At 38.0% G+C, this 72,089-nt stretch overlaps 1 protein-coding gene and 2 long non-coding RNA genes across 4 annotated transcripts in view; 1 reads left to right on the top strand and 2 right to left on the bottom strand.

Annotated features, from left to right (window-relative positions):
• Positions 1 to 20,367: 20,367 nt before the first annotated feature.
• Positions 20,368 to 23,497, bottom strand: LOC141602608 (uncharacterized). The gene is made up of 4 exons (XR_012524559.1): positions 23,316 to 23,497; positions 23,160 to 23,220; positions 21,961 to 22,047; positions 20,368 to 20,547 (listed from the first exon to the last, which is right to left on the bottom strand). It is a non-coding gene; the product is annotated as an uncharacterized LOC141602608 (long non-coding RNA).
• Positions 23,498 to 26,448: 2,951 nt separating this feature from the next.
• LOC141602607 (uncharacterized) lies at positions 26,449 to 29,687 on the bottom strand. The gene is made up of 3 exons (XR_012524558.1): positions 29,352 to 29,687; positions 28,107 to 28,193; positions 26,449 to 26,691 (listed from the first exon to the last, which is right to left on the bottom strand). It is a non-coding gene; the product is annotated as an uncharacterized LOC141602607 (long non-coding RNA).
• A 38,497-nt stretch (positions 29,688 to 68,184) lies between these two features.
• Positions 68,185 to 72,089, top strand: part of LOC141599607 (putative serine/threonine-protein kinase PBL21) — a 4,068-nt gene continuing 163 nt past the window's right edge. Inside the window, exons 1-8 of one of the 2 annotated variants that reach the window (XM_074419674.1) lie at positions 68,185 to 68,367; positions 68,556 to 68,637; positions 68,723 to 68,755; positions 68,941 to 69,098; positions 69,317 to 69,506; positions 70,858 to 71,249; positions 71,554 to 71,931; positions 72,023 to 72,089. The exon at positions 72,023 to 72,089 is cut by the window's right edge and continues 163 nt beyond it. In XM_074419674.1, coding sequence (XP_074275775.1) covers positions 68,362 to 68,367; positions 68,556 to 68,637; positions 68,723 to 68,755; positions 68,941 to 69,098; positions 69,317 to 69,506; positions 70,858 to 71,249; positions 71,554 to 71,823 — 1,131 coding nt within the window. In that variant the 5' untranslated portion in view covers positions 68,185 to 68,361 and the 3' untranslated portion in view covers positions 71,824 to 71,931; positions 72,023 to 72,089. Of the gene's footprint in view, positions 68,368 to 68,555; positions 68,638 to 68,719; positions 68,756 to 68,940; positions 69,099 to 69,316; positions 69,507 to 70,857; positions 71,250 to 71,553; positions 71,932 to 72,022 lie in introns of both variants that reach the window. The other variant, XM_074419673.1, reaches the window with a different exon arrangement.

Genomic DNA, 72,089 nt, shown 5'->3' with positions numbered 1-72,089 from the left:
TTAAGGAAAATGTGTTTTGTTATTATGAAATGAAACACGGGTTTTAGTCGAGTTTTTACTCAGACAGGAACGTACTCGGGAAAGGACGCAGCACCTGCTGCGCCTCATCCAAGAGTCGCAGCTCTTGCTGCGCCTCTTCCCCAGCTTCCCTCGAGCTCCATTTTCAAAAGTTCATTATGAGTTTGTTATTTGTGGGCCAAATCTTTGTGCGCCTTTTCTCCAACACCTTATATCATATATTTGATCTTTTGGACATTTAGTTTTCCCGGACCCGTATGTTTTCCAAAGCAGACTGTGAACCGTCGCATATTTTATCAGCCCATATTTTTTCCAAAGCAGACTGTGTACCATCGCAGTATTATATCTTCCAGCAAGGATCGTTCATTAGGACTTTGCTTGCAGCAACGAGCGGATTTCCCAAAGTGTTGAGACACACCTTCATCGATATCTTATTATTTTTCCCAGCGAGAGTTCTTGACAGCCGACTGCACTTCTCGAGCGACGGAAGCAAACACAAGCAAATTTCCCTCAGTAGTTTCTACCGACGTCCTATTGTTCTCGACATTTATTTGTTTCAAGCAGTCCTTCAGTAACCTTCAGAGTTCCTGTGACCCTCCTGCCTTCAGACGTCAATTTATCTTCAGACCAAAGAGATTTGCAGAAGCGCTTTCAGCCCCGTTTCGCCCAGGAGTATCTCAGGTATGGTTTCTTCTTATGGTTGGCGAGCCTCCTTATGTAGTCTACTGGACTTTAAACAACCCTCCCCGATAGTCGACAGACTCTAAAATGTTCCCGACGATAGGTCCTTGGCTCAGACCCCTTGAGCCGCCTCGCGTCGCCATAGTCATCAGGTTGTAATCTTCGATTGACCCGATAGCTATACTTTGACTTTCGCCTTGTCCAAGCCTCGGTCAAAGTGGGGGCTCTGTAGATACCTCATTTATACACCTCCCGCAAGCCACCCGGTGATGATTGGGCCACATGTTTGGTACGCGGAACGATTTATGACAGTTCGTAAGTTTATCGTCAAGTGATAGCTCAAATACTTGTGCCTACCCCTTGGTCGTCATCTACGCGCCATTACGGTCGTTTTGACAGTAATTAGAGTTCATTTGGAGTTCGAGTCAAAAACCGTTTTATTTTCTAATAAACCGTTTGAAATGTCGAGACAGAATATTCCGGATATTGTTTAAAGAATAAGGAAGTTGAGATCTTTTCTATTAATTTTATATCTTTTGGCAAAATATATCCCGAAAATCTTATTTTAAAGAATAAGGAAGTTGAGATCCACCGCAATTCCATAAAGGAAACGCGGAAATCTTTCTTCCGCAGGAGGAAACCTCTGGGGAAATGACGCAGCACCTGCTGCGCCTCTTCAAAGGATCGCAGCAGCTGCTGCGCCTCTTCCCCAGCTCTTTTCTGCGTGTTTTCAAATTTTTCCGTGATTTGTTTCCAAAATTTGAGTCATTCCATAACTCTCCATATTTTCTAGTATAAATAGGGACCTTCGTTCCACATATTTTTCACGCGAGTGTCCGCCCTCCTCTTCTCCCTTTGCATTCTCAGACCATGCTCTAAGCTTTTGACGTCTACGTGCTTGATCAATCAACCACGTAAGCTCAGATCATTCTGAGTACCAGTCACGTTGCATGACCGACCAATTTGACCACTACACATCAATCAATTTAATCTAAATCCTCTTACGAGGGCACTTTCTACATACATTCGAGTCGAGCAATCACTAAAACGTTAACTTAGTTAATCTCGTTTCGTCAAACATGTAAGTCTGAGGGTGTAAATCCCATCTTTTTTATTGTATTTTATTTTTGAATCAATTAATGTAAGATTTACGTCAAAAGTATGTTTAAAATTGACTTATAAAACCCTTTTATTAAACCCTTTTTACGGATCAGCAGTAATCAGACGTCGAGAAGAAACGCAGCAACTGCTACGCCTCTTCGAAGAGTCGCAGCATCTGCTGCGCCTCTTCCAGAGGCTGCCGCAATTCCTACTTTTCTTCTTCTTCCTCTTCTTCTTCCTCGGTTCTCTGTTTGATTTGTTCCTTTTCTTTTGTTCTTTTGTTTTCTTTCTTTCATTCACATATAATAAATCTTTTAATACATATTCTTAATAATTATGCTTTGCTTTACGGTTCAAATCCCTTATAATCGATATTTGTGGGTTTTCGCCATTAAATCAAACCCGGATTTTTAGAGACTCGATTCATTCATGTCAAGTTTCTGGGATTCGCCTTTGTACATATTTTTACCGTTTATTTCCAGTTTGTCTAGTTCTTTCAACTCGTTTCCATCTTCATAATTTAACCTAGTTTGACATAATCAGCCTTTAATTCGTTTTAATTCGCTTTTATGACGATTTCATATGTTAATAATACGATAAATCACTTTCACTTGAGTCAAATATCGATAATCAACCTTTAAATAGGGGTGGGCATAATCCGGTCCGTACCGGAAAAATGGACCGGTCTGGACCGGAATCGAGTGGACTAGAACCGGAATAAAGAATTCCGGTCCGGTCTCCGGTCCACCATTTTTCAAGATTCCGATTTCCGGTCCGGTCCGGGACCGGTATTTTTCGGTCCAGACCTGTTTGGACCGGAATGCCCGAAATTATGGTTATTTTCATTTTTTTTCTTAAAATTGTATTTTTATTCCGGTCCAATGGACCGGAATTTTTGGACCGAAATTTGAAAAAGTGGGTAATTCCGATCCAACCGGTCCGGTCCGGTCTTGGACCGGAATTTTTCCGGTCCGATCCCGGACCGGAATTTTTGTAATCTGGTCCGGTCTCGGTCCGTGAATTTTGCCGATTCTGGTCCAAACCGGTTCCGGTTCGGTTTTGGACCGGTGCCCAGCCCTACCTTTAAACATACCAACGAACATTAACAACTCGCTGTTCTGACTTCACAGCCAGAGGTCACCTCAGGAACAGACGCAGTGAAAGCTGCGCCTCTTCCAAGGGACGCAGCAATGTTGCGCCTGTTCCGGGGTGATTTCTGTCTTTGAACTTCCGTTCTTGCTTTAACCTAATCCCTTAATTACGTAATTAATCGGCTATTAATCTTAATATCACCCTTAATCTGTCCATATTTTCTAACCTTATTTATTTTCCTTTACTTTTCTCAAATTGTCCGTCTTAAGTATATTTTTGACGTAAAATTATTAAATCGTTGTAATTTATTGTAATTTTAATTATCGCAATTTATTTATTGTATTTTATTATGGATGATTTATTCACTTGTTCTTCACGTGTAATCAATCTTAAACCCTAATTTGACATTAATAAGTGCTAATTATTTGTTCACCGACTTAGTTGATTCACACATGCTAGGACCAAAATGATGGATGTTGCATTGCATGCATATAATCGACAACATATCGACTATGAATAATTTCCCTAATCATTAGTAGAGGCCGCTATCGAGGCGGGCGGGATTAGGTGTTCAGTAAAAGGACTTCCTAATACGTACCCTCACCCCTTGCTACAGATCTCTGTGAACATCCGTGTTCATTGGCATCCACGAGAGTCATTCTAGACATAGAATGCTAAGGGTAACGAGTTCTTAATGTTCATGTCACTACTTTGTGTCTTGACATGACACGAGGTGTTCGAACGGTTTCCAATTTTCCACAATAAATTGGTGGCGACTCCACAAATGCAAACGCTTGTTCCCAAACGCCCCCGTGGGCCCTCCGTGTCCACAGCTCCACAAATGAGATTGTACCTATTGGTGCGATACGTCGTGTCAAATATTTTAACATCTCCTAACAACAAATAGTCCTCTCTCATCATCGCATCCTGCCAGAATATGTTACTTAATCTTCCTTTTTCGTCAAACTGAACACGGAAAAAGAACCCCGGCTCCTCCGCTTGCCTACTAGTCATGAGGTTGATCAAAGTGGCTGCATCGCCACCTTCAATTGATTTTATCTTCAATCTGTTAACATAAATAATATGGTCTCGCTTTTTGTGGCCGACAAACGCATCACCCCAAGCCCCTGCCCCAGCAACCCTGAATTGGACTGAAGGAGGAACATGCGCTTCAGTCATTGCCTTTATTACCTCACCCTCCGCTTCTGTGATCTTGCGCTCCGACTTATGATGCTGCTGCAACTGGACGGGTGTGAAAGGGTGATTATGTTCAACCACATGCTGCACTACCTCCCATAATCCATCATTATTTACTTGTGTCCTAACACAGGCTTCGCATTTACAGCGAGTAATTGCTGCATTCCTCACATTGCTAGTACTGACTTTACTCCCGTTCCCGTGTACACCTTCGCAAGAGCATCTAAAGTATCTCTTAATCAGCGGCCTGTCTTTCACGTCGGCCCTACGAGATGTTGATTTCTTGATACTAAATCCCTTCAGTTGCGAATATTTCTTATACAAGCTGAAGATGTGTTCCCATTTTCTAGCTTTTATTCCAAGTAAACAACCTGATAGATCAGTACCTATGACAAGATATATTAAGCACTGGTTAAAAGGTCAACACTGAATTGTAAACAGCTTTACTGAGAATGTCAACATTTCAAGTTGTTTTAACACACAACATGCGGTCACATTTCAGACTAAAACAACTACATATCACAAATATAATGCTCACATTTTAATAGTACATAAGAAGGTAATCATATTCAGTCAGAATGTCACCATTTTAAGTTGTAAACACACTCAACATGCTATCATGTTTCTTACTAAAACGTCTACATATCATAACTATCATGGTCACATTTTAAGAGTAAATCAAAATGTAACCAACTTTAGTAAAACTGTCACCATTTTAAGTTTTTTAACACACAACATGCTGTCACATTTCATACTAAAACAACTAAATATCAGAACTATAATGGTCACATTTTAATAGTACATCAGAAGATAACCATATTCAGTCAGAATGTCACCATTTTAAGTTGTAAACACACACAACATGCTGTCATGTTTCTTACTAAAACGTCTACATATCATAACTATCATGGTCACATTTTAACAGTAAATCAGAATATAACCAACTTTAGTCATACGGTCACCATTTTAAGTTTAAAAATGCTCTCACATTTCCTACTAAAACAACTACATATCAAAACTACAATGGTCACATTTTAATAGTACATCAGAAGGTAACTCTATTCAGTCATAATGTCACCATTATAAGTTGTTAACACACATAACTTATTGTGACGTTTCTTACTAAAACGTCTACATATCATAACTATCATGGTCACATTTTAACAGTATATCAATTTGTAACCAACTTTAGTCATACTATCACCATTTTAAATTTAAAGATTAATAGCTAAAACGTCTACATACCATAACTATCATGGTCACATTTTAACATTAACTCGGAATGTAACCAACTTTAGTCATAATGTCACCATTTACAGTTTGGAGATTAATATATATGACAAGATACACAAAATAACTAGCTTTGGTTAAAAAGGTAATAATGAAGTCTAAAAAGGTGGCAGTATACAATACACAATGGTAACATATATGAAAGATTACTACCTATGAGAAGGTAAACAAAAAATGCGTTTTACTTAAAAGGGCAACACTGAACTAGAAATTGGTGACAGTATAAAATACACAATGCTAACATATATGAAAGATCGGTACCTATAACGAGCAACCAAATTTTAAGGTTTGGTTAAAGTCATAACACTGAATCCTAAAATGGTGACACTATAACGTAAAGTGATAATCTGTTGAAAACGCATTTTTACTTCTTTAAGGTTAGCTGTTGTTAGCTTATGCACAGTTAATCTTCATCTTCAACTCCAACAACATCGAAAGCCTCTCTTTCACATCAAAAATATGCTCATTCTATATCTAATGAACAAAAGCTTAACAAATTGACCCATCTGATGAACGAAAAATATGCTTATGCAGCTACCAATATTCATCTACAAATTGACCTAACATCTCATGTAAATCGTCAAAGATGTCATGAAAAAAAACATAAAAAATTGACCTAAAATCTGAAAAAACAACTATGAAAAAACAACTATGCAATTCTTGTAAATCGTCAAAGATGTAAATCTTCAAATGAACACAAATATGAAAAAACAACTTAATAAATACAATCCTTTATATGAAAAATTGACCTAAATCGTCCAAAAAAACTCATCAACAATACAAACACTGCATATTTATGCGAGTAAATTTGACAAAAAAATAAAAACAAATTGTTGATTATTGCATATCGTCCAAAAAAATCATCAACAACATCAAACCAAAATAAAAAAACAAACCTTTTCTCATCAACACCGTAGCAAAATCATCGTCTTTACCATCAAATAATTCATCATCAATGGTCTCAATATTACCAGAATGAGCGGTCTCAAAATCAACAATTTGTTCATTATTATCATCCTCCATTGCCGAGTTCTCGTCCATAGCCATGTTTTTGTGAGAAAAAATTTAATATTTGATTATGATTGTGAGAAAACTATGAAGATTTAATGATAATTATGAAGATTTGTGAGGAAAGTATGAACAATGTGAGAAAAATTGGAAATTTGAATGGATGATTAGGGTTGAGGGAAAGTGAAGCATGGGTGAAGGAAGAAGGTGATTTGTCTCAGCAATTGGGACGTAAAGCTTGATGTGGTGTTGTAATTCATGCATGTTGGCATTTAATGCCCTTGTACCTCATGTTCCTCACTCAAATTATACCCCAATTTTATATATTATAAAGATGCCCCACTGAATTGTACTATCCGGTCCATTTTCAACAATATGGTATCTATTCGCCCCGTCTCTTGTTTGTGACGGATAGCGTCCGTCACAAACAAGAATTTTTGCTCTATTAAATGTATTACGTGAGGAACATTAGCAACAGAAACAAGGTAACATTCAACAATCCTCTCAGCAGTAGCCAATTTACACATAATCGCAGCTCCTTTATCATCTACAACTCTCTCCGAAGCAACATCAGGGTTCATAAAAAAGACAGCATCAATATCCCTCTTATAATACCCACACTTCTTAGCTTCCTCAACAAGAGTAAACTAACAAAACTCATTAACATCAACTGCAGCAGTCCTACTGACTCTACCATTATACACCATTCCATATTCATTTTTAGCAAATGAACCCCTATAGAACAATTTCAAAGTAACTAAATCCAAAGGATTTACCTAAATAAAAATCAAATATTCATAAGCTACATAAACTACTATTAAGTACATCAAATTAACAACCTTGAAATCAAATGAAGGGGAATCAAAATTGAAGAAAATAGTAAAAGAAACTCACATTTGTCATGGCGAAAGCGTGACTCCTTGCTCCTTGATGATCAAGTTGAAGTTGCTATGACGAATTGATAAGGAAATTAGAGAGATTTAATTTAGGGTTAGATTGGATTTGAAAATTAGAGAGATTTCATTTAGGGTTTTTGTTTTGATTTTCTGAGAATGATTTTAGGGTTTCAGGTATATTACGAAAATAATGGATTTTGGATAAATTAGGGGTTTTGGTGTGTTTAAAGTGAGGAGAGAGGAGTCTTGTTAGGTAACTCAGTCAATGAAACCGGTTACACAAGCTTCCCTTCCACAAGTTTAGGGAAAGTTAAATAAGGGATTAGGTTGAGTTTTTCTCAGTTAAACACTAGGACAGATTAATATGAGAAGAGTAGGCATAGGTTAGATTATTGCTGTTAAATAACCCAAAAAAAAGTATTGATAGTTTGATAAGAAGCAGAGCTCTTGGCAAAGCTCTGTCCAAAGACATGGAATTCTATACCAAAATTATATGGCAGCCTACTACTCCAAGGGCCAGAGTTGTATTTGATTCAGCTCAAGGCTTGCGATAACCCGGCTGGTTCCGGACCATCGGATCGCCCGACCTCTTTCATTCAAGTACACCACCTCTTTTCCGGGCCAGCATAACGAAGGTGTTACGGATCCACCTTCGAGTGTTTGTGGACCGCCATTAGTCTCGATGTCTTTCCGGCCGATTTCATTAGCGAGTCATCCCGATCCATTGCCACTATATATCCATATCAAGTTGCGTTATTATTCTCAGCATCTCCTGACCTTGATTGGTTAGTCATACCTTATACAACGGAACAAGGTGACTCGTGTGGTAGATGGGTGTTTTCTTCTTGGCTTTACTGTTGCTACCTTCGGATCCCTCATCCCTCCTTCGTTTGTAATTGCCGACTCTACTAAAAATTACTACAACCACTATCATAACCATTGGTGTAATACTATCATAACCATTGGTGTAATACTGCTAAAAGAGAATAAAACACCATTTGCTGACTCAATTGCAGCATCTCCCAATGCAAATGATAGAAGAAAAACCGTCATAATGCCGATCATAACCCATGCCAACAAATTCTTTGCTAAATACATTTTTGCCACGGGTGTGAGAATTCGTGGGGAGAATGATTATTAGTCATGGTTGTAGCCTAATTCATGGCGCAAGTGAATTTTGGCCATGAAAAAAGTGATCCCGTGGCATAATATTTTTGCTAAGACAGTAAATGAAATTTTTCCCGTGCCCAAGTAAAATTACGCCAAAAATTATAAATTTTCGTGGCATCATTCGTGGCACAAGTTTCAATTTGTTGTAGTGTGAATTGATGATTATACCATTTTGTGTCGAGAAGAACAAGAGTTGTATCAGACTTCTACGCCAGCAACTGAAGTTGTATTTCCTTCAATGCAATCCGTGCAACGCCCCCATACAGTTGTAAATCAATCGAGCGCCTCACCTAGGTCGATAAAGTACACAACCTCTCGCCCCGGCCAACATTTAAAAGACTGATCCACCACTAGATGCCCATGAACGGGAATGAGACTCAAGGTATTTTTGGGTGTGATTTTCTTAGCTAGTCACCCCCAACACTCAACGCGGTCCACATCCAATTGCATTATCAACTCCCGCCCTATCTGTTTAACCCATTTATCTTTAAGCAGGACATTTTTAACCCACTTAAACCGTTTTGCTCAATAAATTAATAAGATAAATAAGCATAATAGTCGTATTATCCCAAAAATGGTGAATGAAAATGCTTATTTTTAAATTGTTTGGTTGAATTATTGACTCAATCTAAATATATTATGACACTTTTAAATAAATGATTTATTCATATCAGGTTCGTGTAAACAGAGCTCTAATAAAACTACCATATTTAAGTTTCGTGTCGTCTCCATGTCAACCCAATTACTTAAATGGGTCGCAACATCTTAACTCTAACGCTCTAACTCCGTGTAGCGTTTTTTTAGGGTTTTTATCGGCATCTTGCTGATGTGGCTGTGGTTCCGGTCAACGTGTGATATGTCCTTTTTATATATAGTTTAAATCCCTATTTTAGCTCGGTTTTATTTGATTATTGCACTTCTATTAGTGTATTTGTGAGCTAATTGCGCGTTCCAGATGTTTTTCTCGTATTCATTGCATTTTGTAGGAAATGAAGCCTTTGGTAGCTTTTTCCCATCAAATTAGCAATCACCCAAGTTCACGAGGCTAATGAGAGCAAGTCTTGACCATGCAAGGCGTTTCCGGAAGTATAGGGGGCTTCAGGAAGAAATTGGAAATCCGGAGCATGAAGGAACCGACTTTGGTTGGTGTACAAGTAAAGAAATGAAGTCCAAGTAAAAGCCCAAGTTAAGGGCATGCATTGGATGGCATATGACCCCTAAGATGCCTTACACGGATTCATAAATATGCAAGCATTGGATTCTGCATCACCATAAAGTAAGAAGTTAAGGCGGAATTAAGAGGAAAATCAAAAACACCACGACCCTGATCGGGGTGGGGTGTCCCCGATCGGGGTGACCTCTCCTTAAATTGTTTACGTTTCACCCCTTATTCCCATATAAGGGGTGTTGAATCCCTCATTTAGAATACAGTTTTTCATACACTTTATTTCAGATTTTAGGATAGTTTAAATTTCCTTTAAGCATTTCCTTATTGTTCAAAATAAATTCCTTTATCAATTTCAAGTTATATACAAGTTATATTTCAAGTTATTTTTGTTTTATCTTGTTCTTCATTTCCATGTTCCATTTCTATTGTTAAGGTAATTCTATTTCTAGTACTTATTTCATTCCATTATCATCATGTTTATTATATCATATGTCATTAGTTTAGTTTTCAATATATGTGAGTAGTTTATTTTGCCTGGGATTAGGGGAGTCATGCATAAATAGTACTTATAAATATTGAATTAGGATGCTATAATATCGATTAAAAGTTTCTATCACATGCTTGTATTGAATCGTTAGTCTTTGATTATTGACCACAATCCTAGATTAAATTTGTTAATTATTTCTAAAAGTCGAGAGGCACGGAATTGAATTAGACTAAACATGTTTTAGTAGACCGATCTAGTAATAGCGAGAGCTCGCTAGAACCCGTTCTATGGTTGACAATAAGGCCGAGAGGTGGTTGCCATTAAACCTAAACAATTATCGTTATTAATAATTCCTAGTTTGACATCGGCATTTACATATTTGCATGTGTGGCCCGATTCCCCTAGACTCTTTTATCATTATTGTTTTTACATTATTTTATCATAAGTTTACCAACCAAGCCAAACAATCATACGATTATCGACCTTGATAGAATTCACTCCATGTCAACTTGTTTAGCAACTCCCATCTCCTTGTGTTCGACCTCTATTACTACATTCATTTTTATTAGGGTATTTATCTTTTTTAGGTGTGCGATAGCCTATCAAATTTTGGCGCCGTTGCCAGGGAGCATGGTTTTGTTTGCTATTAGTTGTTGAATTTTATCTTATTTTATTTGTCCCGGGGAACACTTGTTCCTTGGGACCATTCTCACAAATATCTTTGTAGCTTTAGTGCTTATTTTTTTAGGTAATGAAGCTTTACTTTGGCCTTCCATAATGATGAACGGATTCATCCCACAACACGAGAATGAGCTTTTTCATGACAATCTTAACCGGTTTTATGACTTTTATAATAGTCTCATCTTTCTCGGACAAGTCATTGATGAGGTTTACTTGGGTCATATCGTGCTTGACGGCATGGACTTTGAGACCCGTGAAATGGCTCTCTACATGAGTTGTGGGAGTGTTTACTACAAGAGTGGGGAGGAACTTTGGAATTTCTTGAATTTTATGATCTCCGAATGTGGGGAGGTATCTCGGCAACAAACTTTATGGCGCATTGAAGAGGAGCTCAAAGTTGTTGAGGCTCGTTTGGACCAACTTTCTCAAAAGAAACCGAGACCATGTGAGCCTATTTTCTCTCTTTTTTCTCGTTTGCCTTCCCAATATGAGTCTATTGCCCCTAATGATTTTGAATTATTGGATGACGATGATGATGGTCTAACTTTTTCTTTTAAAAGTCCCCCTAGTGTCATTCCAATTGACCATTTAGAGACTCATGACATTGTAGTAGATGAGACACTTGCCATGGGTGATGTTGAGCCCGATTGTAGTGAAAAGGATGAGGTTTTGTCCGAGCCTTTAGGCACCTTTGAAAATCCTTTCACGGAGGAACTAGTTGATCCATTTAAGGTTAATGGAGCACTTAGTGATGCCCACATAGAAGTTAAGTGGGATTAACACCCCCCCCCCCCCATTTTTAATGAGTCCCACCTCCTTGAGTTTTCATGCCACCAATTTGAGACCATTCATGATGATATTTTGAGCCCTAACGGTTTATTTCATGGTCTTAAGTTTGTAGTTCCATCTCTTGCTGCTAAGTGGAGTAGTTCGGTGGTCCTTTTTGAAGTCTCTCATGCGCCCATTGATAAGATTTATCAATCCTTACCTTTGATCTTTCATGCTTTAATCTTATTAATTGCTTACATTTGCTTTTGTATTGTCATGCGCAGGTATATGATAGACTTCTAACGGCTTTGACTTGCTTTTTAAAGACAAAGGATGGATCATTATGGAGAACAAGAGTCTAGCAAGACTTTAAATTTGCGCTTCTCGGGAGGCAACCCGTGTTTATTTATGTTTTTGAGACAATTTACAGTTTTTGGACAATTGCAATTTCAATTTGGTTGTAATAGTTAAGACAGTAAGACAATTACCTTACTTTCGTATGTAGTAGCTTGTCTTTCGCAGGTACTTTGCTACCTGGATTGGACTTTTCCCCGTTTTCAAGCTAGCCTGGGGAAGCTTCTACGCGGTTGTATGCTTTCTTTCCCTTACTTTATTTCCGCATGTGTCATCCCCATCTCCCCTTCTTGGTTTTATTTGTCCTTCTATGTGGTTTTTTTTGCGCTTAAACCCATTTTACACATTGAGGACAATGTGTTGTTCGAGCTTGGGGGAGGGATTTAGTGTCTTGTTGCTTTATTGCTTTCATATATTCAAAAATCCAAAAAAAATTAAAAATTTAAATTTTCATAACGAGATTTCATGTTGTTGTCCACTCATGTGTCCTATACGTATTGTCATTCCTCTTTGCATTTCCCATATTGTAGCTTTATAAGCTAATGAATGCTTTTGACGGGTTTGCATACTTGGGGGTGTCTTGACATAGTGGATGAGAGATGGATTTTGGATAAAGTAGACTTGATCTTGACATTGGTAAGCTACATATTTGGTAAGGTAGAGCCTCCAATGGCCAGTGCATCTATATCCGGTCTCATCTAGGTGTGTGTAGTTTCTCCTCTTAGTGTGTGTTACATCTATACGCACAAGTATGGTCTTTGTTCCATTTCCTATGAGTGTTGTTATCATGATTGTATTTGGAAGCCATTCACTTGTGTTGCTTACATATATTGCCTAAAAAATTGCCCCTTTTCGTTGTCACATATAACATTGCCACCTTTGTTGAGCTAGTGACTTGCTACTTGTGTTGGGGTGCTCTTATCTTTGGGATTTGCTAGAATTTGTCACAATATAAGCATTTTGTTTCGAGATTTCCAATTCTCGTATCTTGGTGGATGTTGATTTGAAAGAAAGTGAAAAAAATAAAGGAGATTTGAAAAAAATAAAAAGAGATGCAAAATGAAAAAGAAAGGAAGAAAGAAGTTTGTGAAAAAAAAAGAGAAAAATGATGAAAAAGAAGAAGAAAGAGATATGAGTTGCTTCCATGTTTGAGATGTATTGTTTTGGGAAGTAGTCTCTTGTGTTGTAATGCAAAATGAGTCATTATGCTGCTTTTGACTCTAGTTCTTGTTGCTTTGGGAGGGTTAGGGTTTGGAATGAGCATCCTGGCACTTTTTGGTTAGTTGTTAGCTTGACATTAGCTCCACATGACCAAAAACATTTGTCCACCTTCTTACCTATTTCCCCTAGCCTTCTTCTTTGCTCTTGGCTTCTTTCCTTGTGCATATTTGATCATGATTAGCATTATCTTGTTGATTTAGAATGTCTACCATACTAGATTGTGGGCGCATTCTCTTGAGTCATAGATAGGAGAGTGTCACATTCACATATAATTGCCTTGTTCATAATATGAGTGTGAGTGTTTTCCCGTAAGGAGTCCGATGTCAATAAGATCATGCAAGAGTTGAAACGTCCATGTGAAGTCCTTTATGCTACGTCGTCATGTAAATCTAATCCATGCATTGCATTTTTCCCTATGCCAATATTGTTTCGGGATTTGATTCATTGTGCTTTAAAGTTACTTGACAGAATTGCATTTGGATGAGATGATGGTTGCTCATGCCCTTGTCCTTGTTATACATTATATTGTGTAATTGCTTGAGGACAAGCAAGGGTTTAGCTTGGGGGAGTTTGATAAGTCCATTTTATATATAGTTTAACTCCCTATTTTAGCTCGGTTTTATTTGATTATTGCACTTCTATTAGTGTATTTGTGAGCAAATTGCGCGTTCTAGGTGTTTTTCTCGTATTCATTGCATTTGTAGGAAATGAAGCCTTTGGTAGCTTTTTCCCGTCAAATTAGCAATCACCCAAGTTCACGAGGCTAATGAGAGCAAGTCTTGACCATGCAAGGGCGTTTCGGGAAGTATAGGGGCATTTCGTGTAACAACCCGGATTATAAACAAAGGAAAAACTTATATAAAATGAATATCAGAGTACGATACTGATAAAAGGGTCAAGGTGGCGGAAACACCAAGCCCAAATCCGGTTCGCTACTAACTCCAAAACAAACTAATACATTATTCGAAAGGTTCTTAAAACATAAAGTAAAGTCCTAATTTATTTTCCATCTCGCCGCACAGAACTTCCCAGCAAGATATCATCCAAAACAGCAACAATCTGAACAACCTGAGAAGGGGGTCGACAATCAGTCGGGAGTAACTAGATGCTCTCCCAGTCATGTTTACAACAATTGAATATAATCAACAATCATTAACAAATGAAATGTAAAACCAGTAAACATGCGAGATCATCTATACTCATGAAAGACCCAACAAAGCTTACCATGACTTAATCGATCTTAACGGACGCAATCATGCAAACCTAGACCATATGCAACCACTAGACCATGAACACTTACAAGACTAGTAGCGACAAATGACCCACAACAACCTAAGGCACAAAGCTAGCGTTAAAGCATAGCGAACATGGGGACACACAATCCACAGCAACAGGAGGCACAAAGCTAGCAACAAAGCATAGCGAATAGAGCGAACGCCCGTTAGAGCGTATAACCACTGCCTCTAACTAACGGAGCGTATAACCACTGCCTCCATCGGTGTGGAGCGTATAACCACTGCCTCCACGGTACTATGTATAGCGTATAACCACTGCCTATATGTCTAAGACCTGGCCAGACTCTCGGTAAACCGAACGACACTCGGGGAACAGAGCGTATAACCACTGCCTCTGCTACCCCCCCCCCCCTCCGAACATAGACCAAAGAAATCCCGCATCGACGGGTGACGTTAGTTCGTTCCGATAGTATATAACTGATACTACCGCCATCTATTCAAACTAGCAAACCACAAATGCACAGTATAACGGACCGTACTAACATGCGCGAACAACATCACGACTTAACTCGTAGAATAGTATGACTGACCCTCCTACTTATCATATGAACAAGAGTAACCAAAGATATATATGCAAACACAAGGACATAACATGTTGAACACAATACAACATATGAAACAAGTATAAGCAACCAATGTTATAGTAACTTCAACTATAACTTTAAGATTACCATTCAATGTTATAGTAACTCTAACCATAACATAAACTCTTGATGCGAGGTTATAGTAACCTCTACTATAACTTTAGTAAATATAACTCGAAAGTTATACTACCTCAACCATAACCTTGACACGAAACCCAAAGTCATACTAGCAATAACCATAACCTTGAGCCATAATCTCGGGGTTACATTAGTTACAGCCACAACCTTGACTCGCACTTCAATGTTATAGTAGGTCCAGCCATAACTAGAGTAGCTACACAAAGTTGTATTAACTTAAGCTATAACGCTTGAATCATCATCAATGTTATACTAGCTTTAGCTATAACTTTGGAAGGAACCCTTGGCCGCCTATCATGCCGCCGCTAGGGTTTATTCGTAAACCCTAATTGCGCTCATGACACCCAAAGTAAACACATAAACAACATACGACATATAATTAATACATTAAAACATATACAAACATGCGAAAACATAATTAACATGATAATAAACAATCTAACACGTACCAATCATACAAGACAATCATTAAATCATATTAATTACATCAATTGGCATAAACACAATTAAAAGAAAACACCTAGTTACCTTTTTAGCAATTAATGATGCAATTTAATGAAAACCTCCAAGAAAGACAAGACCATCAAATCCTTGACTCCAACACGCGCAAACGTCCCCAAAAACCAACATTATAGAATACCCGAATCCAAATCCATGAAAGCACCATAAAAATACTCTTCCTCTTCTTTACTCAATAAAATAGGAGAACCAAAACGTAGGTCTAAAGGTCCATACAAATAATTCTCATTAAATTATTTGGAGAATAAATTATTGTAAAGGTAAGAGCAAGAATTGTGAAAATATAATTTATCAATAAGTTTGGAGGAAGAAAAGATATTCAACAATGGAGTCAAAGGGAGAAAAGAAGAACAAAAGAGAGAAATAGAGGAGAGGCCGTGCGGCATATTTCACGCAAGAACAAAGGGAGCAGCTTGTCTACTTGGTTAGGGTTTCACGCGAGAAAGAAAAAGGGTTGACCTAGTTGCTTGCTAGGTTAATTCTATTTATAAGGGGGATTAACCAATGGGCTTTTGGGTCCATTAGCTCATACAATGGATTATCGGATTATAAATTGGATTAAGCCCTATTAAAACGCTTGAAGAGCTCATATAAGAAAAGTAATTATTATATTAAAATAGTAAAATCGTCCACGGACATTTTAACCCAATCAAAAGTAGTCCAAAACGTGAAATAATAAAATAGAGAACGAAGACGATAAATATAAATATTCAAAATACATTATTAAATCTCGAAATAATTAATTTAATAAAATACTTTTATAATAAAATATTATTATAAAATACGGGGTGTTACAATCCAACCCCCTAAAAAGAAGTTTCGTCCTCGAAACTTGAATTTCAAAGATAAGATCAAAAGAAAGTAAGAATTACAAGTGATCATCAATAAAAGTCATCTCGGAATCCTAACCGTTGCGCACTCTGATCCTTATCCAAGCTTAAACCAAATAAAAACATCTCAAATCCGCAATTTTATTATCATCTTTACACACTCTACAATCTCAAAAGCCACATCAAACTCATACCATCGAAGTCCATAAAGGTCATTAAGCCAACATCAAATCCTCATATTTCAAACACTCATTCAACTACCATTAACCATCATTAAACAACATATATGCCCTCTCAAAATTGTGAACTCATTACTATTACCCAAAATCCACATAAGCTTTAACAAATACTCCAATTCTAGTTTTCCATTCACCACAAGATCTGACATTAACCAAAACCCTAAACAGATAATCTCAAAACAAAGAACCATCCTTCAAATGAGAAAACTCTTTCACTCACGAGCGCCATTACAATCACTCTTACTCTAATATCCTCAAAGCGAGTAGTGCTTACTACCAATCACGACTCTTAAGCTCAAAAGCCTTTATTATAAAAACCTCGATAATTCTCGTTATACATTAGTATCCAAACTCATCAATCTCAAACCTCAAACTCCGACTAAACTATCAAAATCCTATCCAACCTCAATCTCATGGCAACATCATCAGTCGCACTCGCAAGACCCAATCATTTCCTTTGAACACTTATGATCAGAACATTCCTAAGCACCCAAGGAACCATACACTTTTTGTTAAGCTAGTACCTATTGTACCACAACACACGTATCCACCGTTAACGTAATTCCATCATCGCTCTTAAAATGATATCACCATACAAATCTTATCATCTGAGCCCTTATAACAACAACGCTTATAACCTCAATTTTTGTCACAATCTACTATCCATGAACATCAGCTTAACACTACCAGTCCACAAAAGGCTGTATAAATCTATGTCCTTTAATTAAAACCCTCATACTCTTAATGAAGCACCTTTAACCCCATATACAACAAACAAACATATATACCCTCAAAGCAAAACATCCTCAAAATTTCAAAGCTCAGTATAAGACCTTTAATACTCCTCTTCCAAAACTTTAAATGTTATCCCCAAGCATACTCACATACAACTATGTCTCTATGATCTCAACCTCAAATAACCAAACATCAAACTCAAAGTATCTAACATCGCTCGCCAAAGCATCCAAGCTTCCACTAGGAGATGATCACAAGTAGCTCTAAAGAGATTTCAAACATTTTCAAGTTACCGTAAAATAATAAATAACTTGCAAACCAAAACAAAATATTTCCGTGCAATGAAACGAGACAAAACATCACATTGTTTTGGGAAGTAAAAACTCAATGAGAACTCAATGAAAAAGGGTAATTACAAAAGTTCAAAGAAGAAGAAACTGGAGCTGAAATAAAGAACCAATAAAGAGTAACGATAGATGAAACAGACATAGGACAAAGATAAAAAGAAAATTTTGGGCTGAAGGCACAAATGGAAGATGTATGGTTAACACGTGCAAGGATGACAAGAATAGACAACAAAAAAACAATTCCATTTACTCAAAAACGACACCTTAACATAAGATAAATTAAGCACGCTAACCAAGATCTTACAAATATCGTACAATCATCACTCAAGGTAAAACGTCTCGTAACATCCTTCCGTCATATCTCCATAATACCTCAGCACCAACAAATCCCTATACAACTGTCTCTTTACAATCACTACATTCCTCAGATTATCAACTCTCAAGATCACAAACTCTCACAACCATCAACTCTCAAATCCTTCCACTCTCAACAACTCCATCTAATCACACTTAAAGAATCAATCCATAGCAATCTCTATACCCTTCAATGATGAACACCACGAACCATTATAACCATCGTCAATATGGTCCCTCACTAAGTCAATGCTTGAACACCTTAACAGTAACATCTCACAGGTCCATAAATTATAATTCGTCTCTTTCAATCAAACCTTTAAAAGGTACGATAAGTAAATAACTCCTCAAATATGATATTCCAATTAAAGACGAGCAAAGTCTCCTAAATTCCCAACGTGCTCAATCTAAACTCCACGATAACAATAAATTCATTTTCAACATTCTACTCTCGATCCATAAATAACTCGCACAAGTTTCCCCTTAACACAAGACAAAAATCCAATGTTTCTAACCATTAAGAGCATAAGCCACGATATTCCCAAATAAAATCAGAAGATAAATATACCCATTATGTTTCTCACTTCTTGTGAAACCATGAAACCACAATCGTTTATCTTACGCCATATATCATCACTCTCTGTCATCAATAAGGATTCCTCAAATACATAAAAGAACATAATGCCTATAATCCCAAAGGAAACATCATCATAACAACTTCTATTCCCAAAGTAACCTTCTTCACAACAACTTCTAATCCCAAAGTAAACTCCTTCCTTACCAAACCCATAATAATAAACACTCTTTTCATTCATACTTAAACATCCCAACCTGCCAATCAATCATAACTTGAAGCCTCAAGAAACCACAAGAAGATCAACCTTGAAATCACCTCAAACAAGGACAACACCACCAAATAATCCAAAAGGATGAAAGTACGATAAGAGTAAAGCTCAGGTTACCAAGGATTAAAAGTTTTGACCGACATATAACCAAAACGCATGACACATAAAATGGAAAGGACATTTTTCAAAATCGACCACCTTTAAAATCAACCAAACATGCTCGAAAAGCCGTTCATGAAAACACATTTTATACAATTAATGACGAAACAAAACATTAAGTCATAAACAACACAATACATAAACTATACATTTAATACAATTAATAACGATATACATTAAGACATAGACAAACAAATACGTGAACAAAACATGTGATACAATTAGTAACGATGTGGAATGTTATGGCATAAACAAGTAAGTACATGAATAACACGTTTAACATAATTATTAACGATACGAAACATTAAGGTATAAATAAACATGTGCATAAACAACACATGTAACACAATTAATAATTATATGAAACATTAACGCATAAACAAATAAGTCCTTAATTGTTTCTACCCCATTTACTCTCACTCATTTACTAAGTCAGTTTATTTTAGTCATCAACTAAGAGAGAGTTGGGAGCGTTTTCGCTCTGATACCAACTGTAACAACCCGGATTATAAACAAAGGAAAAACTTATATAAAATGAATATCAGAGTACGATACTGATAAAAGGGTCAAGGTGGCGGAAACACCAAGCCCAAATCCGGTTCGCTACTAACTCCAAAACAAACTAATACATTATTCGAAAGGTTCTTAAAACATAAAGTAAAGTCCTAATTTATTTTCCATCTCGCCGCACAGAACTTCCCAGCAAGATATCATCCAAAACAGCAACAATCTGAACAACCTGAGAAGGGGGTCGACAATCAGTCGGGAGTAACTAGATGCTCTCCCAGTCATGTTTACAACAATTGAATATAATCAACAATCATTAACAAATGAAATGTAAAACCAGTAAACATGCGAGATCATCTATACTCATGAAAGACCCAACAAAGCTTACCATGACTTAATCGATCTTAACGGACGCAATCATGCAAACCTAGACCATATGCAACCACTAGACCATGAACACTTACAAGACTAGTAGTGTGACACCCTCATATATTGCGGAAAAGTAAACACGTAATTCTAGAATAAAACTGCATGGATATGTTTGTAATAGGTTCATTTGGGTAAAAACCTGTAATTTTTAATTTTAATTTTTTTTTTCTTTTTTTAAACCTGAACCTGTTATAAAGATATCCAAATTGGAAGGTGTCAAACATACAAGGTCTAACTAGAAGTTTTATAACCTAACCATCGCTAAAGTCGCGAATAGCAAATTATACAACCAAATGTAAAGAGGGAGACATATGTCCCTAAAATGTATGTGACATAAAAAGGGTTTAAGGGTCACAATAAAATAAAACCAGTCAAGGTCCCAAGGTTACTTTGCTCGCTAGCTCGTCCATGTACCCCATATATGCATCACCTACCTGTCATTCGCATTTTATACAAATACGAAAGCCACAGTCAGTGGGGAGTAACTCCGAGTTCTCCCAGCCACGAAATGTCATAATTAATATAACATGTAAACATAAGAATATGAATATGAATAACACATAGCCTTAGCATATAGATGCTAGACAATCGTGCTTATCATGTGAACAACAATATAACAACACATAGTCCTAGCCAGTGAATACTAGACCGACTCATACTACACTATCATGTGAATCACATAACATCCAGGAATCCAAACTCTATCAACCATAGCCGGCTTGCATCTCACCTTCTATGATTCATAGAATCACCATACAAGAAAGGGCAATATATCAAAGACAGGCATAAGTTCTTAGCACGGTCAATAGTCACTCTGTAACTCGAGTCTATACCACGAGGTAGGGAAGGTAATCGAACCGGTATCTTGGCTCAGCGGTTAATATTAATAAAACATGGCCAAGACACAACACAACCCTAGCCTAAAATCTGCGCAGACCTAGACATGCGGATACACACCACCGCACCCAAGACCCACAATTTTTCTAAAACAAAGTGAGTACCCTAAGGAGTCCACCAAAGGGTTGGCTAGTACTTAAGCTGACCACTTACTATCAAAATAAGTAACGAGGTCATGCCCCAACTTGGATATAAATCCACTAGTCAGGAACACAAAGGCTATTAAGCAGTGAACATATACTCGTCAGAGACTATAAAGACCTATCTATGATGAAGGCCGAAATACTCACCTAGGACCTAGTCCCAAATAGTCCCACTTGAATACTTTAGCCCACACCACACAAGACAAATAGGACACCCACTTAACCATAAGAGGGCAAAGAGTCCAACTTACCAACATAAATGCTAACATTCTATCATGTGAAATCATGTGAAAGGCTATATAAATGTCTATTCAGCAGACAATCCAACAATATCCTCAATATCAATAATAATCCAAACTTCAGCTAACCGTTAATCTCATAATTCATGAGAACAAGCTAAAATGGCAACAAGGCAAGAAGACTCAAGTATAAGGCACCCAAAGCATCCAACAACCAACATGTGAAATGATAATTACAAATATCAAGGCATAACATAAACATCTAATCTCACCTCAAAGACAAACCCTCGACCCGAGTCCCGCGACGGGTAACCGGTCAAATCGAGGCTGACTGGTTTAAACCTAGTTTGACCAAACTCGTTCGGTCAATCTGGCCCAGCTCAGAGTCTTGGCCTGCTTTGGCCCAAATTACAAATTTTATCGCAATATTATTCTCATGCTATTTCTAATTTCTATCATGTGAAAAACGAAAGTAACACATTACCAATCACCTAAACACTTAACAAACAACAGGCACACATTAACTACTAATGTGACATTAATTCGTCGAGTAACTCGGAATAGTTACCTTACGCTAGCAAAGAGACAAGTAAAAACTTGAGAAAGCTTCTAAAACCCCAAAATTACTCTTCATCTTCAACCCCATATGAGCCACCTAAAATAAATATGTGAAAGGACGATATTAACGAATTATCTTTATATAAAATATGAGACGTAAATTAATTTAATTGTATTTTAAATAAACCAAACTAGCGTCAAAACAATTTATAGATACGGCTCAAACTCGCGACTTAGCCAAAGCCATCGCCTTAGGCCACGGCCAGGCATCGCCTTAGGCCACGGCCAGTGGCTGCTAGGCTACAACAAAGGCCACGGCCAAAGGCTACAAGAGCCACGTCCAGGCCGCTGCTAGGCCAACCTTATAAAAGTCACTCTCGTCCCAAAAATTAATTCAATCTCAACTCTCTACCCCATCTCTCTCATTACTCCGTCCTACTCATTACTCCGTCTCATAATATAATACTCCAAGCTACTCACCCACTAGCCAAGAACAAAGGATACGATAATAAAAACACAATACTATTATAACCAATGCTCCTGCCACCAAAATTGGATTCTGATAGCTCAAAGTGAAGTAATATCTTATGCCTAAATCTAAAAGAAAACCAGGGGATAGATAATTGAACATGTAGCAATCACCTAATTCTAATCGCTCGCTCTTTACAGTTAATGCATAAGAATATAAGTCCCCGACACCCAGTTACACTATCAATGCATACATGTATACCAAATTCCTTGTCAATTTCCACAATTACACGTGATAAACGTCCTTAATTATCAACTGCCTCAAGAATTGGATCGTTCCCAAAAGACTTGTACGTAGCCACAACTCACCAACATCCCATAATCCAAACAAGATGTACGAAATATGAAAACTAGTATTAAATATTAAATTTATTTATATAATAATAATAATAATAATAATAATCAATCCAATCTCAAACAATCTGCCTAATCCCTACATAATTTATGTGTGTATTACCCATTACCCATATTCCTCTCGACCATAATTAACATCGCGCAAATTTCATAAGCAAAATCATTCACATACAAATTGTCTCACAACCAGGCCATCCTTCGCTAATATCCCAAACTCTCGTGCTAACCAAAGCAGCTATTTTTAACCCGTCTCACAACTAATTAACTTAACAATAGGAAATATAATAGCTAGTATTATAAATAATTCGAGTATCCTATCACCGTTACCTTTAACTCTCGAATTCCCGAGTAAAAACGTCCAAAGCACGAGCCTTTCTTCAGTCTTCAACTAAAAAGGAGGAAAAACGAGTTAATTAAGACAAGAAATCGAGTTGTCATTTAAGACGGTATTTTCGAACTTCTACAAAATAGAAGATTTCTTACCTTAAAAGAACGAGGAAAGGACGAGGAAGCTAATGGTATAAAAATAATGGAGTTTGGTTGAGAAATGAAGACGGGATCTGAGTTTGAATGTCGGGTTTAATAGAGGTGTTGATGATTTTGGTGGATGCTGATTGTTGTTGCTGGTGAATCACGCAAAAAGGAAGGGGAAAAGAAGGGGTAGGGACGGGGGTAAAACAACAACAATAAAATAATAATAATAATGAGACACCAGCTAGCTTGCTAGCTACTAATTATACGTACGTTTCTTCATCGTTAAGTAATTTCGCTCGTTTTTAAAACCGCCTCGAGTTAATAAAATCGGTTTTTAGTAAAAGTTTCAGTAATAAAACGAAATTAATAATAAATAAATTTAATGAGTGAAAATAAAATAAACTCATCTAGTTAACGGAAATAATACGATATCAGTTTGAATCGGAATTATTAGCGATTTTTACCAAACTAACGGATATTAATAAAAATTGCTATTTTAGTGAAATAAGCTCAAAATAGCTAATTGGACGGTTTTGTTCCCAAAATCCATCTCGGGTTCACTTAAAACAACTTTCATAAGGACTCGTAAAGAAACGGAAATTATTAAATAAATAAACCCGAACTAACTTCAATAAACTCGAACTAACTTTAAATAAACTTATTAATGATTATTAAAATTAACGTATCGAATTATGATGAAATTAATTAATTAGCTAAGCATATATATATAAATCGTTAAATGATGTAATTAAATTCAAAATAGCAATTAAAAGAATTTTATCCAACTTAATAAAATACGGGGTGTTACAATCACCCCATCTTTTAAAAAGTTTCGTCCTCGAAACTTGAAAGTATAAATGGAAGGTTATGAAAATAAAACTGAAATTGGAATCGGTAACCAAAACATTTTAAAGGTTATTTATCGTAAGAATCAAAATTCTTTCAAAAGTTTCAAATAAAATTTTCCGACGAACTGATTCTCATCAAGGGAACGAAAGTGTTCTCGTTACGTATTCAAGAACATCACATTCCAAATCAAAGATAAGGTCAAAAGGCAAATCATTTGTATAAATCAAAAATCAAAATACCTTCAAAAACATTAATGAAGAGTTTTCAAAAATATAAGTCTCATTCATGGAACGGAATTGTTCTTGTCGTGCACACAAGAACGCTAACTTTCCAAGTCATAGACAAATTTAAAACAAAAACTATTCGCCGACAATCGTAGAACAAGTTATCAAACGTTTCCAATAACTAGTTCTAACATCCGATCAACGTTAAAATCAAAATAAGAGAAAGGTAATCTTCTCAAATGTTCTTTTGCAAAAAGCCAAAGTAGAAATAAAGGTTTCACCTTTAAACTAAAAGGGGAGTTAAATTCCGGAAATATAATATTAAACTTTGACAAAGAACTCATAAATAGATCAAGGTCAATAGAAATTGGATAAAATTTAAAGAAATTTCGGGTCTAGTAATTAAAATTACGATAAATGAGTTTATATTCAAGGAAGGAATAGGGAACTAATTCCAATTTTCATTTTCAAGTCTTCAAAAACAGGTTAGGTTTGCAGAAGTGACATAAACTTTTAAGAATGAATCGAAACTGGTAGCTTGAAAGTTTAGAAGTTGTACAAAAAGGAAAGTAACTTAGATAGCATAAAAACAAAGTATGTTAAGAGAGCTCAAACTTAAGCCACAAGAGAGCTATAATGACTTTCATAGGGTAAAAATTGAAGTTAAAATTACAAGGATGTCAAAGATAGAGTTTCACAAGATACGAATGTCAAACTTAAAGGAGGAGCAAGATGAAGCGAGGAAAGAAGGTATGAACGGTAACGCTCATGATCAAGGAGAAAGGGAAATTAGACAACAAGGAAACGCCTATTAGGGTATTGTACCTTCATGACAAAACGACCAAATCACATTCCCAATCTATACGGGAGTGTTAACATCTAAAAATGGGTTTTCTTCCAAATTCATATTCTAAACTTATCTCATGTTTACTCCTAGGGTGACGACGCTCAACCTACTAAGCTTTCAAATCCCCAAACATAAACAACAAAGCCAAGTTCTATAACTTTTAATTACATAGGCAACTCATTCCTAACACAAATAATCCACCAATCAATTATACTCACTTTATCAAGGAACTAGGTATAAGAATCACTAAGTATGTCTCATCACCTTACCTAAGTCTTTCCATCATCAAATCCTCTCAAAACCAGGAAAGGGTCAAACACAAACAATCTCCTCAAGAGTCAAGTTTTCCAACCAAGGTCAACATTCCTCAAAAGAAAGAGTACTATCAAATGGCGTTAAGGGAGGATTAGCAAGGAACAAAAGACAAGTTAGGAGTACAAGCGTAGCTTTTAAAGTAAAACAGAAGGGAGTTTAGAAGGAGGATAAGCACAAAGAGATTAAGAATAAGGCGAGATACACAAAGAACGAGAAACATCTTCAAGGAAGTAGAAGCATTCTTCAAAGGTTGAACAAATCTTCAATCTTCAGCATTAGGCACCAAATCTTGATTTTCGTAAAATATAAGTGTCCTTTCAATGGAACGGAGATACTCTTGGCGATCACTCAAGAACATCAATATTCCAATTCAAAGACATAAAAGTACATTTTTACACCAACAAATGATAAAACTAATTATCAGACGTCTCCAATAACAAGTTTTAACACTAATTGGCGTTAAAACCGTGGAAAAACATTAAAACATTTTCAAAACCTTTAGTTCAAATTTTTTTATCATAAGGGTAATAACTCCATTAGCTTTAGATAAGCTCACGGTCATCGATTCAAGAACGCAACAATTATTAAATGACAATCAACAAACAGGTTAGTACCTAACAAAGAGCAAACACAAAGAGACTACAACATAAGGTCCTAAGTCTACCCATCTTACCCATCTCTCAAGTTTATTATTTTAAGGTCAAGTTATTTATATTGGGGTGCACAAACGTGCGTCGGGAGCAAATATGCTCTGATACCAACTGTGACACCCTCATTTATTGCGTAAAAGTAAACACGTAATTCTAGAATAAAACTGCATGGATATGTTTGTAATAGGTTCATTTGGGTAAAAACCTGTAATTTTTAATTTTAATTTTTTTTTTCTTTTTTTAAACCTGAACCTGTTATAAAGATATCCAAATTGGAAGGTGTCAAACATACAAGGTCTAACTAGAAGTTTCATAACCTAACCATCGCTAAAGTCGCGAATAGCAAATTATACAACCAAATGTAAAGAGGGAGACATATGTCCCTAAAATGTATGTGACATAAAAAGGGTTTAAGGGTCACAATAAAATAAAACCAGTCTAGGTCCCAAGGTTACTTTGCTCGCTAGCTCGTCCATGTACCTCATATATGCATCACCTACCTGTCATTCGCATTTTATACAAATACGAAAGCCACAGTCAGTGGGGAGTAACTCCGAGTTCTCCCAGCCACGAAATGTCATAATTAATATAACATGTAAACATAAGAATATGAATATGAATAACACATAGCCTTAGCATATAGATGCTAGACAATCGTGCTTATCATGTGAACAACAATATAACAACACATAGTCCTAGCCAGAATACTAGACCGACTCATACTACACTATCATGTGAATCACATAACATCCAGAATCCAAACTCTATCAACCATAGCCGGCTTGCATCTCACCTTCTATGATTCATAGAATCACCATACAAGAAAGGGCAATATATCAAAGACAGGGCATAAGTTCTTAGCACGGTCAATAGTCACTCAGAATCTCGAGTCTATACCACGAGGTAGGGAAGGTAATCGAACCGGTATCTTGGCTCGGCGGTTAATATTAATAAAACATGGCCAAGACACAACACAACCCTAGCCTAAAATCTGCAGAGACCTAGACATGCGGATACACACCACCGCACCCAAGACCCACAATTTTTCTAAAACAAAGTGAGTACCCTAAGGAGTCCACCAAAGGGTTGGCTAGTACTTAAGCTGACCACTTACTATCAAAATAAGTAACGAGGTCATGCCCCAACTTGGATATAAATCCACTAGTCAGGAACACAAAGGCTATTAAGCAGTGAACATATACTCGTCAGAGACTATAAAGACCTATCTATGATGAAGGCCGAAATACTCACCTAGGACCTAGTCCCAGCTAGTCCCAGCTTGAATACTTTAGCCCACACCACACAAGACAAATAGGACACCCACTTAACCATAAGAGGGCAAAGAGTCCAACTTACCAACATAAATGCTAACATTCTATCATGTGAAATCATGTGAAAGGCTATATAAATGTCTATTCAAATGAGACAATCCAACAATATCCTCAATATCAATAATAATCCAAACTTCAGCTAACCGTTAATCTCATAATTCATGAGAACAAGCTAAAATGGCAACAAGGCAAGAAGACTCAAGTATAAGGCACCCAAAGCATCCAACAACCAACATGTGAAATGATAATTACAAATATCAAGGCATAACATAAAACATCCAATCTCACCTCAAAGACAAATCCTCGACCCGAGTCCCGCGACGGGTCATCGGTCAAATCGAGGCTGACTGGTTTAAACCTAGTTTGACCAAACTCGTTCGGTCAATCTGGCCCAGCCCAGAGTCTTGGCCTGCTTTGGCCCAAATTACAAATTTCATCGCAATATTATTCTCATGCTATTTCTAATTTCTATCATGTGAAAAACGAAAGTAACACATTATCAATCACCTAAACACTTAACAAACAACAGGCACACATTAACTACTAATGTGACATTAATTCGTCGAGTAACTCGGAATAGTTACCTTACGCTAGCAAAGAGACAAGTAAAAACTTGAGAAAGCTTCTAAAACCCCAAAATTACTCTTCATCTTCAACCCCATATGAGCCACCTAAAATAAATATGTGAAAGGACGATATTAACGAATTATCTTTATATAAAATATGAGACGTAAATTAATTTAATTGTATTTTAAATAAACCAAACTAGCGTCAAAACAATTTATAGATACGGCCCAAACTCGCGACTTAGCCAGGCCACTGCCTAGGCCACGGCCAGGCCACGGCCACGGCCAGTCACAAACTGCTAGGCTACAACAGGCCACGGCCGAAGCTACGAAAGGCCACGGCCGGGCCGCATTTAGCTAGGCCAACCTTATAAAAGTCACTCTCGTCCCAAAAATTAATTCAATCTCAACTCTCTACCCCATCTCTCTCATTACTCCGTCCTACTCATTACTCCGTCTCATAATATAATACTCCAAGCTACTCACCCACTAGCCAAGAACAAAGGATACGATAATAAAAACACAATACTATTATAACCAATGCTCCTGCCACCAAAATTGGATTCTGATAGCTCAAAGTGAAGTAATATCTTATGCCTAAATCTAAAAGAAAACCAGGGGATAGATAATTGAACATGTAGAAATCACCTAATTCTAATCACTCGCTCTTTACAGTTAATGCATAAGAATATAAGTCCCCGACACCCAGTTACACTATCAATGCATACATGTATACCAAATTCCTTGTCAATTTCCACAATTACACGTGATAAACGTCCTTAATTATCAACTGCCTCAAGAATTGGATCGTTCCCAAAAGACTTGTATGTAGCCACAACTCACCAACATCCCATAATCCAAACAAGATGTACGAAATATGAAAACTAGTATTAAATATTAAATTTATTTATATAATAATAATAATAATAATAATAATAATAATAATAATAATAATAATAATAATAATAATAATAATAATAATAATCAATCCAATCTCAAACAATCTGCCTAATCCCTACATAATTTATGTGTGTATTACCCATTACCCATATTCCTCTCGACCATAATTAACATCGCGCAAATTTCATAAGCAAAATCATTCACATACAAATTGTCTCACAACCAGGCCATCCTTCGCTAATATCCCAAACTCTCGTGCTAACCAAAGCAGCTATTTTTAACCCGTCTCACAACTAATTAACTTAACAATAGGAAATATAATAGCTAGTATTATAAATAATTCGAGTATCCTATCACCGTTACCTTTAACTCTCGAATTCCCGAGTAAAAACGTCCAAAGCACGAGCCTTTCTTCAGTCTTCAACTAAAAAGGAGGAAAAACGAGTTAATTAAGACAAGAAATCGAGTTGTCATTTAAGACGGTATTTTCGAACTTCTACAAAATAGAAGATTTCTTTCCTTAAAAGAACGAGGAAAGGACGAGGAAGCTAATGGTATAAAAATAATGGAGTTTGGTTGAGAAATGAAGACGGGATCTGAGTTTGAATGTCGGGTTTAATAGAGGTGTTGATGATTTTGGTGGATGCTGATTGTTGTTGCTGGTGAATCACGCAAAAAGGAAGGGGAAAAGAAGGGGTAGGGACGGGGGTACAACAACAACAATAAAATAATAATAATAATGAGACACCAGCTAGCTTGCTAGCTACTAATTATACGTACGTTTCTTCATCGTTAAGTAATTTCGCTCGTTTTTAAAACCGCCTCGAGTTAATAAAATCGGTTTTTAGTAAAAGTTTCAGTAATAAAACGAAATTAATAATAAATAAATTTAATGAGTGAAAATAAAATAAACTCAGCTAGTTAACGGAAATAATACGATATCAGTTTGAATCGGAATTATTAGCGATTTTTACCAAACTAACGGATATTAATAAAAATTGCTATTTTAGTGAAATAAGCTCAAAATAGCTAATTGGACGGTTTTGTTCCCAAAATCCATCTCGGGTTCACTTAAAACAACTTTCATAAGGACTCGTAAAGAAACGGAAATTATTAAATAAATAAACCCGAACTAACTTCAATAAACTCGAACTAACTTTAAATAAACTTATTAATGATTATTAAAATTAACGTATCGAATTATGATAAAATTAATTAATTAGCTAAGCATATATATATATAAATCGTTAAATGATGTAATTAAATTCAAAATAGCAATTAAAAGAATTTTATCCAACCACTGCCTCTGCTACCCCCCCCCCCCCCCGAACATAGACCAAAGAAATCCCGCATCGACGGGTGACGTTAGTTCGTTCCGATAGTATATAACTGATACTACCGCCATCTATTCAAACTAGCAAACCACAAATGCACAGTATAACGGACCGTACTAACATGCGCGAACAACATCGCGACTTAACTCGTAGAATATTATGACTGACCCTCCTACTTATCATATGAACAAGAGTAACCAAAGATATATATGCAAACACAAGGACATAACATGTTGAACACAATACAACATATGAAACAAGTATAAGCAACCAATGTTATAGTAACTTCAACTATAACTTTAAGATTACCATTCAATGTTATAGTAACTCTAACCATAACATAAACTCTTGATGCGAGGTTATAGTAACCTCTACTATAACTTTAGTAAATATAACTCGGAAGTTATACTACCTCAACCATAACCTTGACACGAAACCCAAAGTCATACTAGCAATAACCATAACCTTGAGCCATAATCTCGGGGTTACATTAGTTACAGCCACAACCTTGACTCGCACTTCAATGTTATAGTAGGTCCAGCCATAACTAGAGTAGCTACCCAAAGTTGTATTAACTTAAGCTATAACGCTTGAATCATCATCAATGTTATACTAGCTTTAGCTATAACTTTGGAAGGAACCCTTGGCCGCCTATCATGCCGCCGCTAGGGTTTATTCGTAAACCCTAATTGCGCTCATGACACCCAAAATAAACACATAAACAACATACGACATATAATTAATACATTAAAACATATACAAACATGCGAAAACATAATTAACATGATAATAAACAATCTAACACGTACCAATCATACAAGACAATCATTAAATCATATTAATTACATCAATTGGCATAAACACAATTAAAAGAAAACACCTAGTTACCTTTTTAGCAATTAATGATGCAATTTAATGAAAACCTCCAAGAAAGACAAGACCATCAAATCCTTGTCTCCAACACGCGCAAACGTCCCCAAAAACCGACATTATAGAATACCCGAATCCAAATCCATGAAAGCACCATAAAAATACTCTTCCTCTTCTTTACTCAATAAAATAGGAGAACCAAAACGTAGGTCTAAAGGTCCATACAAATAATTCTCATTAAATTATTTGGAGAATAAATTATTGTAAAAGTAAGAGCAAGGATTGTGAAAATATAATTTATCAATAAGTTTGGAGGAAGAAAAGATATTCAACAATGGAGTCAAAGAGAGAAAAGAAGAACAAAAGAGAGAAATAGAGGAGAGGCCGTGCGGCATATTTCACGCAAGAACAAAGGGAGCAGCTTGTCTACTTGGTTAGGGTTTAACGCGAGAAAGAAAAAGGATTGACCTAGTTGCTTGCTAGGTTAATTCTATTTATAAGGGGGATTAACCAATGGGCTTTTGGGTCCATTAGCTCATACAATGGATTATCGGATTATAAATTGGATTAAGCCCTATTAAAACGCTTGAAGAGCTCATATAAGAAAAGTAATTATTATATTAAAATAGTAAAATCGTCCACGGACATTTTAACCCAATCAAAAGTAGTCCAAAACGTGAAATAATAAAATAGAGAACGAAAACGATAAATATAAATATTCAAAATACATTATTAAATCTCGAAATAATTAATTTAATAAAATACTTTTATAATAAAATATTATTATAAAATACGGGGTGTTACATTTCGGGAAGAAATTTGAAATCTCGAACAAGAAGGAACCAACTTTAGTTGGTGTACAAGTAAAGAAATGAAGTCCAAGTAAAAGCCCAAGTTAAGAGCATGCATTGGATGCCGTATGACCCATAATATGCCTTATACGGACTCATGAATATGCAAGCATTATATTTCGCATCACCATAAAGCAAGAAGTTAAGGCGGAATTAAGAGGAAAATCAAAAACACAACGACCCCGGTCGGGGTGGGGTGTCCCCGATCGGGGTGACCTCTCCTTAAATTGTTTACGTTCACCCTTTATTCCTATATAAGGGGTGTTGAATCCGTCATTTAGAATACGGTTTTTCATACACTTTATTTCAGTTTTTAGGATAGTTTAGATTTCCTTTAAGAATTTCCATATTGTTCCAAATAAATTCCTTTAGCAATTTCAAGTTATATTTCAAGTTATTTTGGTTTTATCTTGTTCTTTATTTCCATGTTCCATTTCTATTGTTAAGATAATTCTATTTCTAGTACTTATTTCATTCCATTATCATCATGTTTATTATATCATATGTCATTAGTTTAGTTTTCAATATATGTGAGTAGTTTATTTTGCCTAGGGCTTAGGGGAGCCATGCATAAATAGTACTTGTAAATATTGAATTGGGATGCTATAATATCAATTAAAAGTTTCTATCACAAGGTTGTATTGAATTGTTAGTCTTTGATTATTTGCCACAATCCTAGATTAAATTTGTTAATTCTTTCTAAAAGTCGAGAGGCACGGAATTGAATTAGACTAAGCATGTTTTAGTAGACCGATATAGTAATAGCGAGAGCTCACTAGAACCCTTTCTATGGTTGACAATAAGGCCGAGAGGTGGTTGTCATTAGACCTAAACAATTATCGTTATTAAGAATTCCTAGTTTGACATGAGCATTTACATATTTGCATGTATGACCCGATTCCCCTAGACTCTTTTATCATTGTTGTTTTTACATTATTTTATCACAAGTTTACTAACCAAGCCAAACAATCATACGATTATCGACCTTGATAGAATTCACTTTATGCCAACTTGTTTAGCAACTCCCGTCTCCTTGTGTTCGACCTCTATTACTACATTCATTTGTTACTAGGGTATTTATCTTTGCTAGGTGTGCGATAATCAATGTGTTTTTACGCAGGTTCTCAGGCCGCTTGTTGTCGTCTTCACGTTGTCAGTCTTCAACGGCTACTGTGGTTGCAGGTTTGGGTTGCTGCCTCGATTGGTTTCCCTTTAGGGTTGCTCGTTTTTTTTTTTGTTTCTCTGCCGCAACCTGCATGCTGCCTTTACGGGCGCCTGTATTTCTCCTGTCTAATTTTGCCACCATCCTTTTTTGGCCGACCTCATGTGGTTGCCGCTTGTCTGGTTGTTGTTTGGGCTACGTTTGACGGTTACATGCACGTGGCTGCGTTTTTACGTCATCGTCTTCTCTATTTGATTTTCACCTTCACACCACATCTTTACCATACCTGAAATTGTTAATTTTCACTGTCCATTTGTGGGCCTTTGTAGGTTTTAAGACGGTGGTGGTAGAGGTCTTGTTAAAACCTCCATGATCATGCACCTTCGTGATCGACATTGGTGGGGGAATGCTCAGGTAATTACTCGTCAAACACTTTCTAATAGTTTGTCTGTTTTTTCTAATGCCGAGGTTACGTTACAGCGTATGGGTATTTGGTTATGTGGGGTTTGCCTTAAAACCCAAACCTTTCGTTCTAGTTGTCGGCATGGTCGGGACTTTTGTGGCTCCCCCGGATTGTGGTGATGGTGTTGTTCGTTTTGTACTTTATGATTTTCCCAGACCCCTGCTCCGTCGTCGTCATTTGATGTTGGATTTTTGCCCATTAGTTTCAATGTGGCTTTACTTGATCGTTTGTTGTCTAAGGGGTTTTGAAGACGGCTCTTGACGATGTGGCTACCTCTCTTTGTGACCTTTCCTTTTGGATTGACTTGCTTATGTTGCCTCTTTGTATACTTAAGACCTTTTCCCCGAGGAGTAATCTTGACTGTAGCACTGTCGTCAAGCGTCAACGTCAGCAGGAGAGTATTACCAGTGCGATTCGTGCTTGGGGCGTGCCTAGTGGCAGTTTGCAGCTTGTGCTTTAGACCTTAGCTTAGGTTTCTCCCTCTTTTAGTGCGAAGGAGGACCTTGATTTGAGTGAGCGTAATATTCGGCAATGTCGGAGGAAGATTTGTGACGGTCATTACACTGTTGTTGTTTGGGTGCTTTCTTTATCCAGTATTGCTCCCTACACTAATGAAACTCTTGAGGCTTTGTAAGAAAAGCACACCACCGCTAGCTCCATCTCCCACCTTGCCACCTTTGCCCATTGATCATCATCCCCTCATTGGTCAACGACGGTTGTTTTGGATATGATTAGGAGTTTTTCGCGTGGCACATCTTGTGGGAGGGACGGTTTTCGTGCCCAACACCTTTTCGATTGTTTGAGTGGCGCTGCTGTTGCTGTTCAGATAATTTGATCGCCTTTATCACTTGGTGGTTAATATTTTTCTTGAGAGCAGATGTCTGCAGGTTCTAGGTAAGTACATTGTTAGTGCTTCGCTCACCCCGCTTGTTAAATCAGGTGGCGACATTCCTCATATTGCTGTAGGTACGGTTTAGAGATGCCTTGTCTCTAAAGTTGGTGCTGTTTTGATTTGCCTGCCATTGTGTCGTTATTTTGATAGTCTTGAGTTCGGGGTCGGGGTATCTGTAGATACCTCATTTCTGCACCTCCCGCAAACCACCCGGTGGTGATTGGGCCGCATGTTTGGTACACGAACGATTTATGCCAGTTCTTAAGTTTATCGCCAAGTGATAGCTCAAACACTTGTGTCAACCCCTTTGGTCGTCATCTACGTACCATTACGGTCGTTTTGACAGTAATTAGAGTACATTTGGAGTCCAGGTCAAAAACCGTCTTCATTTTCTAATAACCGTTTAAAATGCCGAGTCAGAATATTCTGGAATGTTCCGGATATTTCTATTCCATATTTTCAATCTTTTAATCTTTGGTAAATTATATCCCGAAATTATTTTATAAATAATAAGGAAATCAAGGTCAAACCGCAATTCCATAATAGAAACGCGGAAATCTTTCTTCCGCAGGAGGAAACCCTTGGGGAAAGGACGCAGCAGGTGCTGCTCCTCTTCCAAGAGACGCAGTGGCTGCTACGCCTCTTCCCCAACTCCTTTCTGCTTATATTAAGATCTTTTCGAGATTTACTTCCAAAGTTTCACCGAAACCCTAATTCCTTCGTGTGATTAGTATAAATAGGGACATTCGTTCCTCATATTTCTCACGCGAGTGTCCGCCCTTCTATTCTCCCTTTGCATTCTAAGACCACGCTCTTGCTTTTTTGGCGTCTACGTGCTTGAACTTTCGACCACGTAAGCTCGGATCCTTCTGAGTACCAGCCTCGTTTTGCATGACCGACCAATTTGACCAACTCCACATCAATCAATTTAATCAATTTTGTTCGTTTTCCTCTTAGAGGGCACTTTCGTCGTACATTCGAGTCGAGCATCACTAAACGTTAACTTAGTTAATCTTGTTTCGTCAAACATGTAAGTCTGAGGGTGTAAATCTCATCTTTTATTATTGTACATTATTTTTGTAATCATTATTGTAAGATTCGCGTCGAAATATATTCAAAACCGATTTACAAAACCTTTATTCAAACCCTTTTTACGGATTAACGGGAGACGGATGTCGAGAAGGAACGCAGCGCCTGCTGCGCCTCTTCTTGAGGCTGCCGCAGTTCCTGCTTTTTTTTCTTCTTCCTTCATCTTTTGTTCGTTCGTTTATTCTTTGCTTTGTCTTTGTTAGTTCTTATTTCGTTAACACGATAATTTTAACATAATAATTTTAACATGTAAATCATTAATAATTTATCATCATTAAATTCCCGACTTAAATCCCAAGTAATTAATATTTGCGGGTTTTCGTCATTAAAATTAATTCGGATTTTTAGAGATTCGATTCATCAATATCAAGTCTCTGAAATTCACCTTTGTATATTTGCATCTGTTATTTATCATCAACATCATTAGTTCGTCGATAATAACCTATTTAAATTTAATTCATTATTAATCCTTGTAATTAATCTTGTAATTAATTTGTTCTAATTAGTTTTATCTCATGTTTTATTGTTTTTATGACCCATTCATATGTAAATAATCCATTAAATCACTTTCATCCGAGTCAAATATTATTAATCGAGCATTAATTCACCAATGAACATTAACGATATGCAATTCCGGCTTCACAACCAGAATTCACCTCAGGAACAGACGCAGTGAGCACTGCGCCTGTAATACTCCGTATTTATAAGTCTTGGGGTACTCTATCGAGTAGCCCTTACTCTGTCGAGTAAGGGCAAGTTGCGAAATAAAATAGTTTCTGACCTGTTGGGTACTCGATCGAGTAGCTGGGGTACTCGATCGAGTAGGGGGGTACTCGATCGAGTACCTTGGGTACTCGATCGAGTGTCCGGTTTTACGGGGGAGTTTTCTCGGGTTTTGTTAATTACGCGATTAAGGTATTTAAACCAATTCGTCTTTGTTCTAAATCACTTTTTACAAAACCTAAAACCTGTTTAAGAGAGAAAGCAACTTGTCTTCTTCCTAATCGCGTTCTTGACAATTCCCGGAGTTCAGACGGTCGGTTTGCATCGTAGTTTGTGTCGTTGGATTCCTTGCGTCGAGGGTAAGCTTTTAATGTAATTTATATAATGTTTTGTTAAGATTAGTGAAACCCCAATTTAGGAATTGGGGGTTTTTATGAATAGTAATTGAATAGTAGTATCTATGTGTTGTATGGTAGGAGGAGAGTTCATAGAAGAGGCGTTTTGAGACAAAATTTGTAGATATCGTCTGCGTGTTGTGCTATCCAGGTAGGATTTCCTACTCAGTATTAGTCCCATAATGGGATATTGGTGATGTGCTGTAGTTAGTTAATTGATTTGATGATTGTAATTGTGTTTGTGATTGTGGTTGTGTTGTTGATGGTTCTCGAGATGCGTTCTCGGCTGAGTGGGGTCACTTGCGGGAGTGATCTCACGCCCTAGTTTTGCCCTTCGTGGAACCCGCCACGAAAGGGGATGTGCACATTAATGGACAGGGTTATCGCTCGTACGATGAGCGGGGCTTAGGTGGGAACGGCTGCGGTCCCCCATCGGCGGTGGTCGGTCCAAAGGGACGGTCGATTGAGACGATGGGAGTTGGTGGTGTGTGTGTGTGTGTGTGTGTGTGTGTGTTTCATTGTCTGTTTATCTTATTGTTGATATATGTATTGAATTGTGTGATTAGTATTGACCCCGTTTAAATGTTTTAAAAACTGTGGTGATCCATTCGGGGGTGGTGAGCAGTTATTGAGCAGGTGTGATATGACGCGTATGGGATAGCTGGGATGAGTCATCACGTGGCAGTTAGAAGTCTTCCGCTGTGTTAGACGAAGTCTAGTAGCTTTGATAGTTTTAGCTGTAGACCGTATGAGAACCTTGTAATTCCTTTTATTAGTTTTGGTTTGAACATGTAATCACTTAATCTATAATTACTTTAAAAGTACGTTTCTTTATTGTCTTATGATATTCGAAGACCTCGCAACCGAGATGGTAGTATCCTTATACCTGAGTGGTCCCGGTAAGGCACTTGGAGTATGGGGGTGTTACAAATGGTATCGAGCGACGATCTTGGAACTGTAACAAATGAACATAATGAACATAGGGAGTCTAATAAAATGAACCTGGTGTATGTGTAATGGGAGCCCCGACCGATGCTAGGTTTTGGGTGAGTAGGCGCCCTCACTTCAAAATCTTGGCCCCATGATACTTAAGCCGACCACATGGTATGGGAACGTGGAGTCCGTGGGTATATGTGTGACGTGTATGTTAATTGTGTTGTATATGGTTTGTTGAAAGTATGTTGCATGATAGTTGGTTGACATGTTGGTTGGAATCGTTGAAAAAGTATATGAGAATGATGAATGATATGGTAGAAAAAGAATGTAGTTCGTATATGATGATGTGTGATGAAGTGGATTTGTAATGTTGTTGTATTAGCAACATGGAAATAGGATTTATAGTGTATGGGTGTGGTTTGTGTTATGAAAAGTTATGAAAATTTAAAACATGCGAGTAATACATGATTGAAAGTTGAATGTTATATGAGCATGATAGGTGGTAATGTTTGACTTTTGGTAAGTAGTAACATGAAGAATAGAGGTTCAATGATATGTGTTTTGTATAACGAATTGGATGAAAAGCATGATGGTTGTTTATAACGTGGCACTTAATAACACGAAGTAGATTATTTTGTTGATTGTATGAGGAGTCGCGCAGATTTGAATGCGTAGTTGTAATCATAATGTTGAAATAATAATGAATGCATAGTACGTTAGGGTATGTGAGATAACATGCGGGTAGTATTCACGAAATCCGCATGACTCGATCGAGTGGGTTTGATTCGATCGAGTGGGTACTTGTCGTTATTTTGACCGTAATCGTGTTTAGGGCACTCGATCGAGTACCTCGGGCACTCGATCGAGTATGGGGTCACTCGATCGAGTAGCCGGGCTACTCGGTCGAGTAAGTCGAGATCGAAGGTCTATTTGGGTTCTGAGTCGGGGCACTCGATCGAGCATGTTGGGCACTCGATCGAGTAGCCTCAACTCGATCGAGTAGGTTCTCGTACTCGATCGAGTGGGGTCCGTACAGTCATATATCGTATTTCGGTCGTATGTTTGTCTTTTGACATTCGTTGCATATTACGTTTAATTCAAAGGTGTTGTATTACTTCTTTATGCATTGTTTTACGTATGTGTTGGTCCTGAAGCGTAAGTTACCCAATCTTATGTTGTAAAGAGTGGCACTATGATGAGTATGAGTTCGGTGGGGAGGACATGAATTATGAGTGATTATGATAGATGGTGGAAAAAGAAAAGGAAGATTGGTATAGTTTATTGAGGCAAGGCGCACGTTTTGCGAGACGGGATGAGTGATATGATTGTGTGTTGAGTAATGTAGAAATAAGTGAATATAGACAAGGGATGATGTGAGTATAATGAACGTGAGAATGAAAAGATTGAAAGTAAGAATGTGGATAGTGGCAGCTTGAGATGTGTAAAGAGTTAAGGAGGGAAATGGTTAGGAGTCGTGTGGGTTATGGATTTAGGTAGTGAAAGTTCGTTTAAAGGGGTTGAGAAGAGTAATATATAGTGAACTTTGTGGAGACATGTCGCGAGGTGTATTTATAGACAGTGAGTGAGTTTGGGAGGTTTATTAAAAGATGAAACTACTGTGTGAGTTCCTTGGGTAATTGGCGGTATGAAAGGAATTTTGATTTCTAGAGATGTAAGAAGGAGATGCAATTGTTGAACAAGAACGTTGATTCTATGGATGTATTAGTGGCAAGGGTGATTGATGACATAATAAGAGAATATTTGTGGTAAGAAAGAGGGAGATGATATCGATATAAAATAATGGGATTTGAGTTTTGGAGCGATGAGAAGGTAATTGGTGCACAAAAGGGTTAGATAGAAGTAATAAGGAGTTGAGCTATTAAATTGGTATTATTGAGTGTAAAGAGAAAAGAAGGATAAAAGTAAACTGAGGAAAATGTTCACCGGAGTTATGTGATGTAAAGGTAAGGAATCATCGAAATGTGTGATAGTATCACGAAGATGTTAGTCAAGGTTATATAGGAGTTTCAGGACAACATGATTGATAATGAGTTTCGAGGAATTAAGGAAAGTAAGAAGTTAGAAGAATATCTGCATGATATGAGATTTTGGTGGAGAAATGGATGATGATTCAATTAAGGAAAATATTGGGAAGAATGTTGAGATAATTTTGTTCATGGATTCGATGTTCGTTGTTTGGGATGTTAACCAAAGATAGAAAAGAAATCATGATATTTAGAGATGAGTGAAGAGGTTTGATGTCCTGGACAAAGTGGTAGTGTTATGGTCTTTGACTAGTGGTTAAGGAAAAGTGTATATTAGAAAAGTGGCAATTCTAAAGAGGCTGATTTTGTAAAGACTGAATTGATAAAAGTATGGTTGTCAGGAAGTATAAGACATAGTCTTAGGAGGTGGTTTCTCATAATGAGTGTTAGCTGTATGGTTATGTATGGCGTAAGGTCTTTGGTGATGCGAATGGAAGAATGTGATGAGGGGCATGCGAGTTAAGCTCGGACAGCAGGTAACCTTTGTTGAGTGGTAACTTACGTAGTCAGGATTGACTAGTTGGTTGTGATTACGGGTCTATGATATGTGTAAATGTTTGTGTGGGGTTCTGACCTCACAAGAAGTGGTACGGTGTGATAATTATAAAGCTATTTTATGAATGTTCTCAGAATATATATATGTTGGACACGGTAGTTTAATTGAATGATATCCAAAAAGGTAATAATTTGATTAATTTGACATGGCTAGTTATAATTTTATGTGTATTAATAACACACGTGTATTCCGTGAAATGGTAGAGATGATGTTCATGAGATGCTTATCTGTTATTTCATATAATATGTTGCGTTGTGATAGAGTAAAGTGGATTGGAGTAAGTTTCCTTGTCCGAAAGGTTATTTCCGAGGCAGTATTTATGGAATCGTATGTAGTTGTGATGTCTATCGATGTGGTTGTGGTGCCTCGGGTGGTGATCCGGGCTCGATATTTAGTGTTGTGATGCGGGTATTTTCGCACTACGGTGTGGGTTGTTGGTGGCGGCGTTGTGATGCCGTCACCGGTTGTGGTGGAGTAGGCGGGGTGATTATGATTCGAGTTTCGAAAGTACATACCAGTTATACATGGATTGTTGTTTTGTTTGATGTTGCTCTCTACGAGTTTCAGTTTGTGCTGATAGACAGTTGTCTTGCTTATTTATGTTTTCGTTACTAGGTTAAGTTGGGAATGAGGTAGAGTATGATGTGAAATAGAGTTGTATATGTTTCGTTGTTGTCATGGGATAGTGATAATCTGTTGATGGGACGCGGTTGTGAGAGGTTGTTACGGTAATGTTGATCTTGTTTTCAGATGAGACATCGGTAGACATGGTAATGGGAAATGATTCGTGGATCATGTGTTGTAATGAGCTGAAAGCGGCAGGTAGTTCATAATCTTTTGTTGAGACAGTGAGTGTGGGGTGTTGGGGAAATTAGTGTCATGTTAAGTTGTGTATGAATTTTGCGGTAATGAAAGAAAGAACTTGAGGATCTAGTGTGCGTGTACGTAACGAGTGCGGATCGTGAGTTATGCTTCTGGAAGATAAGTGCTTTACATAGCGAGGTATGCTGGTTTGCAGTGATAATGGAGAGTTAGTATGGTGATTTTGCTACGAGCCTTATGGTATAGGTTAGGGGTGTGCGATTGATTTGAAGTATGAGAACTGTTGAAGTAAGAGAGCCTTGAGAAATAGGAGTGATTATGGAAATGAGGTTATAGGCGATTATCTTTGACATAGGGTGGTGATGAGGATAATGAGATAATATAGCTAAGGGTTTAGTATTAGCGAGTTACGAGGACGTAACATTTGTCTTAAGAGGAGTAGGATGCAATAAAAGAGAGTTTCATGGTGGTGCATGCGGTAATATAATTGGAAGTAGAGTGTTAGCGTAGCGTAAAGGAGGGATTTGTTTTGTGGACAATACTTATAAAAGGGCCATGGCCGTGCTCGTAGTAGTGTGATGCTTCAGAGTGGGGGAATATTTTATATAATGTTAACAGTTGGAGGATGATGTTATGAGTGTGAGTAAACTTCGAGGACGAAGTTCCTTTTAAGGGTGGTGGAATGTAACATTCCGTTTGATGTCTATGAGTGTCTTGGTATTGGATTTGATAGTTGATGATATTATGGAGCTAGCAGCATTAGAGGATGGTAGTTGGTTATGTATGGAGTTGGTGTCGTGAAAGATATATATGTGGTAGATACGATATAGTGAGTCATGTTGTGGAAGTAAACATAGTCAGAATGGGGTTAAGAGTTCATGTTCTATGTTCGGTCGAGTTCTCGAGTCCTTAGCTAAGTTGTTGTGTCTTGGTCGAGTTAGTATGGTTGTTTTTATGTATGGGTTGAACTTCGGGGACGAAGTTCCTTTTAAGGAGGGAAGACTGTAATACTCCGTATTTATAAGTCTTGGGGTACTCTATCGAGTAGCCCTTACTCTGTCGAGTAAGGGCAAGTTGCGAAAATAAAATAGTTTCGACTGTTGGGTACTCGATCGAGTAGTCGGGGTACTCGATCGAGTAAGAGGGGTACTCGATCGAGTACCTTGGGTACTCGATCGAGTGTCCGGTTTTACGGGGGAGTTTTCTCGGGTTTTGTTAATTACGCGATTAAGGTATTTAAACCAATTCGTCTTTGTTCTAAATCACTTTTTACAAAACCTAAAACCTGTTTAAGAGAGAAAGCAACTTGTCTTCTTCCTAATCGCGTTCTTGACAATTCCCGGAGTTCAGACGGTCGGTTTGCATCGTAGTTTGTGTCGTTGGATTCCTTGCGTCGAGGGTAAGCTTTTAATGTAATTTATATAATGTTTTGTTAAGATTAGTGAAACCCCAATTTAGATGTAACATTCCGTTTGATGTCTATGAGTGTCTTGGTATTGGATTTGATAGTTGATGATATTATGGAGCTAGCAGCATTAGAGGATGGTAGTTGGTTATGTATGGAGTTGGTGTCGTGAAAGATATATATGTGGTAGATACGATATAGTGAGTCATGTTGTGGAAGTAAACATAGCTGGTAGAATGGGGGTTAAGAGTTCATGTTCTATGTTCGGTCGAGTTCTCGAGTCCTTAGCTAAGTTGTTGTGTCTTGGTCGAGTTAGTATGGTTGTTTTTATGTATGGGTTGAACTTCGGGGACGAAGTTCCTTTTAAGGAGGGAAGACTGTAATACTCCGTATTTATAAGTCTTGGGGTACTCTATCGAGTAGCCCTTACTCTGTCGAGTAAGGGCAAGTTGCGAAAATAAAATAGTTTCGACTGTTGGGTACTCGATCGAGTAGCAGGGGTACTCGATCGAGTAAGGGGGTACTCGATCGAGTACCTTGGGTACTCGATCGAGTGTCCTGTTTTACGGGGAGTTTTCTCGGGTTTTGTTAATTACGCGATTAAGGTATTTAAACCAATTCGTCTTTGTTCTAAATCACTTTTTACAAAACCTAAAACCTGTTTAAGAGAGAAAGCAACTTGTCTTCTTCCTAATCGCGTTCTTGACAATTCCCGGAGTTCAGACGGTCGGTTTGCATCGTAGTTTGTGTCGTTGGATTCCTTGCGTCGAGGGTAAGCTTTTAATGTAATTTATATAATGTTTTGTTAAGATTAGGAAACCCCAATTTAGGAATTGGGGTTTTTATGAATAGTAATTGAATAGTAGTATCTATGTGTTGTATGGTAGGAGGAGAGTTCATAGAAGAGGCGTTTTGAGACAAATTTGTAGATATCGTCTGCGTGTTGTGCTATCCAGGTAGGATTTCCTACTCGCATTAGTCCCATAATGGGATATTGGTGATGTCTTTGTAGTTAGTTAATTGATTTGATGATTGTAATTGTGTTTGTGATTGTGGTTGTGTTGTTGATGGTTCTCGAGATGCGTTCTCGGCTGAGTGGGGTCACTTGCGGGAGTGATCTCACGCCCTAGTTTCGCCCTTCGTGGAACCCGCCACGAAAGGGGATGTGCACATTAATGGACAGGGTTATCGCTCGTACGATGAGCGGGGCTTAGGTGGGAACGGCTGCGGTCCCCCATCGCGGCGGGCTCGGTCCAAAGGTGGACGGTCGATTTGACGATGGGAGTTGGTGGTGTGTGTGTGTGTGTGTGTGTGTGTGATTCAATTTGTCTGTTTATCTTATTGTTGATATATGTATTGAATTGTGTGATTAGTACTGACCCGTTTAAATGTTTTAAAAACTGTGGTGATCCATTCGGGGTGGTGAGCGATTATTGAGCGTGTGATATGACGCGTATGGGATAGCCGGGATGAGTCATCACGTGGCGCTTAGAAGTCTTCCATTGTGTTAGACGAAGTCTAGTAGCTTTGATAGTTTTAGCTGTAGACCGTATGAGAACCTTGTAATTCCTTTTATTAGTTTTGGTTTGAACATGTAATCACTTAATCTATAATTACTTTAAAAGTACGTTTCTTTATTGTCTTATGATATTCAGTACCTCGGGCAACCGAGATGGTAGTATCCTTATACCTGAGTGGTCCTGGTAAGGCACTTGGAGTATGGGGGTGTTACAGCGCCTCTTCCAAACAAAGCAGCACTGTTGCGCCTGTTCCGGGTAGAATCCTGCCCTTGAACTTTCGTTGTTGCTTTGACCTAGTAATTAGCTTACGTATTAATTAACTATTACTCGTATTATTACCTAACAATCTGTTCGTTAATTTATTTTCCCTTTCTTTTCTAAAACCATCCGTTTTAAGTGTATTTTCGACGTAAATCAATTAACCCGTTGTAATTATTGTAATTTTCTTTATTGTATTTGTATTGTATTTCTTTATCGTATTGTTTGTATGCTCTCACATGCAATTAACCTAAATTCCTACCTCGACATTAATGCATGTTAAATTACATGTTCACCGACTTAGTTTAATCTTCACATGCTAAGATCAATTTATTGGATGTTGCATTACATGCATATAATCAACAACATATCAAGTATAGTTGATTTTTCCTAATCATTAGTAGAGGCCGCTATCGAGGCGGGCGGGATTAGGTGTTCGATCAAAAGAGCTTCCTAATACATACCCTCACCCCTTACTCCAGATCTTTGTTAACATCCGTGTTCATTGGCATCCACGAGAGTCATTCTAGACATAGAATGCTAAGGGTAACGAGTTCTTGGTGTTCATGTCACTACTTTGTGTCTTGACATGGCACGAGGTATTCGAACGGTTTCCAATTTTCCACAATAAATTGGTGGCGACTCCACAAATGCAAAGCTTGCTCGTTTTCACCGAGTGACCCCCCGTGGGCCCGCGTCCACAGTTTGGCGACTCCGCTGGGGAATAATACACTTACGTGTAACCAAGGGTGAAACTTGAACAAGGTTAGGGAATAGTTTGTACAAGACAGTTGTCGGTTTTCATAACCCGGTCTTCCTAGATCGTTTATTCGGCCTTCCTAGGCCCAACCCAACCCATTCGACCAATCGTCCCGTCTAGACGGTCCAAATTCTTATTTGGGCCTAAGGAGGGATAGCGATTGACGTCAACCATACCATGGTGCTTACTTTTGTTTGTATCAAGGGCTTTCACTACTCGAGGAAACGGACTAGGAATCGGCCTTACTCTTGTTTGGTACGAGCCTCTCCACAGACCCCGGGTTTGATTGTTCGGTATGGCAACCCACCCTTTAAACCAAAACCCTTTTAAATGCACTCAGCATCCCGTTATAATGCATGTATAAATGCTTGTATTATCTGTAATCAGCATTTTCTAAACGAAACCATGACGAATTTTGTAAAATCAAAACCTCTTTTAAAATATAAATTTTTGAAAAAGGCCAAATTTATTGCAAAACTAGTCGAAACTCTGTCCAATTGTCAAGTCAAAATTCGGGCTTCGAAACCCATTTCAAAACTTCTCTTCAAGTCCACTCCTACAACTACACTATAGTTGACTAGGACCAACATTTCCAAACTTTGTCATTTCTTCAAACCTCGCTTGACACAAGTGGCACACTCCCACTTCACAAGTCGAAACTTTTCTTTGAGTAAGTATGCTAGAATGGTCGATCGTGTTTTGATTCGTCGTCGATCTCTTATCCAGTTTTTCAAGATGCCTGGAACTAGTCACGCAAGTGTCAATGGACAACCACCGAATGGTAATGATCTAATCCTAGCCGCGTTAACTCGTCTCCAAGCTAGCCAAGACCAAGTGTATAATAACCTCAACACGATCGAGGGCCGAATTGTTGATGTAGAAACTAGGTTGCCTCCTACAGAAAATGAAGTGCCTCATGAATTTGTGAATGACTTCGCGAATGAAAATCCACCACCTTTTGTAGGAGCACAAGAGGTCAACCCTCCCATAGGTCTGACTGAAGCTGAAAAACGACTCTAATATTTGGAGGAACAACTGATGTACCTCAAAGGGGATGATATCTATAGAGAAAAAAATCGCAAGTATGAGGCCGTGAGTTCCAAATTGCCAACCAACTTCAACATGATGGATATCCCGAAATTCAAGGGGCACGAAAACCCTTTGAACCATATCCGTGCTTTCAAGGATTACATGTCTATCAAAGGCATTAAACCCGAGATGTTCTTAAGGATGTTTTCTTCATCTCTTGACACCATTCCTAAGCAATGGTTCTATTCCCTAGAACACAAGAAGATTGCCACCTGGGATGATGCCGCGATCGAGTTTGCTAAGCAATATACGGATAATGCTGAGATCCAAGTCAATACGCGCACCTTAGAGGTTCTTACCCAAAATGATAAAGAAGGCTTCACCGACTTCCTAAGTAGGTGGAGGAAGACTAGTACTCAACTTGTCGAACGTCCAGATGAAGCTACCCTCGTGGAAAAATTCGTGGACAACTTAAAGCCCATTTATGCAAGTCATTTGAGGTACCAAAACATTAAGACCTTCAAAGACTTAACTGTACTAGGGACAAGGATTGAAGATGACATCCGTAAGGGACTCTTGTCCAAAACGGTAGGTCATGGATATCAAGGCTCAACAAGTCGTTCTTACGGCTCTACTAGCAAGACCGATGAGGTTAACCTTCTCGAACCATCAAAGAAGAGTATCCCACAAATAAAGTTCACAAATATTGGGGATACATACTCCAATGCTCTGAAGAGATTGATGAAATAAGGTAAGTTTCAACCCATAGGGCCTACACCTGAACTAGAAAATAAATCCAAGTCCTGGGACGAGAATTCGTACTGCGAATATCATAGAGGTAAGGGACACGATACAGAAAATGTTACAAGCTAAAACATGTACTTCAAGACATGATTGAAGACGGTCGCCTACCAATACCGTCGGGAGGTAAGCCTAAAAATACTCAGAATCCTCTTGGAATTCTGATGATTACAAGTGAAGAATCTACCTTATATTGTTCACACCTCATTTCTCCAGTCAAAGATGAGATCCATGCAATAGAAGATGAAGGGAACTACTCAGCCATTTCCCCTACTATCACCGACTTTATCGCATGGGCAAAGAGTGTGAATAGGTAAGTCTCAGAATTAGAAAGTGTGGTGGCAACCCTACGTAATCCAAGTATGACACCCAAAGAACGTGCGCCACTAAATCTCTCTCAAAATGCTACAATACAAGAAGTAATAGCCGTGGTTGATGAACTAATCGACCAAATCATCCAATTGGAGGCCGAAATCATGAGGTTGAGAGAGCTTGCTACTGTCAATAGAGTATGGGCCGACGATGATGAAGATGAATACCTCACTGAACACTACCTAGTCAAAGTCAGTGAGGAGATAGTCCAAAACAGTGAGGACCAAGATATAGACCACCTTACTCGTTTGGGGCGTCCATATCAAAACATTTCCCAAAATGGTCCCATAGCAAATGGTCCAATCACCAATACCAACGTTGTCACGCCAAATGACAACGACGATACCTTTACTGACCATTTACTAAAGCAACTACAGAATACAAAGGCTGATCTTTCAGTCTGGCAACTAGTTGCAAGCTCGTTCCCACATCACCAAGCTTTATTGCAATCTTTGGCCAAATTAAACGTGGTGCATAACTCCACACCCGATGACGTAGTCAACTTGGTCTTCCAAGATTCGCCTAAGCTAAGTAACCCTGTTACTTTCTCGGATGAAGATTTGCCACCTTTCGGCGCTAGTCACAACTTGGCTCTATACATTACTGTCATTTGCTTAAAGAAAAATGTGCCAATGACTTTGGTAGATGATGGCTCGGCAGTCAACGTTATACCATTGAAAACAGCGTACAAATTAGGCATGAAGGAGTTAGATTGAACCCCTACCAACCAAGGTGTTCGCGCATATGATGTTACACGACGACAAGTGGTAGGACTAGATAACCTTACCATAGCCACATGTCCAATTGAATGAAAGGTTAACTTCCAAATAGTGGACATTGAAGCATCCTTTAACATACTTCTGGGAGGACCTTGGATTCACGCTTCCAAAGCGATAACATCCACCCTCCACCAGAAGATCAAGATCCCACCAGATGGTAAAGTGGTGACGATCACTTCGTCACCCATCAAGGCGGTAATAGAAAAGAGGTCAAGCAACCAAGTACTTGCAGGTCCAGTATATGAGCTTGGGGGCTTCCATAACATAAACCTTGTAGAGAGTGAGTTGGCACCTTTGTATTTCGATCCCTACTCTAATTTAGTGGTCAACCACATACTCAAATCTCAGGGATACTTCCCGGGAATGCCATTGAATCCTGTCCAAAGAAATACCTTTGCACCTTACATAGAAGGCAACTCGCAAAGGATACCACTAGGACTAGGATACAAACCCACCAAGGAGGAAGCCCTAGAAATGCTCACTCAATTCCAAAACCGCAAGAATGTGGGAATCCAAATGCGGCCCTACCTCCCTACCCTAAATGGATACTTCGTTAGAGAAAGGAGTCAAGAACTCTTTCACGGGTTTCCCGAGCCTTGGCACTACATAGGAAAGCAACTAGTTGGAAACGAGATCTTTCCCGATTGCTACTTTATTCCCACATAAACGGTTTCTACCGTCAAGACTCGTCAAACACCTTGCTTAGACGAACAAGCTGTTAGCTTACTATTTGGAGAAGATCGGTTTGTTAGAGCCGCGCAGGACGAGATCATTACCATGATACTTCAAGACGATCACTTCAACCCTACCGCATTGATCACAGAAACTAGTTCGAATCAACAGAAAGGATAGAGAAAATCGATCAAGTGGACGAACAACCAAGGAAGACTCTTCAAGCTCACCACTGGAGAAGGAGAGATGTTCAATGGAGAACCAGGAGACGATGAATTCGAGTCAGAGTCAGAGTCGGAGTCCGAGTCGGAGTCTAGAGAAGTCCCTAGAGAGTCTCCTCCTGTCGTCACTCCCACTCCCCTTGTTCCTCCTAGCTTAGCATCAAGTAGTAACAACAGTTTGGGAAATGTCCCAACAGCTGTCCCTTTACCGCCACTGACTACTAAACAGATGGCCTCTTTGTTTCAACTCTTTTTCAAATTTTAATATGAATAAATCAGGTTCTGCTTACTCTTTGTATTATTCTGAATGCAATTCTGTTTACGATGATAATGAGGATGACCCAGACCCAGACTCACTCGAACCACCTCCTTACATAGCCAAAGAAATACTACAAGAGGGGGGAGGGGGACCAGTTATAGAAAACATTGAACCCATCAACGTAGGAACCGAACTAGAACCCCAAGAACTTGGGATAGGGACGACCTTGAGCCCCGCCGAAAGGGCCAGTTTTATAGACCTCCTACACGAGTTCAAGGACGTTTTTGCTTGGTCCTACAAAGACATGCCAGGGATCGACAGGGATATCGCAGAGCACAGAATACCAATCAAACCAGGTTTCAAATCCGTGATACAGAAGCTTCGTCGAATGAGGACAGAATGAGCTCTTAAGATCAAAGAAGAAGTCGATAAGCAATTCAAAGCCGGGTTCATCAAAGTATCCGAATACTCAGACTGGGTAGCCAACATAGTACCCGTACCCAAGAAGGATGGGAGAATCCGTGTTTGTGTTGATTTCAGAGACTTAAGCAAAGCGAGTCCCAAGGACGACTTTCCTCTACCACATATCGACATATTGGTGGATAATACAGCGGATCACGCGTTGCTATCCTTCATGGACGGATATGCAGGGTATAATCAGATCAACATGGCCTTGAAAGACATGCACAAAACCGCCTTCGTCACTCAATGGGGCACCTATTGCTACACAGTTATGCCGTTTGGGTTAATCAATGCCGGAGCTACATATCAACGCACCGCAACTACACTACTACATGACATGATGCATAAAGAAGTTGAGGTATACGTAGATGACATGATTGTCAAGTCCAAAGATAGAGAGGGGCACATTGCGAACCTTCGCAAATTCTTCTCAAGACTACGAAAGTACAACATGAGACTCAATCCACAGAAATGTGCATTTGGGATAACATCCGGCAAACTCTTGGGATATGTCGCTAGCCAACGAGGAATAAAAATAGACCCTTCCAAGATCAAAGCTCTAATCGAAATGCCGCAACCTCAAACAAAGAAGGAAGTTAGAGGATTCTTGGGCAAGGTGCTGTACATAAGTCGATTCATATCGAAACTCACCATAATCTGTGAACCTATCTTCAAAAAGCTAAAGAAAACAGATCACACCATGTGGGATGATGACTGTCAAAAGGCATTCGACTGAATCAAGGAGATACTAGCCAAAACACCAGTGCTCATGCCACCCCAACGAGATCAACCTTTTGGTTTATATCTCACAGTAACTGAAACAACCATGGGTGCCATGCTGGCCCAAACTGTGGGAAAAGAAGAAAGAGTTATCTACTATCTTAGTAAGAAGTTCTTGGAGTATGAGTGCAAGTACACACCACTCGAGAAGACATGCCTCGCTCTTGTGTGGGCAACGAAGAAGCTACGCCATTACATGCTTAGCTACTCCGTCAAAAAATACTCCAAAATGGATCATGTCAAATACCTCTTCGAAAAACCTGTTCTCAATGGACGCCTAGCGAGATGGACTTTGATTCTCTCAGAGTTCGATCTCAAGTATGTATCTCTGAAAGTTATAAACGAGAGCGTTGTCGCCGAGTTCTTCACAGAAAATCCCATCAATGATGCACAAACAATAGACACCTAGTCATTTCCGGATGAGGACATACTTCAAACCGATGTAGACTACTGGGACCTTTATTTTGATGGAGCGTCGAAATTAAGAGGATTTGGAATAGGAGTGTTGCTCATTTCTCCTGAAGGTGAGCATACACCACTCTCTGTCAAACTCGACTTTGAGGGAACAGATAATGCGGCGGAATATGAGGCTTGCCTCATTGGACTACAAGCAGCAGTGGGTTTAGGCATCAAGAATCTTCGGGTACATGGAGATTCATCTTTGATCATCAACCAAATTATGGGATCTTGGAAAATTCGAAGTGAAAGCCTAGCACCCTATCAAGCCAGGATAGACCAAGTTGCCCAATTCTTCGATCAAGTAACGTACCTACACCTACCACGAGAAGAGAATCAATTTGCATAAGCTCTTGCAAAACTTACATCTTTGATTAATATGCCGGATAATATGGTATAAATGCCTTTATGCATCGAACGACGGTCAGAACCAGCTTATGTGCACCAAATTACAGATGAAGAAGAAAACCCAGAGGAACCTTGGTTCCAAGCAATTCTGAACTTCAAACTCAACGGCACCTATCCACCAGACATGGACAAAAGGGGACAACATGCTATACGCTTACTAGCCTCCCAATAAGTTTTCATGCAAGGAGAATTATATAAAAGAACACCTCTTGGTGTAGTCTTGCGTTGCGTTGATCATTCACAGGCACGAAAAGTGATGGAAGAAGTCCATGATGGAGAATATGGCCCTCACATGAGTGGACCAATGATGGCAAAGAAAATCACGCGTTTAGGGTATTATTGGACCACAATGGAATCCGATTGCATCAAATATGTCGGACATTGTCATAACTGCCAAATCTTCGGGAATGTGCAACACGTCCCTCCTTCACTACTCTACACCATGACATCTCCGTGGCCATTTTCTGCTTGGGGAATCGACATCATCGGAAAGATCACCCCAGCCGGAACAGGAGGTCACTATTTTATTTTGGTGGCTATCGACTATTTTACCAAATGGGTAGAAGCGGCTTCTTATACTAGTCTCACAGCCAAGAACGTGGCAAAATTCATACAAACCAATATCATCTGTCGATACGGTTGCCCACATGAGATCATCAGTGACAATGGGTCACATTTCCAGGCTGAGACTGAACAATTGCTAGCCAAGTACAAAATCAAACATCACCATTCCTCGCCGTATAGACCACAAACTAATGGTGCAGTAGAGGCAGCAAACAAAAATGTTGTCATAATCCTCAAGAAAATGATTGACAATTATCGAGATTGGCCAAGTAAGATACCATTTGCCTTATGGGGATATCGCACATCTATTAGGACACCCACTGGGGCCACTCCTTTCTATTTGACCTACGGTATGGAATCCGTGCAACCAGTCGAGCTCGAAATATCATCCTTGCGTATTCTACTCGAAAGTCAAATCCCAGATGCCGATTGGAAAGAGGAATAGATATGAACAACTCATCCTCCTGGATGAACGAAGATTGCGCGTATTACATAATGTGCAAACGTATCAGGCACGTATCAAACGAGCCTTCAACAAAAGGGTTAAGTCAAAAAACATCAAAGAAGGAGACTTAGTTCTCAAATCAGTTAGAGCTCTTTTACCTGTCGATCCACGAGGAAAGTTCAAACCCAACAGGGCCGGACCATTTCTAGTCAAGTCCATACTCCCGGGGGTTGCGGTTAGAATCACAGACCTAGATGGGAATGAATTCGCCAACCCAACTAACCTCGACCAACTGAAACGTTACTATGCCTAGAATAGGAACAAAAACGCGCCTCGCGTAACACCATGTGTCGCTCCTGTGGCACGGAATAAAAAACGGCCCCTGGCCAGCTGAAATAAAGTTTATGTCACCTTGCTCTTGAATTTTGATAAATCGTCATCCTCATATCATCAAATAAATTGAATTGTGCGTTAGGAGTAAGTAAAGCTCATGCTTATTTTCTAGTTCATTACAAGCTCTTGCTTAGAATAATTATTCTTTTACATTTACTTGAACTACGCGCAAGGGTTTGATTTCAATTTTTAAATTGAATACGTAGGCAATCCTTCACAGGATACAACCCACTATTATTTTAAATGTAAATAGAAGGACATTTGCATATGCGTTTGGAATTCGACAAGAATAATAAAAGAAAATCATAACGGTTGCATAACCAATTAACCTTTTATTTATTTCCTTCCATAATAATAATAGTATGCCACATAATAAAAATAATGCTAAAATAAGTAGGTTAGGATTCTAAAAACCCCACCATTTTTATTACAAACAATAATAATAATAATAATAATAATAATAATAATAATAATAATAATAATAATAATAATAATAAATAATACTAAAACTTAAACTATTCTTCCATTTTCCCTTTGCTTTTGTCATTCTTGTCATATTTCCTATCTCGACCACGAGCCGGGCGCTCCTACGCTATCTCAGATCTAATCACCAATGGTCTCTCTCGTGGTCTAGCCTTGCCATTCTTATCAACCACCTTCTCAACGACGGGAGAAGTCTTCGGTTTCTTCGACCGATGAACAACTCGAAATCCGGCTTCTTCCTCTCCCTCGGTCAAGTGTTTCTCTTTCTCCTTCTCTACGTCACGAACCCTGTTGTCAACAGGCTCGCGCTTCCTTAGTCTTTCGCGCTCCTCAGGAGTAGAAGCCTTCCTCCACTGCAAATAGGAATCTGATACCCATAATGCGTTAACAGAAGAGTTTAGGAACCACATGTTTCTTTGAGCCCATTTGATGGCCCACTCTCTTCGGCTCTCAGTAGTAAGCGCCATGGCAGTCTGAGGAACAGTGTCAAGCCTCGGAATCGTTTGCTTCAATCCAACCTGCCACATCAGCCTCTCGGGGAAGATGCATATCATGAATTCCAAGCCAGGAATGTGCACCGATCGGGTAGGATCCAGAGACAATACTCCAGTAACAGACTTAAGATGCCACCAGGGTACAATCCATCTAATCAGGGGTCCATCCTCATTCTTCAACTTGTTCTCCCAGTAGTTGAAAACCCTAGTAAAATCCACCATGTAAAACCTGGTCCTCATTGCAATTGAGCGAGCATGATAAGCAGGAACATTAACTGGGGGCTCGATCAGTCGCAGACGCTCCATAAGCCAAACCTACCAAAGCAGGTATTAGTATCCAAAAAAAAAACGAACGAAAAAAAAAAACAAAAAAGATAAAGAAAGAGTTGTATTCTTTTACCTGCAAGATGATGGGACTTCCCAAATAAGGAAGGCCGTGGTTGGCTTTCCTGTTAACTAACCCCAATAGGATCTCTCCTAAACATAGGCAAGCTGGGCTCCTGCGCAGCTCCATCTGCTCAACTAGGCTCAAATAGCGAGGATCACCTTTCATATCCTCATCAACATGCTCTTGAAGGACATAACCATGCAATAGGCAAAACCCAAACGCCCTACGCCTCGCCACATAGGAGATAGAAGGGTCTGCCCTATTTATGAATCGATCGATAAAATCAAGCATTCGGACTCCTTTTGAGGTCACAAGACGATCAACCTTAGCTCTTGTCAATCCAAGAAAATCCCTAAATTTATTCTTATATCCTTGAGAAGTAGAAGGTATAGCAGGCATATGTTCTGGGTCCCAACCATCAATTGCAGCAATTTTTTCAGGAAACGGACAGATATCACCTCCGGGGAAGGCAAACACGTGGAAGTTCGGATCCCAATACTCAAGACAAGCATCCAAGAACGGTTTGACGACCTTAATTATCTTCGAGCTCAAAATCGATCCAAAGTTGTAGGCACCCATATCGTGTTTCTCCAGATTTGAAAATTCGTTGGTCCATTCTTTGAGACGGATTTCTAAAGTATTCATGATGTTGATGTATGATTAATTAGAGAGTTTTTATGTAATAGACGGAAGAAAGACGGAAGAATTATGTGAATAAAACCTCCATCGACGTCTATATTTATACTAAAAGCCGTTTCCTAAAATCTGTCAGGACGGGCACACTGGGGAAATGGCGCAGCACTTGCTGCGCCTCTTCAAAGGGATGCAGCTCATGCTGCGCCTCTTCCTCATCTGTATTTCTCTTATTTTCCGCGTTGGATCTTTCCTAATTCCTTAAAGCATAATTTCCTATTCGTATGGGTTATTATTTTTGGTAATTCCGTCCAATTACCGTATTTCGAGTTTCCTAATTCCACGGGCACGTATTTCGAGGCGACATCGACACTTTCGTCAATTCAGCACACTTACCCATTTCTTTTTAATTTTCTTTTTTGAGGAATCATTTCACCAATTTAATTATTTATTTTTCAAACTTATCCATTTCTTTTTAAATTTTTTCTTTTTGGGGAATCATTTCACTCCCGTTTCATATCACATTTTAAACTTATAAGTTTTCATATTCTTTTTTTAGGGGGTAACCTTCTCTACCGTCCGGTCATGTTCGGCAAAGTTTTTTGCATTTTTTTCGAGTCTTTCTCTTGCGCTAATTTAGGCCATGGGTACAAATACGTGTTTTATGTGCAATTTCTATGTAAATTTCGGTAGTATGACGGCATAGACCGTCATCTACCAAACCTGTTCAAAGCTAACCTGCAGGTACAAACAAGACAACCCAGCAGCAAAGGCACTCAGGCCGTCATATATACAACCAAAAAGAAATATGTACACCAAACTGGGGGCTCGTGCCCGAAACAAAGTCCGAAAGTCCAAAATAAAGGTCCTAAAAAAATGTACAAAAGTGTATGCAGTACAGCCAACAACAAAAACAACAGGAAAACAAACGAACTACTGTTAGTCGCCGCCCAACTCGATAACTCTCGCCTCGAGAGCAGCGATCTCGGCGTCGCGGACCTCTAGCTCCCTCAGCAGGCGAGCTGTCTCCTCTCGGGACTGCGTTAGCTCTCGCTCCAAGTCACGCTCCCTCTGCAAATCACAAGAATTGGCTCATGTCAATCATTTCAAACAAAAAGAAAGTTAGAAAATGAAGTAAACAGAATGTTTATACCCGACGTCCTCGACCGTCAGCAAGTGCCTCGACAGCAGTAGCCCGTAGCCGGTTGGCTACCCTCCACAAAGCCACGAACCGAGATGGCGCTACCTGCATTTCAATAAACAAGGATTCTCAATGATTTGACAAAGTTAAACAAATGTATTCTTATACAAAAGCTAATTTAAGTTGGGGAACTTACCCTCCGAATCAGATGCTGCCAATCATCCAGGCCAGCATCTGTCACCGCCTCGCCAAAGTCGCGAAGCTCGAAGACCGTCGTCATCCCCGCCGCGTCAGTGTACTCGAGGGTCTCGGGGTACGCTGGGGGCTCGACGCCTGCCGCCTCAACCTCCGGCAAAATTCAAATGGTTTCCATTAATCGATGATCATTCATCATGTTTTCAAACCAATCGAAAGGAAAGTGAAGTACTTACCACGACCGGCCAGTACGCCAACCTGCGGTAGAGGAACACCGAGTAGTCCTCGCCAGGAAGAAGGAGAGTGTCACCACCGACGTCTGCCAAGTCAGCCCCCCTCTCAGCATCATAAGGCTCCCTGAACATCGTTCGATGAGGGTCGATGGGGACCGTGAAGGCATCTCGAGAGAACTGGCGAGTCAAACGCTCGCCCAAGTACCACACGGGACCCATCGACGTCCTCAGCAGCAACCGGCTCGAGCTCCTAGGTCGAAGGACCTCAGCCACAAAAGGAGGAACGCCATTATAGTCCGCCCAAGGTCTGGGCACCCACTAAGATAAGCAAATGAGAGGTTATGATCAGTTCTAAAAGAAAGCAATGAGAAAGCAAACGAAGAAAGGTGAGTCGAGGATACTCATGCCCTCTAGCTGAAGAGCGTTCACATCCTGTCGACAGACGTCGTGAGAAGAACGCTGGCTCTTCGTACGGCACATCACCCAATCCCTCACGACAGGATAGGCTCTCTCCCACGGCTCCGTCCTCTTGGGCGCAAAGCCCGGAAAGTAGGAGTACACCCACGCCTGCAAACGAGATAATCAATAACGATCTTTCGTGATTCGATAAGAAAAAGAAATGATCTTTCATGATACGAAGTGAAGGTTCATACCTCTAGCAGCAGTCCAGGACCAACAGTGGCAGGAGAAGTCCCCTTCTTCACCAGCTCCGGACGAACCATGGCCCTCATGTAGTGAATGAGGACCGCAAAGCCAGCAGTGACCCAGTCCCAATGACCTAGGCCACTCAGGTCAGAAAGGAAGGGAAGAAGCTTCGTCGACAGCCTCTCTCCCTTGTGCCCGAGGTAGAGCGAAGACAAAAACCACCAGAGCCACAAACGAGCTCTCTGCTCCACAGTACAGGGAGGAGGAGGAGTCTCCCTCCCATCGATCACCACCATCGTCGGGATCTTCCCAGCAAAGTAATCCCGGACGTAGGAACTCGGAACCAACCCAGGAAATGCAGCAGCTTTTGCCGCCAGGTTCCAGCCGGTCAAGCTCTTAGCCTCAGCCGAGTCCACTCTCATGGCTGTCTCCGGCCACACCACAGCCTCGGTCTCACACGGCAAACCAGAGATCATGCCATAATCCTCCAACGTGACCCCAACCTCGCCAAAAGGCATGTGAAAGGTCGAGGTCGTGTCCCAGAACCGATCAAGGAAAGCTCGAATCAGGCTAAGGTTAGCCCGAATCTTCCTTCCCTTGATATCCCTCCACGCTCGTACCAAAGCACCAAACGCTCCCCGCTCGATGATGGTCTGCTCCTCCGCCGACAGTCTCCCGTAAGCCTTCATCATCGTAGTGTAACCCGAGAAAGACCTGATGTTCCCAGCCTCCTATTTTAATTCAAAGCAAGAGCTATCTTTAGCTCGAATGAAAGAGGAAAGGAATAGCAAAAGAATGAAAATAAAAGAATGATGAATTCAATTTACCAAGCTCTTCACCGTCCTATAGGAAAGGTGACTCTCCGCTGCCCAGATGAGATGTCGGGTATCCCATCTCTCAGCCCACTCGAGTGCTCCCCTCAGCTGATGACCGCCTCGTCCAACATTGGCCCGCATCGGGACCTCCTCTTCAACAGCCTCCTCCTCGACGACCTCGTCCTCAGAAGCTGCCACTGCAGCAACAAAAGCCTGCTCTAACGCCTCCTCGAGCATACGAGAAGGGTCAAGAACAGTGTCCACGTCCATGGGACCTCTCCCTGACATAGAAGCCTCGTCACCTGCAAGAATAGGGTAATTTAGGCTGCGTCAATAGACGACGAGCCTTAGTTAGGAGATTTTCGAGCCTTCAAAGCTCCGAAATCGCTCTTTTCTCGCCATCCTTCGCCATTTCTCCTGAAACCCGACCGCTCATGTGGTAGTATGGGTCAAGTCAGTCTAAATTGAAGCCTAGTCATGGGTTCGAGTCGGAATTTCGACAGCATTTCGTTATAACGGTGATTATGCCCTAGAAAAGTGTCCTGAAAAAACCATCACAAATCAAAAATACGAAATGGTAGGAAGTTTACCCATCATACAAGGATTCCAAATATCAAGTTTCACCACGAATGGGCAATCATAAGGCTATTTTTGAAGCAATTTACGGTTCAGCCGTGAGACCGTCACAATTTCACTCAAACGCTCAAAACTCAATGAAGATTTGAAATGAACACATGGTTATGATCCTTATACTGCCAATTATCCATTTACAAAGTCAATTTTACAAGGCAAAATCGTTTGGGGGAAAAGCCCCAAATTTTCGACATTTTCAGGGTTGAAAACCCTAATTTGTCGGTCCAAATTGTTCAAATGCGGATGATTAATGCAAAAATAATACACATACCTCGATTATTCATGGCAAATGCAGGATTTGGATCAAATTTTGGCGAGAAATGGTTGGAATTTGAGAGAGTTTTGAAGGATTTATGTTTCGAATATTATGAATAAAACACGATTTTTATCGAGTTTTTACTCAGACAGGGACACATCCAGGAAAGGACGCAGCAGGTGCTGCGCCTTTTCTAAGAGACGCAGCCCATGCTGCGCCTCTTCCTCCGTTCCCCTCCAAGTCAATTTTCGAAAATTCGTTATAAGTTCGTTATTTGTGGGCCCATCTTTGGTGCGCCTCTTCCTCAACACCATATATCATATATTTGGTCCATTTGATGTTTATTCTTCGCCCAGACCCGTATTTTCGAGCAAACTGTGAACTGTCGTGATACTTTATCAAGACCTTGCTTGCCATAATGAGCGAATACCCTCTGACAGGTGTTTTGACACACCTCGGTTATGTTCCCCCAGCGAGAGTTCCGGATAACCAATTGTCCCTCTCAAGACGTGGAGATCAGCCTCAATTATGTTCCCCCAGCAAGAGTTCCAAACAGCCAATCGTCCCTCTCAACACGTGGAATTCAACATCAATCTCGAGTTTTGCCGAAGTTTGTTTTAAGACCGACCCAAGCAGATTTCTCCCAGCAGTTCCTGCCGACGTCCTGCTGCCCCCTTCAATCCTTCAATATTACGTTTCGTTTCCCCTTGGAGTCTGACAGAGTAAGGAGTTTCAAGGAATTTCAGGTATGGTCTCTTCTTATGTCTAGCGAGCCTCCTTACATAGTCTAATGGACTTTAAATGACCCTCCCCGATAGTCGACAGACTCTAAAATGTTCCCGACGACAGGTCCCTGGCTCAGACCCCTTGAGCCGCCTCGCGTCGCCATAGTTGTCAGGTTGTAATCTTCGATTGACCTGATGGCTATACTTTGACTTTCGCCTTGTCCAAGCCTCGGTCAAAGTGGGGGCTCTGTAAATACCTCATTTCTGCACCTCCCGCAAACCACCCGGTGATGATTGGGCCGCATGTTTGGTACACGGAACGATTTATGACAGTTCGTAAGTTTATCATTAAGTAATAGCTCAAACACTTGTGTCAACCCCTTTGGTTGTCATCTACGTACCATTACGGTCGTTTTGACAGTAATTAGAGTACATTTGGAGTCCGGGTCAAAAACCGTCTTCATTTTCTAATAACCATTTAAAATGCCGAGTCGGAATATTCTGGAATGTTCCGGATATTTCTATTCCATATTTTCAATCTTTTAATCTTTGGTAAATTATATCCCGAAATTATTTTATAAATAATAAGGAAATCAAGGTCAAACCGCAATTCCATAATAGAAACGCGGAAATCTTTCTTCCGCAAGAGGAAACCCTGGGGGAAAGGACGCAGCAGGTGCTGCGCCTCTTCCCCAGCTCCTTTCTGCGTATTTTAAGATCTTTTCGAAATTTACTTCCAAAATTTCAAACCCTAATTCCTTCGTGTGATTAGTATAAATAGGGACATTCGTTCCTCATATTTCTCACGCGAGTGTCCACCCTTCTCTTCTCCCTTTGCATTCTAAGACCACGCTCTTGCTTTTTTGGCGTCTACGTGCTTGAACTTTCGACCACGTAAGCTCGGATCCTTCTGAGTACCAGCCACGTTTTGCATGACCGACCAATTTGACCAACTCCACATCAATCAACTTAATCATTTTTGTTCGTTTTCCTCTTAGAGGGCACTTTCGTCGTACATTCGAGTCGAGCATCACTAAAAGTTAACTTAGTTAATCTCGTTTTGTCAAACATGTAAGCCTGAGAGTGTAAATCCCATCTTTTATTATTGTACTTTATTTTTGTAATCATTATTGTGAGATTCACGTCGAAATATATTCAAAACCGATTTACAAAACCTTTATTCAAACCCTTTTTACGGATTAACGGGAGACGGATGTCGAGAAGGAACATAGCAACTGTTGCGCCTCTTCCTGAGGCTGCCGCAGTTCCTGCTTTCCTTCTTTTGTTCGTTCGTTTATTCTTTTCTTTGTCTTTGTTTGTTCTTATTTCGTTAATACGATAATTTTAACATAATAATTTTAACATGTAAATCATTAATAATTTATCATCATTAAATTCCCGACTTAAATCCCAAGTAATTAATATTTGCGGGTTTTCGTCATTAAAATTAATTCGGATTTTTAGAGATTCGATTCATCAATATCAAGTCTCTGAAATTCATCTTTGTATATTTGCATCTGTTATTTATCATCACCATCATTAGTTCGTCGATAATAACCTATTTAAATTTAATTCGTTATTAATCCTTGAAATTAATCTTGTAATTAATTTGTTCTAATTAGTTTTATCTCATGTTTTATTGTTTTAATGACCCATTCATATGTAAATAATCCATTAAATCACTTCCATCCGAGTCAAATATTATTAATCGAGCATTAATTCACCAATGAACATTAACGATATGCAATTCCGGCTTCACAGCCAGAATTCACCTCAGGAACAGACGCAGTGAGCATTGCGCCTCTTCTAAAGGACGCAGCACTGCTGCGCCTGTTCCGGGTTGAATCCTGCCCCTGAACTTCCGTTGTTGCTTTGACATAGTTATTAGCTTACGTATTAATTAACTATTACTCGTACTATCACCTAACAATCTGTTCGTTAATTTATTTTCCCTTTCTTTTCTAAAACTATCCGTTTTAAGTGTATTTTCGACGTAAATCAATTAATCCGTTGTAATTATTGTAATTTTCTTTATTGTATTTATATTGTATTTCTTTATCGTATTATTTGTATGCTCTCACATGCAATTAACCTAAATTCCTACCTCGACATTAATGCATGTTAAATTACATGTTCACCGACTTAGTTTAATCTTCACATGCTAGGATCAATTTATTGGATGTTGCATTGCATGCATATAATCAATAACATATCAAGTATAGATGATTTTCCCTAATCATTAGTAGAGGCCGTTATCGAGGCGGGTGGGATTAAGTGTTCGATCAAAAGAGCTTCCTAATACGTACCCTCACCCCTTACTCCAGATCTCTGTGAACATCCGTGTTCATTGGCATCCACGACAGTCATTCTAGATATAGAATGCTAAGGGTAACGAGTTCTTGGTGTTCATGTCACTACTTTGTGTCTTGACATGGCATGAGGTATTCGAACGGTTTCCAATTTTCCACAATAAATTGGTGGCGACTCCACAAATGCAAAGCTTGCTCGTTTTCACCGAGCGACCCCCCGTGGGCCCGCGTCCACAGTATCCGGTGGAGAAAAGGCTATTTTACATGCCTTGAATCAGTTTGTTGAGGATCGTGGTGACGACGTGGGCCTTTCCACGATGTTGGTCGACTTCCAAAATGCTTTTAACTTGGTTGATCTGAGATCATGTTACGAGAGGTTCATCGTCATTGCCCAGTTCTATTCCGATAGGTTGAGTTTTGTTATTCTAGTCATGTCAGGCTTTATTATGGGAAGCATGGCTTATGGTCTTGTCGGGGGTCCAGCAAGGTGACCCTTTGGGTCCTGTGCTTTTTGCGTTAGTGTTGCATCATTTTGTCTATAAGATCCGAGACTCTTTTGACTTGAGTTTGCAGGCTTGGTACTTAGATGATGGCACCATTGTTGGTGATACCTTGGTTGTGGGGAAGGTTTTAGAGCTGATTATGAAAGATGGTCCTCGATCGGACTTCATCTTAATGTTGGTAAAACCGGAGTTCTTAATAATTGTAATATAAACTAATAATGTTATTATTTAAAAAAATTATAACAACCCTGAAAATGAACCACAACCAATCACCAGTTTTAGAAAAGCATTCTATATAAAATGGATCTAATGTGATTTTTTATGTATAAAAAACATTGGCCGCCCTGCCGGTGGGTTTTATTTACTATATAAATATGATACCTACTGGCGGGATTTCGTTAATCTTTGTCTAAATTTTTTTAAGTTTTTTTTTTTAAAAAAAAAATAACAAGCAAAATAATATGATTCTTTGCTACCTCGTCCAGATGTACTATGCATTTGCCAAAATTGAAATTTTCATTTGACATGTTGAGTTAAATGAAACCCTCTAAATATATGTGTTAATGTGTTATATAAAAAAACAATCTCATAATAAAATGAAGATTAATTCGAATAATGTAATTTATTTTCGCAATATATTTTTTTTACTCACTACAGTACTTACTACACTTTCCATTTTTCTATCCCTAACTACAAAACATCAAACCTAATTCTCTCGACCTTCTCTATTGTTAACTTTTTGTTCAAAAATACACAAATTTCATCAATCAATCTATCCCCTATTCTATCCCCTATTTATTAAATGAATATGCATCCTCACAAATTTTCCCTCCAAAAAGCATCTATCTAAATAAGGTAACTAATACTCCATCTTATTTACTATATTCTTCCCCTTTCCTTTTTGCACAAGAAATAAGAAAGTGAATTTGGAGCACACAAAACACACTGCCCCACATGCAATTTAATTTGGACCACACAATTCAACCCTAAAAGGAAATAAGGAAGAAAACATGAATAATCCGAATAAGGAAATAGGGAAGAATATAGTGAATAGGAGGGAGTAACAATTATATATATATATTAACTAAGTAAGGTAACTAATAATTATAATAATTTATTTCATTAACTTATTATCTTTTCACTAAAATTAATCTTTTCATCAAATTATATTGTTTTGACAAAAATCTAATCTATAATCTTTTAATTAAAATATTTTAATAAAAAAATTGTATCAAACTATGATTTACTAAATACTTTACTGATTCTATTATTTGAGAATGACTTGACTTATACTATGCATAAAAACCAAATTATAAACCGTTTTAATTACTTTTGAAACAAAAAATTGAGAAAATTTATAAATTGAAATCATTAGCTTTGCGGTAAAAAAAAATATTTACAAAAATATATTTCAACATGCTACTCAATTCTTTTAATTATTTCATTTTCAACTTTTTATTCCTCAAAGCAAAATGTGATGAGAAAAATGAACAACTAATGAGATACCACTATTATATATCTAATTTAGTAGAAATAAAAAAAAAAAGCTTTCTAAGCCGTGCATTTAATGCACGGAGTCTAACCTACTCTATCTATAAATATAATAAAAAGTCAAACTGTCCGGGTAACAAAAATAGGCTCGCTAAAACTAATGGGCAGGTATGGACTAATAAAAATGTCCATGAACCGACCCACTAGACCTGCTAAATTTATCTACATGACTACTTTATTAATATAAAAAAAAAATGTATATAACTATAAACTAACTAGTTGTTACACAAACTTACGCAAAATGAAGTCGAGCTAAAAGGATTTTTTTTGTCTCTAGGTAGTAGGTTAAGAAAAGGAATGTTTTTTTTTTTGTTTTAACTTTGAGCCCACGAGCCCGCTAGTAGGCCCGCCTATTTTGATAGGCGGGTTTGGACAATTAAACTCAGCCCTCTATAATGGACACAGGTAATAAAACTAGGCTCGCCGAATAATTTTTTTCAAGTGTAGGCCCGCCGTCCATGTCCGGCCCAAACCTGCTAATGCATGATCAACTCTATTATATTTCAACTAGCAGAATTAGAAAAAGTGTTTGGTAATTTGCGAGTTTAGGTTAATAAATTGTAGTATCTATGAATAAATGATTGATAAATTCATTTATTATAATCTACTAAAGTGAATATGCTTGGGGAGATATTGAAAAACAATAGATTGGAGCTTAATCTACTGTTTTAATATGTCACTAGTTTTGTGCCCCGTGAAATTCACGGGATGTTTTGTTTTGAGTGTGATGTTTCTAGTGTTTTTAGTAATTGAAATTTTATAAAATATCAAAACATATAGTAAGCTGACCTTATGAATAAGTCATCATTGATTGCGTACTAAAATTACGGGCATTTACATGTTAATATAAAGATCAAAGTCGATAAATTAAATAAGCCAAAGTAGGTGAATATTGCTATTTTTTCGAATGTAAAATGATGAAAAAAAACAAACAAATACCAAAATAAAATATACATTTGAAAAAAATGAAAAAAAAATATTAGTCATTCACGTTGATGTCGTTAATCTTGTAGTTAGTCTCCAATATATAGTTATTTAAGCAATCCTAGTATTTTACTTCTCCATATAGTCTTCTTTTTCCAACGAATTAACCCTATAATAAAAAAAAGTAACTCAATAATTAGTCTGAATTAACCAACAAAATAGTGAAATTTGTTTTATGCAATATTATCGTTATTAACTTAAGTTTTCTCTTAAATATTGAAAGAAAAAGGGAATGAGAATGAAGTCGTAGAGATGTAAGTATATTAACCTTTGAATAGCTCAACACCACAAATCTTGATAACCCCTAAATGAGAACAAAACAAACACAAACGATGGAATTGAAAATGTGATGAACATTTCATAACCCAATGGAATTTACATAAAAAGTAAATAAATTAGTTAATAATTTTAAAACCTTAATACACTTAGCTTGATGTTAATAGAATGATATGAAAGTTTAGTGATAGTTCTACTGACGATAGAGATAAGAAAAATTTTGGATTATAAATTTAGTTTTCCATCAAAAATATATAAAGAATTGAGGATGCGTTTTATGACTTTTGAGCATCCTTTTTTCATTATTATCAAAATTAATTTAGGTATAAATATGAATTATTATAATTTCTTTTTTTACAAGATCCACTTTACAAGAGATTGATTTAAAATGTTGTCTTATTATGTAATTAAAATATGACATGTAAATGATGATAGTTACTTTTGTTTGCCTTTTAATTAGATTTATATATTTTATATTTAGATTATTAAGTTATAGATTTTTCTCATTATTATGAAATTTAATATACATAAATATGGAGCAAAGGAGAAATGGAATGTAAAAGGTTTGCTTTATTATTATTCTTTTTTTTTTATTTTTTTTAATTTTTTTTTACAAAATCCACTTTGCATGAGAGTGGTTTAGAAATTATCTTATGAAACTTAAAATATGACATTCAGATAATGTAGATAGTTTGGCTTACTTTTTAATCATAGATTATAGTTTTATAAATTCAATTATTATTCCATGCATGTCATATTGTCAATATAATTAAATAATCAATAAAAATGAATAAGAATTAATGGGGTGTGAAAATATCATTTGAAATGAAATTGAATGTTCTAAGCTACCCTTTTAATTAGATAGTATAGATTTCATGCAATGTTATTGATAATTGAGTATGTCATCTTCCTGCAATTTTAATACAAACACAAAAACAAAAACTAAATAATATTCTTACTATTAATAAATTTAAAACATAATAAGGATAAAAAGCGAAAGAATTCATTTAATTATCTATGTATGTATAATTTACCTACCAACTTTTTGAATAAAAATGAAAATTAGGATTGTTATAATAGTTATATAGGAAACGTTTTGTTATTAATTATTGATTAATTTCAACAATTTATTCGAGGAAAGATAAACGATTTTGTGCAAAAATAAATAAATTATAATGATGGTGAGAGAAAACCAAAAAACCATCCTATTAAATAAAATAAATTAAAGGTGAAATAAATAAGTAGATTAATAACCAAATTTATGAGAGAAAAATAAAGAGTTTGTATTAATTTATTTTTTGTGTTTGTAATTAATATTTTTAAATTTTTTTTTTGTACTTATAAGCATGTCACAATTTTAAAGATAACTTTTTTAATACATAATCTAGACTTTTATAATATTGTATAAATAAATAATCAAGTAATCAATATAGACTAATTAGTATTTACCAATAAAAAATCGACATGTGGATTAAAATTAAATGTTTTAAGTAGCCTTTTAACTATATTGTATAGATACAATTTTTTTTTTTCAACTTCATTTATTCTTCTTCGTTCTTAATTTCTTACGTATTTAGTTTTTTTTATTTCGAATACATATAATACTACTCCATATGAAATATCTTGAAATTATTAACTTATAGTTAATGTGTATTTTTTTATTGTAGTTTTTTTTTTTGAGTTAATTAAGTTTAAAAATAATGGAATATGGATGGATTTTTAAAGAAAATAAGTGAATTAAATTAATGCAATATAATAATAAATTGATAATCCATGTCATATTAGTTTGCCAAGTCACATTGTTATTGTGTACGCGGCTTTTTTTCATCCCATGTGGCATTGTCTACGTGACATTTTTAGGCTAGCCTTTTAATAATATTTTATAGATTTACCAAACATATAAACTAGTAGATCGATGAGTCAAACTTTTTAAAAGTCTTAAATATGCTGAAAATTCCCCAATTTTATGTTTACCAAACACCTGCATCATTTACCTAACACTCCTAAGTGAATATGCTTGGTATTGAAAAACAACAGATTTGATATCAGGCTAATGTTTTTGCCATGTTTGGTAAACAGCAGATTAATTTCAGCATAAGAAGATTGCAAAGCATATTATAAATGACAGATTTTATTAGAAGGTTGATCAACATATTTTAATTAGCAGAATTAGTGCAAGTGTTTGCTAATTAGCAGATTAAGATTAACAGATTATTAGTTTTCTTTATAAAATGGGTTAAATTTTCTTATCTTAGAATATGCTAACAAATATGTTGGGGTAAGCAGCATACTCTTAAACATCATATTGACTTCAAATATGTTGTTTCAACTTTCAATATGTTGTTTACTAAACACTAATTTTGGCATATTGATTGGTCAAACATGCTAAAAGAAATATGCTAAAATTTTCTTAATATGTTGTTTACCAAATATATTGTTTCAATATATTGTTTACCAAACACTAATATCTTATTTACCAACCACTTAAATTAGTAGATTGTTTAGTCAAACATGCTAAAAGCCATGAAAATGCCAAAAATTTATTGGTATGTCGTTTCCCAAACAAGACCTTAATTAACATGTTGATTGGTTAATCTACATTTTTTAGCCTGATTTTTTTACTAATATGTTGTTTAAGAAGCAAGGCCTTAGTGATGAAATATCATATTTTCCGACTAAATAAAAAATCATTGTCAAAAAAGGATCTGCTATTTTAAATGGATTTCACAAAAATTTTAGGACAACGAATAAAATTGCAGAAGTATAGCCGACAACTGAAAAAGTTCTATGTACATTACGCTACTCATCACCTCAACGTTCTTGAAAAGGCGACGTTTTCAACTACAAGTGTTTCACAGGCATAAACCTTAGTGGACAACAGACGTATTAATACAACGAAAGTTTCCGACCGAGAAAATGGTAACATTTAGATAAGACACTAATTCTCAGACAAGACGGTCCCACGTGCCGAAAGTTTCCAAGGAGAAAACATCTAAATAAGACCTAATTCTCCGATAAGACGGTCCCACATGCCGGAAAAATCATCAATGAGCTCGTGTGAAGGTGTGATCTCACAAAAAGTCCACATTTCAACTTTTCTACTCCAACTTTATATAAACGGGCACAAAATCTTGTGTATATTCTCAATCCTTCACTCAATCACCCTACAAAGACCATATAAGCAAACAAATTTGAGTGAAGATCAGTCCAAAAACACAATTTCCTTAAAAAATCTTAACTATTAACCTGCTTAACATTTTCTTCCTAATTGTATTGCTTATTTTCCATGAAAGAATCACAAAACTCCTGTCAACAAAACCCTGAAGATTTTAGCCAGAAAAATGCTTTTAATTTTCCCTATTTCAGTCCATTCTTATCCAACATTCAATGTTTGTAAGCAATATAAAAACCCTTCTTCTTTCTATCTCCTTATAACCCATAAATTTAATTATTTTATTTTTTAATAGTTTTACTGCTGTTAATTGTGGGTTTAAGTAATGTTTTTGTGTTAATTAAGGAATTATTGTTTGTGGGTTTTCACAGCAATTCTTGTTTTTTTTTGTTTTGTTTTGCAAATCAAGAAAATGGGTTTATTTTCATGCTTTGGTTTCTGCAAAAAGTCTGTCAAGGTTGAAGATACTGATCATGGTGCACCCATTCCTGGTATTTGCTTTTCAATTGATACAAGTTGTAAACTTTTCTAATAATGTGGTCATTCTGTGCTGAATCGTGCTGAATTGTGCAGTAGACAGGCAGAGGGAGGATAATTTCGAAGGGAGTGGTAAGATATTTTTACTCGTAAAAGCGTATATGAGACGGTCTTACATGTGAGACCATCGTCCCATGAGAATTTGGGTTGGTTTCACATATGTGACCGTCGCCCCATGCAATGTAATGTAGCTGCTCGCTTTAGTACATTTGCTTTAAGTTTTTTTGATTCTTGGATATGCTGTGTAAATTTTGTAGATCATGGTAGTCGTGATGAGTCTGTTGGGGCCAGAAGTCCAGCAAAAAGCTTCACATACCGCGAACTTTGTGCTGCGACTCAATCGTTTAATGAGGCTAATATGATTGGTGAAGGTGGTTTTGGGAAGGTTTTCAAGGGAAGGCTCGAGTCAGGGGAGGTTGGTGCTTGTTACAGTACTATAATTTTCATTTTTTTTGTTGTCGCCTTGTCGGTCATCTTGATATTTGGAGATGTGCATATATGAGTATGTAACTGTATAAACGGGTATCTAACTATTTTAACGCGCAAAACATTTGATAATTACACGGTTTAGTAATGACATGATCCGTCCTAGATCCTTATTGATATTTATTCGCATTTGTTTGTACTTGATAGATTGTTGCAATTAAACAATTGAATCATCAAGGCCTTCAAGGAAGTCAGGAATTCATAGTCGAAGTTCTCATGCTTAGCCTTCTTCACCACCCAAACCTTGTGAACTTTAAAGGCTATTGCACTGATGGTGATGAAAAACTCTTGGTTTACGAGTACATGCCTAAGGGTAGCTTGGAAGATCACCTATTTGGTAAGCAACTCGAAGCTTTGAAAGGTTATCGATATAACTATTTTAGTAGTACGTAGTTCTAATTTTCTCATGTTCCTAAAGACCTTTATTTGCTAGCATTGTCTACCTTTATTCCGCATTTACATTGCATTGCTTCAGGGATGCATAGTTCTTTATATAATAGCACTTGTGAAGGGTTCGAGGGAGAAATAGAGTAGCGTAAGAGACACGTAATTGGCTATACCTTTTTTTTCCAGTCTAGAATGATTGATATAGTAATCCTTGTACTCGGAATGAATGCCCTTCCATTCCTGGCCTTGGACTAGCATATGATCTTATTTAACTGCATTCATGATTTGACGAGGGCTCAAGATCTTGTGTTGTCGGAGTTTTCATGAAGTTTTTGTAAGCTACGTTAAAATTCTTCAAATATGGAAGGGATCAGGGGACGGAGACTATGGCTCGGGATTTTAGTGCATTAAATGAAGCGTAGTAAGGTTTTATAAATACACCGAATATAGCAATTTTTTCTTCGTAGCTTCCGAGAGGATCTAGGGGTTTAAATGTACTTTTAACTTCAAGTGCCATAGAGGGTGCTTGTTCCATTTTCAGTCGAGTTAAAGACTCACTATTCTTTGGTGGGGGCGACGATGAAATAAAGTCCTTTTTATTGTGAAGTAGCAGACTAGCAGTAATTTTGTGCAATTGAGTGGCAACTTTTTTGGGTCAGTCATAAACAGCCTCTCTAATATAGTGGTGATCCCTCTTTATCCCATTGGCAGAGAGCTCTCGATACATTGGGCTAATGTTGTTATAGAGGTTGCTTTAAAGGTTGTAGTTGTACTGTCGACCGTGGAAAGGGAATTAATATAACTCTGTACTTCCATCTTTCTTTACTATTGTGGCCACCGATAGCAAGTTATGTCTAATAGCCAGCCGTCTGTTGTTCATTTTTCATACTATATCCGAAGCCTTATGTTTTTGTGTTTTCTTTTTATGTTTTACCTACATGAGATCCGAGTTATGATGCACTAATGTGATATCTATTCTGTAGGTATTTACATTGATTGTTCTACTAATGTTGTTTATTTATGGTTATAGCTTGATTGTGGTGAAGTAGCATAGATAATTGAAAAGGAGACCGAGTCGATCTTCTGCAATGATTTTGAATGAAATCTGTCTACTTTACCAATTTCATTCCAGATATACCATTGCTTAAATGCGTTTGTCGACTAGCTTAGCCAGTAAAGTCAACGCGGGGTGATACTCATAACCTACGCTTAAAATCTGGCAACATAATAATGTACATTTGATTATATAGCAACGCTTACGATTTTATTTTCTCTCTTATCATTTTCATCATGTTTTTCAGACTTGGGACCTGAAAATGTTCCACTAGATTGGAACACTCGCATAAAAATAGCAGTGGGTACAGCTAAAGGTTTGAGGTATCTTCACTGCTCGACTGATCCACCTGTGATCTTGCGCGATCTGAAACCTGCAAATATACTACTGGACAATGAGTTCAATGCCATGCTCTCTGACTTTGGACTTGCCAAGTTTGGGCCTGTTGGCGACAGAACCCATGTTTCTACTCGGATCATGGGAACTTATGGGTATTGTGCACCAGAATATGCCATGAGCGGGAGACTGACAGTCAAATCCGATGTCTTTAGCTTGGGTGTTGTTCTATTGGAACTCATCACTGGGAGAAAGGCATTTGACTCTAGGAGGAGTCGCGCAGAGCAGAATTTGGTTGACTGGGTGAGTTTACTTGCTCTAAAAATCATTTATACTGTCAATCACATTATATCCATGACTTATAGGTTAGATCTTTTATACACTCAGTGTACAGTATAGCAACCAGAATCTGCATTGATAGATCATTTCCAATTTTCTTCGTATTTCGTTCACCTCTTCATTCTTGGTTTTCCTGAATGAGTAAAGCATACCTTTTCTGACCTGCTGATTTATTTCACCTGATTACTAGAACTAATGGTTTGATGTATGCTTCCATTGCCTATAATTATACATCTATATCTTGTTCTATTGCTATGATCTTCTCCAGTGTCGCCCTATGTTCAAGGATAAGAGAAAATTTGGGAAGCTGGCAGATCCAGTGCTGCAGGGCCGATATCCACCTCTCTCTCTTTATCACACTTTAGCCATAGCTTTCATGTGTCTCCAGGAGCTGCCCACTGTCCGTCCTCTCATTACCGATGTGCTTGTGGCACTTGAATTTGTTGCTTCTCAACCATATAATCCTGAAGCGAGTACTTCTGGAAGATCAATCCCTTATCAACCTTCACCTTCCCAACGAGATCGAAGCAGATACTAGAAAAGATGCGCTATTACTTCTAAACAACGAAATAAACCCCCATCAATTGTTTATACAGTGAAAAAGTTTACTTTATCAGCAAGGACTATACATAGTTTTCCAGTTTAGGTTCGATTTTGAAATCCTGACCTCTTAAGTCTCCGTTATTTTTATAAAAACAAAAAGAAAAATTACTTACGAATTTCTTTATTCATGGCAGGTGAAGAATCTGAAGATAGCAGATTGTTTCAGATATAGAATTGTTTCATGTGTCGATTGTTTCGCAT

The sequence above is a fragment of the Silene latifolia genome, chromosome 9 (genome assembly GCF_048544455.1).
Source record: "Silene latifolia isolate original U9 population chromosome 9, ASM4854445v1, whole genome shotgun sequence".
Taxonomy (NCBI): domain Eukaryota; kingdom Viridiplantae; phylum Streptophyta; class Magnoliopsida; order Caryophyllales; family Caryophyllaceae; genus Silene; species Silene latifolia.
This window is presented reverse-complemented; position numbering and strand designations above follow the sequence as displayed.